Source organism: Lepidochelys olivacea (genome assembly GCF_965140295.1).
Source record: "Lepidochelys olivacea isolate rLepOli2 genome assembly, chromosome: 7".
Lineage (NCBI taxonomy): Eukaryota > Metazoa > Chordata > Testudines > Cheloniidae > Lepidochelys > Lepidochelys olivacea.
In genome coordinates this window covers 53428508-53483115 of record NC_140417.1, presented here as the reverse complement: position 1 = coordinate 53483115, position 54608 = coordinate 53428508, and the positions used below count along the sequence as shown (strand labels likewise).

The window sequence follows — 54608 nt, the reverse complement described above, 5'->3', positions numbered from 1 at the left end:
ACCATGCCACTCAGAGCAGGAGGACTGGCAGCCATGCCACCACACTGCCCAGCAGGAGCTCGCAGCCCCACCACCACAGCAAGCTGAGGCTGCCAGGGTGGGGAAGAGAGAGCAGGGAAGGGGCTGGGGACTAGCCTCCCTGGCCAGGAGCTCAAGGGCCGGGCAGGACGATCTCGCCGGTCAGATGTGGCCCACAGGCCATAGTTTGCCCACCTCTACCACAGGGACTCTATAGAACTTTGCGTGCTCCTATGTGCTCTATAACTGATCTCAGGAGAGGAAACTTTTTTTAAAAAGACAGTATTACCACATATTGAGGAAGATGACACACCTATGGATACAAAGTCACTCTTATCAGTGGAATGGAACTTTATTTAGAAACAATAATCCTCACAATACAATGGAGTTGTGTTTGTTATATAAATGGCTAACCTAGGACAGCAGCTCATGAGCACTAAAGAGTAGCCATCAATTAATTCCATTTTCAATAATAAAACTGGCTCACACCCAGTTTTGATTCAATATCTGAACCACAGTGAAAGGTTTTTTTGGGGCAGAGGTGGGAATCAAGAGGGATATGGGGGAATACTGAATCATTTAGGCAATTACATTAATGTCCAACTAAATTCAGTAGCAGAACAGATTGTAGGAAGAGTAGCTCTGCTGTATCTTCAGGCTCTCAAGTGACAGAAGGCAGGGAGTCCATCATAAGCTCAGAAGTTTTTCATTGAGAGCAATCTGCGACTGAGTGAGATTTGCCAAGTAGGTCACCATCAGCAGGTCCTGAGAAAGAGAAATGGACAGCAATTAGACTGATTCAGAGAATCAAAGAGATGCGAATGTGTGTCATTAAAGCAATTTACAAACAGTGCAGTTGCCAATCACCATTCTTCAGAGTGACACTGATGGCTCCACAACTTAGTTTCCACTTCATTCACCAGTTTGGAATACCTTGCATTCATATAATACTCGGAACTTTCAGTGCTTTTTATCTATAGTCCTCAGAGCATTGCAAGCATTATCCCCATTTCACAGATGGAGAAGAGAAGGCATATAGTGGTTAAGTGACTTCGACAAAGTCACACAAGTTATTGAGAATCAGGAATATAAATCCATATATCCTGATTCCCAATCCAAGTCAGAAGTAGAAACTTTCATCTTTAGAAATCCCAAACCACTTTACACAGGAGTGATTCTCTTTATCCAGCAATGAATTGAAGCAGTTGTTCAAACAGCACACACCACCACTACACTAGGACATGAGGACAGGAAGTGAATGCTCCACTCAATCAAAACTGCAGGGAGAAATGAAGGGAGACCATGTAGTTACCAGTATTTGATTTTAGCTAGAACACGGGGGTCGACAACCCTATCCTTAGGGAAAGTGATATGGGCCTTTGTTGGTATGGCACATTCAGCAGCCCAAGGCAATGCTTGGGGGATACTGGGTCAAAACCAACTCTGAGGAAATGCTCCTACTGAATCAACACCACCCCTTCTGCAGTAACTAGCTGATCCCTGGATGTCTCCCATCCAACTACTGAACTAGCCTGATCCTGCTTATAAAACTTGCCACTTTTACACAGGGTCTCAAAGTGCCTTACAAACATTACACTTAAGAGTTGTTCTAATTTATAGCTGGGCAAACTGAGGAATAGAAATTGTGATTCTCTCCACTTATCACAGGAAGATGAGCTGGGAACAGAAGTGGGCTCAGTCCCATGCTCTAAGCAACGGATACACTCGGCTTAGCTTGTTAGAGCTGCTGGGCTCACAGCATGAAGTGGTACTGATGCAGGTTTGTCATGGGCAACATACACATCACAGAAATAGCTCCTTAAAAAATGTGAAGCCTAAAGTTACCAGACAAAAATATTAGGTGCATCACCTTTTATTCCAGTTGCCAGTTATCTTTCAAGTCCAGATTGCAGTAAGATCTGGCTATTTACACAGTTGTCCTAAAAGTTTCATGTCTCAAGACAATCTCAGCACTTTCAGGTTATGCACACAATTCCTAGCAAGTGTAAGAAGGAATCCTTTGCCTTTAATTACTGAAAAGGCTGCCTTGAGACGTTCCCTCATCTCTCCCAGATAGCTTTGCCCGCCTATTTCCAATTTTTGGTTACTAGTTAAAAACAGTTTCTCTAGTCACCAGCCTGGTTTTGCCTATTTTGGCCCACTCTCTTTACGAGGCTCATTCCCTCAGCCTAACCTGACAAGTTACTAAGAATCCTTGTTCACATCAGATACTCAACCATTAAGAATGTGACGGTTGCAGACTGGGAAAGGACCACATTTCCCACAATGTGGATAGAAATGCCATTCTCTCTAGAGGGCTAGAAATTCCATGCTTGAATAATAAAGAGTACAGTAGCAGGAATATATTACCAACCACCTGAGCAGAAAGGTGTAGGTGACTGAAATGCTCAGGGAGATTAGAGACACTATGAAGATAGAAATAATGGGGGATTTCAACTCTCCCCACATTGACTGCATATGTCATCTCAGGATGGGATGTAAAGATAAATTTCTAGACACCATTAGTGATTGCTTCTTGGAGAAGCTAGTCCTGGAACCCACAAGGGGAGAGGCAATTCTTGATTTAGTCCTAAGTGGAGAACAGGGTCTGGTCCAGGAGTTGAACACAAATGAACCTTTCAGCAATAGCAACCATAATGCAATTAAATTTAACATCCCTGTAGGGGGAAAAAAATTCCAAAGAAACCCACTGTGGTAGCATTTAACTTCAAAAAGAGGAACTAAACAAAAATGATAAAGCTAGTTAAACCGAAATCTAAAGGAACAGTCACAAGACTGAAATGCCTGCAAGTTGCATAGAAACTATTTAAGAATATAACTAGATGTTCAAACTAAATGTATACCCCAAATAAACACAGTAAGAGGACCAAAAAATGCCACAATGGCTTAACAAGAGAGCAAAAGAGGCTGTTAGAGACCAAAAGACATCCTTTAAAAATGAAAGTCAGATATTACTGAGGAAAATAGGAAGGGGGCATAAACTCTGGCAAGGGTAAAAGGATAATATGGCAGACCAAAAAAGAATTTGAAAAGCAACTAGCGAAAGAAACAGAAAAAAAGAATTGCAAGTACATCAGAAATAGGAAGCCTGGCAAACAATCAGTGGGGCTACTGGACAATTGAGGAGCTAAAGGATCAAGGGTATGTGAGGGAGATTCCCGCACGAGCCATTCTTTTTAGGGAACAAATCTGATGAACTGTCCCAGATGGATGTGTCAAAGGTGGTTTTGGAACAAAGTAATACATTAAACAGTGATATGTCACCAGGACCAGATGGCATTCACCCAAGAATTCTGAAGGAACTCAAATAGGATATTGGAGAATTACTAACTGTGGTATGTAACCTATTGCTTCAATCAGCCTCTGTACCAGATGAGTGGAGGACAACTAATGTAACACTGATTTTTAGAAAAGGCTCCATAGGGGATCCTGACAGTTACAGGCCGGTAAGCCTAACTTTAATACCAGGCAAATTGGTTGAAAATTATAGTAAAGAACAGAATTATGAGAGAGACACCACCACAATATGTTGGGGAAAAGAGTCGACACTGCTTTTGTAAAGGGAAACCATGCCTCACCAATTTATTAGAATTCATTGAGGGTGTCAACAAAATGCTGACATAGGTGATCCAGTTGATATAGTGTACTTGTACTGTCAGAAAGCCTTTGCCACAGTTCCTCACCAAAGGCTGTTAAGTAAGGAATTATGGGATACGAGATAGTTCTCTCGGATCAGTAACTCATTAAAAGACAAAACAAAGTGTAGGAATAAATAGTCAGTTTTCACAATGAAAATAGGTGACTAACTGAATGTTCTGTACTGAGACAAGTGCTATTCAATGTATTCGTAAGTGTTCTGGAAAAGGGGCTAAACAGTGAGGTGGCAAACTTTGCTAACAATACAAAATGACTCAAGATAGTTAAGTCCAAAGCTGATTGTAAAGAGTTACAAAGAGATCTCAAAAAACTGGGTGACTGGGCAACAAAATGGCAGATGAAATTCAATGTTGATAAGTGCAAAGTAATGCACATTAGAAAACATAATCCAACTGTACATACACAATGATGGGGGTCTAAATTAGCTGTTATCACTCAAGAAAGATCTTGGAGTCGTCATGGGTAGTTCTCTGAAAACATCCACTCAATGTGCAGCGGCAGTCAAAAAAGCTAACAATGTTAGGAATCATTAGGAAAAGGAGAAATAATGAGACAGAAAATATTTTAACACTACTATATAAATCTATGGTATGCCCATACCTTTGAATACTGCATGCAGTTCAGGCCACCCCATCTCAAAAAAGATACATTAGAACTGGACAATGTACAGAGAAGGGTAACAAAAATGATTGGGGTATGGAACAGCTTCCATATGAGGAAAGATTAAAAGAGATCACTAAGGGGGCGGGAGGGGGGAAGAGGGAGATCTGATACAGGGCTATAAAATTGTGACTGGTATGGAGAAAGTGAACAAGCAAGTGTTATTTACCCCTTCACACAACACAAGAACAATGAAAATTAATAAGTAGCAGATTTAAAAACAAACATAAGGAAGTACTTCACACAATGCAGTCAGCCGGCCTGTGGAACTCATTGCCAGATGTTGTGAAGGCCAAAAGTTATTACCGTGTTCAAAAAAGGATAAGCTATGCTCAAGGAGGATAGGTCCATCAACGGCTATTGGCCAAGATGGCCAGCGATATGCAACCCCATGCTCTGAGTGTCCCTAAACATCCAACTGCCAAAAGCTGGGACTGGACTACAGAGGATGGATGATTCAATAACTGCCTTTTTCTGTTCATTCCCTCTGAACCTCAGACAGTGGCAGGTACCAGATGACTGGATACCAGGCTAGATGGACCATTGGTCTGACCCAGTATGGCTATTCTCATTCTTATGAAGAGAGTGGGTAGAAAGGGTGGGGTTTTGTTTTGGTCATTGACATATCATGCCTAGAAGATAATTTTCAGGACTGTGTTGCAACCTGGTCTCCATTTTACACCTATGGACAATGTCGTGAATGCAAGGCGGGGTGGGGGAAATCATTACTCTCTTTGGGAAACCACTTATGCTAAGGTTTCTGTACAGAACTATTACTTACATGATCCTATGAACAGTGACTCGGTTCCTTATGAAGTTCAAGATTGGGTAACATTACAACACTTTTCAGGCACCTTCTCTTTTCTGGATTTCCTTTTCATTTCTATATAGTTCTATCATTTGTAGTGTGTTAACTGAATGTTAAGGTTTAAGATTAAAACTAGAAAATTTTGAGGGAGTCAACAAGCATGTGGACAAGGGGGATCCAGTGGATATAGTGTACTTCAATTTTCAGAATGCCTTTGACAAAGTCTCTCACCAAAGGCTCTTAAACTAAGCTGTCATGGGATAAGAGGGAAGATTCTCTCATAGATTGGAAACTGATTAAAAGATAGGAAACAAAGGGTAGGAATAAATTATCAGTTTTCAGAATGGAGAGAGGTAAATAGTGGGGTCCCCCAAGGGTCTCAGCTACGACCAGTTCTATTCAACATATTCATAAATGGTATCGAAAAAGAGGAAAACAGTGAGGTGGCAAAATTTGCAGATGATACAAAATTACTCAAGATAGTTAAGTCCCAAGACTGTGAAGAGCTACAAAAGGATCTCACAAAACTAGGTGACTGGGCAACAAAATGGCAGATTAAATTCAATGTTGATAAATGCAAAGTAATGCACACTGGAAAACAATCCCAACTATGCATATAAAATGATGGGGTCTAAATTAGCTGTAACCACTCAAAGATTTTGGAGTTATTGTGGATAGTTCTCTGAAAACGTCCACTCAATGTGCAATGGCAGTCACAAAAGTACACAGAATGTTAGGAATCATTAAGAAAGGGATAGATAACAAGACAGAATATATAATAAATCACCTCTATATAAATCCATGATACGCCCACATCTTGAATACTGTGTGCAGGTCTGGTTGCCCCATCCCAAAAAAAATTTATTGGAATTGGAAAAGGTTCAGAAAAGGGCAACAAAAATTATTAGGGTTATGGAACGGCTGCCATATGAGGAGAGATTAATAAAACGGGGACTTTTCATCTTGGAAAAGAGACAACAAAGCGGGATATGATAGAGATCTATAAAATCATGACTGGTGTGAAGAAAGTAAATAAGGAAGTGTTATTTACTCCTTCTCATAACACAAGAACTAGGGGTCATCAAATGAAATAAGAAGGTTTAAAACAAACAAAAGGAAGGATTTTTTCCACACAACGCACAGTCAACCTGTGGAACTCCTTGCCAGAGGATGTTGTGAAGGCCAAGACTATAACAGGGCTCAAAAAAGAAAAAAAGTTCATGGAGGATAGGTCCACCAATGGCTTTAGCCAGGATGGGCAGGGATGTCCCTAGCCTCTGTTTGCCAGAAGCTGGGAATGGGTGAGAGGGGATGGATCACTTGATGATTACCTGTTCTGTTCATTCCCTCTGGGGTACCTGGCATTGGCCACTGTTGGAGGACAGGATACTGGGCTAGATGGACTTTTGGTCTGACCCAGTACGACTGTTCTTATGAAAGCTTGGTTAATGCTTCCTACTGTTATTCAGCTTTTGGGGGGTACTGGCAGATCTGAATAGCTCCCTTCATACTTTTTTTTTTTTTTATTTCAGTAACATTTGTTAATTGTGAAGCCAGGCTGATAGATGGGAAAAAAGGGCAGACACCTCTCTTGTCTTCCACAACCCAGAAACAGGTAAGGAATAGATTTGCTGCGGATCCCCAGTGGATCCCAGATAGATTCCTCATGAAGAACACCCAGAAGAACTGAGTAACAGGACTCACGTTGATATTGCTGTTCAGCATTGTCTCAAAGTCCTCCGGTGAAATCTTTGGCACCTGGTTAATAAGATCCATCAGGAAGCGCCCAACAGTGTTGTCAGCAGCCACTTTACCTGACTAACCATAAAAATAAAGACATTTTACAATGAGCAAGATACAACAAATTTACTGCACAGAACAGGAAGAGCTGACACAAATGCAGGGAAAGCCCTCACCCTCTCCTGTATGAGCTGAAATAGATTCAGATTCTTTGTGATCATCTGGTCTGATCTCTTGTGTAACACAGGCCATAGAACTTCCCCCAAATAATTCCTAGAGTAGATCTTTTATACAAACATCCAAACTTGATTTAAAAATTGTCAGTGATGAAGAATCCATTATGACCCTTGGTAAACTGTTCCAGTGGTTGCTCACTGTTAAAATGTATGCCTTATTTCTGGTCTGAATTTATCTAGCTTCAACTTCCAGCTGTTGGATTGTGTTACAACTTTCTCAGCTAAGGCCCATTATTAAATGTTTGTTCTAATATAGGTATTTATAGATTAATCAAATCATCTCTTAGACTGAAGCAGCTCAATATATTTAGCCTAACAAAGGGAAGGTTATCACTACAGGGCATGTTTTCTAATCCTTTAATCATTCTCTGGGCTCTTCTCTAAAGATTCCCCAATTTATCAACATCCTTCTTGAATTGTAGGCACCAGAACTAGACATAATATTCCAACAGCCATCGCATCAGTGCCAAATACAGAGGTAAAATAACTGTCTACTCCTACTCAAGATTCACATTTATGCATCCCAGAATCATATTAGCTCTTTTGGCCACAGGATCGCACAGACATTAGCCTTACCAGCACATCCTCTGCATACTGCAGCACTGTGCTCAGGGTATCCTGGATCCGGGCTGACGCTGCCCCCACCTGCTGCAAGTCACTGGACAAGCCAATCACTCGACTGGGACTCAAACAGGTTTTCATGATGAGATCAACTGCGAGAAGAGAGATGCTGAGAAAACTGGCTGTCACAAGGTCAGCTTCAACCACCAACCACTCCCCAGAGATTTTTAGGATGACATCTGCTGCAGCAAAACAGGAAATGCTTTTCCAGTGCTGCCTTCACTACCAATGTAATGCTGGCATTTCTACAGGGTATATAGTGCTCCTGCACCACTGTGCAAAGCAGATTTTTGCAGAAATTAGTGCTTTGTGTAGAATTTCCTTCCCCCCCCCACAGAGATGGACTGCAGTGCTGCTGGCTGCCACTAGTGGCTGCTGGACATGGCAGAGCCCAGCTCGCACATAGAAGATACTGCCAGGGGAATGGGGAGAGAACTACAGGGATCCAGGCAACTGCAGCTCCCAGCATGCTCTGACGAAAGGTGGCTGCAGTGCACAGGAAACTCCACACAAACCTGGCACTGAGCATCAAGCTCTTTCCCTGGGCTCTGACGGGTAGGTGTCTGGGCTGGGGGGGGGCCACAGCCACAGGAGATTCAGATGTATTGGCTTGTGTGGGGCACATGGCTGGGTTCTGGGAGGTAAAGGCTGCAGGTGTCCATCCCCCAACTGGGCTGTGGGGAGGAGGGGGCAGGGAAACAGGAACTGGATTGTCTTTTTTTTTTTTTTTAAACTCTCTACCACCACATAGGGAATTTGTCTGTATTCTCAGACATACTTGCTGACAGGTATTTTTAAATAAATCACCAAAATAATTAAAACTGGCGTGATTACGTAATGTTTTTTGACAAATAAAAGCTGCAGAATTTTAAAATATTGTGTGCAGAATTTTGTTTTGGCACAGAATTCCCCCAGTAGTAATATATTAGCTACATGGGGGAGCAACGGAGGACACAGGCACACGTTCCATTGATCTTAATGGAGAATGCAGGTGCTCAGAACATCTAAGAATTAGAGCACTTTAATGCCTAAACATGAAACTGTAGGCACCCAAGCTTGAAAGTTTTGGCCTCCATCTTGAGAAGCATCAGATTAGTATTTGGTCTGAAAAAGAATGAGGGATTCCAGCCATTTCGCTCAGCCTTCTTTCCCCAGGTCTAAGCAATGACAATGCTGCCTGCCTGGCACCTAGTACAGTTACAACTTATACACTCCAAGAAGTCCCAAAGACATCTTCAACTTGTCCCTGACGCATTTTCACATCCAGTAATCAGAAATTTGTAAGTTAGCCTCATGATATATACAGTCTCACTTTAGTAGGGGGAGTTTAAGGGATGCTAATAATTTGAAATAGAGTTCTTAAGAGTTAATAGCAACCCCCCTTTTTAATGGTTTTACAATCACGTTTTCTGGTTCTGTATGTTTCTCTCTCCCAAGTTGCTGGGAGACACTCTCAAATTGGAAACTGATTACATCAGTGGTCCCCAAACTTTTTATGTTGCACACCCCCTTACCTCTGTCCATGCCCCCGTTCCCCCATCGCTGGGCTGCGGTGACACAGCCAGGGCTGGCAGCCAGGGTTCCAGGGGTGGCAACGGAGCTGGGTGGCGCTCCATCCCCACCCACCATGGGAGCTGGCTTGGTCCCCAGCCAGGCCCCCACAAACGTTCCTCTGCACCCCACAGTTTGCAGACCTCTGGACTACACAGAGTGCTGTCAAATAGATGAAATAGTTCTCCAAACTCTGATATACAATCTCAGGAGTTCCCTGTTGTCTCATGTCAATTCTGATTAAAAAAAATCAGATGAAACATGCCAAGTACTAGGCATGTGTGTTATCAAAGTTGACGGCCTTCTGAAAGAAAAGGCCACTACTGACCCGAGGACGAGCGCTCCCAATGTCTTTAAGGTTAGGAACAGACACCTTTTCCCTTTGTCTCTCCAGTTTTATCTATAATCTCTTTGCTTCTTTCCACTGGTTTTGTGGCCTGACTTGGTTGTTTCTCTTCTCCACCAGATTCCACTTTCTAATCCAGTCACAATCCTCCATTTTACCCCACAGCTCATTGCTCTGCATTCACTTCACAACTCCTACATCTGTTCCACTCTGCCCCAAAATGCTGGGCCACTTCGACTTTCACCAATGCCCAGCACCCTGTCTGATAGCACCATTTCATCAGCACTGAACAGCAACAAGAAATCCCCTAATATGGGGGGCAGGGAAACAAAGAAGAAGATGAGGCATTGAGCACTAAGGCAATGACTTCTGTAAGCAGCACTCAGGTACACAAGCTAGGGATGCAGATCCCTGTGATCCCCAGACACAAATCAAGCACCCAAATAATCTGGGTAGAACCAACAAGAACAACAAGCCAGCTTACCTCCTATCCGCTCAGTGTCATAGTAAACATACTTCACTGTCAGAGGTGTGAACATCACCCCCATGGTCTTACCAGGGACCCCCATCGGAGCACTAGAAAAGACAAGATTTACATAACATAGCATAAGTAATGGCCTACACGGATGTGTCAACAACAAGTAATACCTAACCTATTTCACTTCCCTCTTTGACAGGGTTACTGGTCTACTGGATTAGGGAGCAGCAGTAGACATGATGTGACATTCCCACAATGAATAGAGGGAAATGTGGTCTAGATGAAATGACCATCAAATGGGTACACAACTGGTTGAAAAACCATATTCAAACGAGTAATTATCAACGATTCACTGTCAAACTGGAAGTGCATGTCTAGCGGGGTTCTGCAGGGGTCAGTCCTGGCCTAGTACTACATAATATTTTCATTCCTGACTTGGATAACGAATTGGAGAATTTATGTATAAAATTTGCAAATGACATCAAACCAGGAGGGACTACAAAAACTTTGGAAGACCAAATTAGAATTCAAGAGGATCTTGATCAACTGGACCATAATGAAAATCAATTAAGACAAGTGCAAAGTACTTCACTTAGGAAGGAAAGATCAAAAGCACAAATACAAAATGGGAAACAACTGGCTAGACTGTACTGCAGAAAAGGATAGTGAAGCATAAACTGAGTATGAGCCACCTATGTGATACAGTTGTGAAAAAGGCTAATATTCTGGGGTGTATTAACAGGAGTGTCTTATGCAAGACATGGCAGATAACTGTTCTGCCATACCCTGCCTCAGTAGGAGTACTGCAGCCAGTTTTGGGTTCCACACTTTAAGATATGGATAAACTGGAAAGTCCAGAGAAGAGCAACTAAAAATGATCAAAGGTTTAGAAATCTTGACCTATGAGGAAAGTTTAAAAAACTGGGCATGATTAGTCCTGAGAAAAGACAACTGGGGGGGATGGGGGAGGAGAAGAACCTGATAAGTCTTCAGATACATTAAAGGCTGTGATCATTCTCCATGTCCATTGAAGGTAGGACAAGTAGTAATGCGCTTAATCTGCAGCAAGGGAGAGTTAGATTAGAGATTAGGAAAACATTTCTAAGTATTGGGATAGTTAAGTATTGGAATAGTCTTCCAAGGGAGGCTGTGGAATCCTCATAATTGGATGATCTAGGTCAAGGATTCTTAAACTTCATTGCACCATGACCCCCTTCTGACAACAAAAAACCCCCACGACCCTAGGAAGGGGGACTGAAGCCTGAGCCCCGCTGCCCTGACTGGGGGATGGGCAAAGTACAAGTCCCACCATCCCAGGCTCAGGTGGGGGGTGGGAGAGAAAGAGCCTAAAAGCCCAAGGGCTTCAGCCCTTGGCGGGGGCCTATAACCTGAGCCCTGCCATCCAGGGCTGAAGTCTTTGGGCTTTGGCCCTGGCAGCATGTGGTGACTCGGGCTTCAGCTTCAGCCCCAGGTGTCCGGGCTTGGGCAAGTCTGACCAAGTCTAAACACCAGCTCTGGCGACCCCATTAAAATGGGGTCGCAACCCACTTTGGGGTCCTGACTCACAGTTTGAGAACCACAGATCTAGGTATATGTGGTCCTGCCTCAGCACAAGGGGATGGACTAGAGGACATTTCTCTACTCTGCATACAAACCTATTCAAAGAAAGAAAAGGAGTACTTATGGCACTATTTGAGCATAAGCTTTCGTGAGTTACAACTCACTTTATTGGATGCATGCAGTGGAAAATACAGTGGGGAGATTTTATATACACAGAGAACATGAAACAATGGGTGTTTCCATACACACTGTAATGAGAGTGATGGTAACACCCATTGTTTCATGTTCTCTGTGTATATAAAATCTCCGCACTGTATTTTCCACTGCATGCATCCGATGAAGTGAGCTGTAGCTCACGAAAGCTTATGCTCAAATAAATTTGTTAGCCTCTAAGGTGCCACAGTACTCCTTTTCTTTTTGCAGATACAGACTAACACGGCTGCTATTCTGAAACCTATTCAAAGGAGGAGACAGTAACCCTTTATCTGGTTTGCCTCCCCTACACTGAAGCAGAAGAGACTGAGCAGGTTACTCATTCTCACCAAGAACCGCATTCATACTTGTGGGGAGCTGTAATAGTTGTTACACAGTTGTTGGTCCAGAGGAATTCTAGAGATTCCCAGGGGTTCTTTGTCGCTAAAAACTTAGAATCATAGAATATCAGGGTTGGAAGGGACCTCAGGAGGTCATCTAGTCCAACCCCCTGCTCAAAGCAGGACCAATCCCCAATTAAATCATCCCAGCCAGGGCTTTGTCAAGCCTGACCTTAAAAACTTCTAAGGAAGGAGATTCTACCACCTCCCTAGGTAATGCATTCCAGTGTTTCACCAGCCTCCTAGTGAAAAAGTTTTTCCTAATATCCAACCTAAACCTTCCCCACTGCAACTTGAGACCATTACTCCTTGTCCTGTCCTCTTCTACCACTGAGAATAGTCTAGAACTGTCCTCTCTGGAATCACCTCTCAGGTAGTTGAAAGCAGCTATCAAATCCCCCCTCATTCTTCTCTTCTGCAGACTAAACAATCCCAGTCCCCTCAGCCTCTCCTCATATGTCATGTGTTCCAGACCCCTAATCATTTTTGTTGCCCTTCGCTGGACTCTCTCCAATTTATCCACATCCTTCTTGTAGTGTGGGGCCCAAAACTGGACACAGTACTCCAGATGAGGCCTCACCAATGCCGAATAGAGGGGGACGATCACGTCCCTCGATCTGCTCGCTATGCCCCTACTTATACATCCCAAAATGCCATTGGCCTTCTTGGCAACAAGGGCACACTGCTGACTCATATCCAGCTTCTCGTCCACTGTCACCCCTAGGTCCTTTTCCGCAGAACTGCTGCCTAGCCATTCGGTCCCTAGTCTGTAGCGGTGCATTGGGTTCTTCCGTCCTAAGTGCAGGAACCTGCACTTATCCTTATTGAACCTCATCAGATTTCTTTTGGCCCAATCCTCTAATTTGCCTAGGTCCCTTATTATACTTGTCCCCCTAGTTTATATATATAGTTTTCAATGGGGAAAGTCAAGCATTCAGTTAATCAAAAGGAAATTACAGAAGTGACATTCATACTAACCATTCATCTGTGGAGGTCAAGCCATTCTCAAAACTTTATTAAGTCTCAACACCCCTGTTAAGTGTGGCAAGTACTAATACAATTGTATAGACGGGAAAACAGAATCTCAGAGATTAAGTCACTTGAGCACAGCACCACCATCAAAGACTCAGCTGGGAATAGAATCAAGAGACCTGGTTCACAGCCTCTGTTCTAGCCAGGAGACAAGATTGCCCTAATTAGGACAATCAATTAAATCCCTCCCTACCCTATTGTGTCCCTTTTTGATAAGCCCACTGGCGATCCCCTTTCCAAAGTGTGATCTATCTCCCCAAAATACCTGATATAGGCTTTAATGCTCATGCGCCCATTCTGGAGACTGGTGTCCACAGTGAGGTGGATTGGATTGTGTGCTTCCCGACTATAATACTCATGGATCAGGACAGAGTGCTCTGTAATGTCATGGCCCGTAGCATACCTTAGAAAACACAACATAAGAACATGAGACCTGGGCATCCAACACTTCATATTTCAGACATACTGGGATATTTGCCATTAAGCAATGATGTGCACACAACTCTGCTCTGAACACATGATCAATTTGTAGCAGGATGTGAAGGAAAAAAGTTTGAGTACCATCTGCTCAGGACATCACTGCACTTTGCAAATCAGACACATGATTTTTGATGCACTTATTAGGCTTTGAATTGCTCTCTGATTAAAAGTAATTCAAAGCACATTATAGGAAAATAAGCTCTTAGGTAAAGAGCTACAACCCAATTCCTCCATGAACTGACCATCAGAGTTAAAAATACAGGACTATATTAATCCAGCTGCTTTAACTGTCCTGCAGTTAATATCTTCGAAACATAATTAACTTAAATTCATTACAGCTCAGACCTCACTGAAGTATATAAACTGTTGGCCTCCACAACAACCTTCTGAAGAGAAAGAGGAGTCAGGGTTTGCATTTATTTCTTCAGGAATAAAACAAAGCTGGTTCACAGAACCTCAAGAGACTTAATGAGGTTCTCCACACTCCACCCCAAGAGGTCTATGAAGTGCAATTCCCTACATCACTTCACCTGATTTTCCAACAATCTCTTGGGAGAAGACTACAGTATCAGAAAATATTGCCCCACTACATACACTTTATTCCCTTCCCATGATACCTAGTCTCACGTTAAAAAATATATCCCATTTCTTGAGATTTATATTCTATATCCCCAGCTGTTATTTCAGCAAACTATGCTGCTTATTCAAAATCTATAATGCAGTGTACAATATTTCAAGGTGCATAATGGGGCCACATAACTGCTAAGCACAGGTCACATGTTTGCAGTGGAGAAGATGACTTACCACCCCAAAATGATTTCACTAGGGGAAACCTTCTTGTGCAGCTCATACATATTCTTAGCAAATTCCATATCAACAGCCACCTGAAAACCACAACAAAGCAGCATGAGGCAATCAACTGCAGGAGTGCTTAAAATTTAAATTCTAGCAGCAGGCAGTGAAATGGAAGGTTCTTGTGGTCAATTAGAATTCAGAGAAGAACTTTCCCTTAGTAGTTACCAGCCCACTGCAAGCAGAACTAGCACTTCATTGCCCTCCATACACTAGGACAACATGGTAGGATTTCACCAAAAGACCCTGCCAACATACATCACGTGTAGACTCTTCTAATCACACCTCACTCAAAGGGTAGTGAATTCTAGAGCCACATGTGCTAACAGAGACTCAGACAGATCCAGGACTTCCGGAATACCAAAGGCAAAAGGTGAAACATGCAGGAAAGGAGTACAAACATTAGCATGATGAGACTGTTCTCACTCCTACAGCGATCCTGATAGCCAAGTGAGCTAGCCCACTAATACTCAGCATCTTCCATCTGAGTACTTCAGAGTGCGTCACTGTCATGCCATTTAGTCTCCCAACTCTCCTCTGTGCTAGGATGGACACACTCAGGGAGCAGAGGCCATCACCCACCTCATCTTCGGACTCGTTGTGTGGGACCGAGAAGCAATTGGTGACTTCCACTGAGAGCTTGTCCACAGTGCCTGCAGAGCAGAGAGAGAGAGACTGAGAGGAGGTGCTGGGCGGGCTCAAGCACCCCAGGCTCTTCCCTGAGACGCCACACAGCTGTGAAGCTCAGGCTCCCCTTACAGCGAGGGCCAAGGTGGAACCCAGGCGAGGGAAGGGGCCTGGACCAGCCAGGGGCAGCCTGGTCCAGGCTCCGCTAGCCTCGGGGGAACGGAGGCGGGGAGAGAGAGCCGGGCCCTGCTCACCACGGGGGCTCTTACCCAGCAGGGTCCCAATGACCCGGGCCGCGCCCTCGTTCCGCCGCTCGAAGCTGTCCACGATGGAGGCCAGGATGACCGGGTGCAGCCGGACCACGCGGCCGCCGGGGAAGGGGCCAGGCAGCGCTGCCGGGCCTGCTGGACCCGGGGCTGCTGTAGTGGGAGGCACAGGCGGCGCTGCGCCTCCCGCTGGGGTGGCCGCAACTGGCGGTGCGGCTGCTGGGCTTGGGGCTGCCGGGACGGGAGCAGGGGACGGGGACGGGGATGGGGACGGGACCTGAGCTACCGCCGCCATTTTGCAAAGAAAGGAGCGAGACTACCCACGCCAGCAATAATAGGCTGAACCAGGCAGCTGTTACAAATCCTGCCTTCTCATTGGATGGAAGATGAGTACAGCCCGCCTCCTTCGCCTATTAACCAACCGGGAGAGCGCAGGGGAAGACCGAGCTCGCGGAGTGGGTGAGAACGAAAGTAGGTCACTTCATCATTGGCTGATATTGACCATTGTTCCCGCCCCCTGAGTGTCCACAAGCTTTCCCATTGGCTAGAGGTGACCCACCCATTCAGCATCCAGAAGCTCCTCTATTGGCTTGGCGATGGCTATACCTGATGCTGGCCTGGGAGGGCATAGGGCCTTTCCAGTGGGGAGGGGGGAGCCTCTGGAGGCAGCCTCCCTTGGTGACCCCACCCCATTGCTGTCACTGGCATGGTACAGTGATCACACAATGACAGGTTTCAGAGTAACAGCCGTGTTAGTCTGTATTCGCAAAAAGAAAAGGAGTACTTGTGGCACCTTAGAGACTAACCAATTTATTTGAGCATAAGCTTTCCTGAGCTACAGCTCACTTCATCGGATGCATACCGTGGAAACTGCAGCAGACTTTATATACACACAGAGAATATGAAACAATACCTCCTCCCACCCCACTGTCCTGCTGGTAATAGCTTATCTAAAGTGATCATCAGGTTGGGCCATTTCCAGCACAAATCCAGGTTTTCTCACCCTCCACCGCCCCACACAAATTCACTCTTCTGCTGGTGATAGCCCATCCAAAGTGACAACTCTTTACACAATGTGCATGATAATCAAGTTGGGCCATTTCCTGCACAAATCCAGGTTCTCTCACCCCCTCACCCCCCTCCCAAAAACCACACACACAAACTCACTATCCTGCTGGTAATAGCTCATCCAAAGTGACCATTCTCCCTACAATGTGCATGATAATTAAGGTGGGCCATTTCCAGCACAAATCCAGGTTTTCTCACATCCCCCCCACCCCCATACACACACAAACTCACTCTCCTGCTGGTAATAGCTCATCCAAACTGACCACTCTCCAAGTTTAAATCCAAGTTAAACCAGAACATCGGGGAGGGGGGGTTAGGAAAAAACAAGAGGAAATAGGCTACCTTGCATAATGACTTAGCCACTCCCAGTCTCTATTTAAGCCTAAATTAATAGTATCCAATTTGCAAATGAATTCCAATTCAGCAGTTTCTCGCTGGAGTCTGGATTTGAAGTTTTTTTGTTTTAAGATAGCGACCTTCATGTCTGTGATTGCGTGACCAGAGAGATTGAAGTGTTCTCCGACTGGTTTATGAATGTTATAATTCTTGACATCTGATTTGTGTCCATTTATTCTTTTATGTAGAGACTGTCCAGTTTGACAAATGTACATGGCAGAGGGGCATTGCTGGCACATGATGGCATATATCACATTGGTGGATGTGCAGGTGAACGAGCCTCTGATAGTGTATTTAAACTTGGAGAGTTGTCAGTTTGGATGAGCTATTACCAGCAGGAGAGTGAGTTTGTGTGTGTATGGGGGTGGGGGGGATGTGAGAAAACCTGGATTTGTGCTGGAAATGGCCCACCTTAATTATCATGCACATTGTAGGGAGAATGGTCACTTTGGATGAGCTATTACCAGCAGGATAGTGAGTTTGTGTGTGTGGTTTTTGGGAGGGGGGTGAGGGGGTGAGAGAACCTGGATTTGTGCAGGAAATGGCCCAACTTGATTATCATGCACATTGTGTAAAGAGTTGTCACTTTGGATGGGCTATCACCAGCAGGAGAGTGAATTTGTGTGGGGGGGTGGAGGGTGAGAAAACCTGGATTTGTGCTGGAAATGGCCCAACCTGATGATCACTTTAGATAAGCTATTACCAGCAGGACAGTGGGGTGGGAGGAGGTATTGTTTCATATTCTCTGTGTATATATAAAGTCTGCTGCAGTTTCCACGGTATGCATCCGATGAAGTGAGCTGTAGCTCACGAAAGCTCATGCTCAGATAAATTGGTTAATCTCTAAGGTGCCACAAGTACTCCTTTTCTTTTTGATCACACAATGTGTTCAAATGGGGTCATGACCATGGTAACAAGTGCCTGACCGTCTTCTTGACTGAATCTCCCCTATGAGGGGGGGATGGCTGTCTGGCTGTCCTCCCCATGTCGCCATCCTGCAGCCAAGGGCAGAGAGAAGGAGGCACAGACCTTCAACAGTTGCTCATGTCAATGGACATTTGGAGGCTAAAGGCCTGGGAGGAGTGGGGCCTAGGTGACTTGCCCCAGCTCATCTGCAGTGTGTTGTGGAGCAGGAAATTGGACCCGGGTCACTCTGTATCCCAGGCTCGTGCCCCAGCTATTAGACATCTCTTCCTTGCTGGCTGGCCAGATGGAAATACAGAACAGCTAATGATCAGTGTTGTGCCACGAGGCCTTCTAGTATCATCACTTTCAGTTCTTGCTTTTCCTTCTCTGGATTTGGCAGTGAAGCCATTCACCTTTCTAGCCCTGTTTCGCTTGATTTTTCTTTATAATCCCCTTTCATGATCGAGTCATTACTGCCTATGTCATGCAAATTTGAGTTCTGTAATGATGGGGTATCTTCCCAATTTGCAGAGTGATCCTCTCCCCCTGCTTGTTACTGGGAGCAGTGTCTCTAGTTGCCCCGTGGCCTATGGTAAAAATGTACTCCTCTATTGCAAGTGAAATAAATATTACATTTTTTTATTTATCCTTTCTGGGAGTAATTTTTATCTGGTTAGTTGTATGGGACTATGTCTGACAGTGTTATTCCATTATTAGAACATTAACTGATTGTTGCCATTTGTGGCCTGAATGCTTAGCAAATATTTGGGGCCTTACAGGTGGTTCCCATGAGGGGGAGAAATTGATGAAAGAGTCAGATATTTCTTTGATGCAATCCTGTTTCACTGCAGAGAATGTACACAAAGTCCTTTTTCCCTAAACCACAGAGATAGTTTCCTTGCTCACAGTTTCAAGTCTGCCTTCCCAGCATGCCCTCTTCCCAGAAAGGTTTCTCTTGGCTCTCTATCAGGGCTATGCTTGTGCTGTCACACACAAAATCAAAGCAATCGCTAGCCCCTGTGTTTGTCCCCAGAGAAACCCCCTGGCCTGCATGGCCCAATTTCTGCCCAGACCTTGTATGTGGTCTAGTCCTTGGATGGTGGCTTCCAAAGTTACAGTTATCACTAAAGAATGGGCCATTTAATTGTTCCTTCATTTAGCCCCAATGGAAGGTGGCTAACATGTCCATCAGCTTCAATTAAGTTTGTAATTGCCCCTGGGAGCCACTCACCATCTAGTATAACATGCCCATTGACTCACCCCAATGTTAAAAAGAATTCAAGCACTTTCCTGCTTTTGCATCACATTAAATGGCTTTCTTTAATTACCAGAGTAATATAGCATTAACACTCCCCATGGGGAAGCAGAGGTAATGCTGCAGTGAAAATCCAGATGTTGTCTAAAAAGTTAATTCCATGCCAATTTGATAACAAAATGTATCTTCCCTAAAGTTAGAGTAGTGATGAGTTTCATCACCAGGTGCTCAAAAAACAAAAAGCACACAGGAGTCACTATGTAGAAATATATAAACCCAAGCTAAAATGAAAAGGAGGACTTGTGGCACCTTAGAGACTAACAAATTTATTTGAGCATAAGCTTTCGTGAGCTACAGCTCACTTCATCGGATGCACGAAAGCTTATGCTCAAATAAATTGGTTAGTCTCTAAGGTACCACAAGTACTCCTTTTCTTTTTGCGAATACAGACTAAGACGGCTGCTACTCTGAAAGCTAAAATGAGTGACTTCAGAGATGAACTTTTAGTGAGGAAAACAAAGAAACATCCATATGCTATCACACATTTTCACAGAGAGAACAGGCTGAGTTTTCCATTCTCAGAAACGTTTGAAGTGGGGAAAGGATGGGGGAAAACAGAACAGATTTTGAAAATTAAAAAAAAACAGAAAGAAAAACAAGGTAGTAATTAGCTTCCAGCTCACTAAGTGTTGTGGTACAGCTACCCTTACTTCTGTGCTGCTGCTTGTGTTGGTGCTGCCTTCAGAGCTGAGCAGCTGGAAAGTGGCGGCTGCTGGCCAGGAGCCCAGCTCTGAAGGCAGAGCTGCCACCACCAGCAGCACAGAAGTAAGGATTGCATGGCATGGTATTACCAACCTTACTTCTGTGCTGCTGCCAGCAGAGCTGGGCCCTCAATTAGCAACCGCCACTGTTTGGCCGCCCAGCTCTGCAGGTAGCAGCGCAGAAGTAAGAGTGGCATGGTGTGGTATCGCCACCCTTACTTCTGCACTGCTGCTGGTGGGGCACTGCCTTCAGAGCTGGGTGCCCAGCCAACAGCTGCTGCTCTCTGGCTACTCAGCTCTGAAGGCAGCACAGAAGTAAGGGTGGCAATACCATGAGCTCCCTAAAATAAACTTATGACCCCCCTGCAACTCCTTTTGGGTCAGGACCCCCAATTTGAGAAACTCTGGTCTCCCCTGTGAAATCTGTTTAGGGTAAAACCACACAAAAGATCATATTTCAGAGTGGGAGACCAGATTTCACAGTCTGTGACGTGTTTTTCATGGCCATGAATTTGTTAGCACCCTAATCATTGCCATCAAGTGTGGCATATCCTACAGGGGCATTTGTGGTAGAAGAATAATCAAATAGGTGAGAGGTGTTTGCAACCTGGCTCACCCTACTAACTCTTCAGGCTGAAGAAACAAGAGAGATATAGGGTCAGAAAATAATAAAATAAGATTCAACTTGGAAAAATGCAAGCATCTGGGGGGACGTAATCTGAATCAATTATATTCAGCACAAGGGAGAAAAGTGGGAAGTTTGAAAGAGACTTAATGTAAGGGGACTGTTGCTCCCTTACTAACATTCAGTGAGGGTGTTTTGGGGTTGGCTAGCTCCCAGTACTAAAAGGGGAAGGGTCTATGGGAAACCAGGACCCTGAAACTGATAGTCCCCAGGAACAATGGGAAGAGGCCAGTGCTCCAGGTCAGCCTGAATGACAGGGCGAGCAGGCTAATAAGGGAGTCAGGAGGCCAGGGAGGTCCTGTGCTCTGTGTGAGCTGGATTTGCCTGGGTCAGACAGAGTGCGGCTGAGCTAAGGAGAGAGCAGGGGCCCAAGCTAAGCTGGGGAGCAGAGCTGTGCCAGATCCAGAGGGACCAGAAAAGCAGCCCAGAGAGAGCAGACCCTGTCCTGGGAGCAGAGCTGCAGCCCCAAAGCCAGAGGCACAGCCCAGAGACAGCAGACTTGCCCTGGGAGGAGAGCTGCAGCAACCAGAGCCAGAGGGGCCAGAAAAGCAACCCATGAAGCAGGTCCATGCTGGGAGCAGAGTCACAGAAGCAGCTTGCAGAGCGCACCTGTCCTGGGAGCAGAGCTGCAGCAACCAGAGCCAGAGGGGCCAAAGAAGCAGCCCAGGGAGCTGGAGGCAGAGCAGCAGCAGCAGTGCTGAGTGGTGGAGCTGGGGCTGGAGCAGTCCAGAGCTGGGTACGGTGAACAGCTAAGGAGACCGAGGGGGACCCTGGGCAGCAGGCCCAGCACAGGAAGACGCCTCAGCCAAGAGGCTCCGCAAGCCAGGCTTGGATCATAACCCCGACAGGGCAGGGGCGACACTGGGAAGAAGGGTCTTACCACTTAGAGCCTGAGAGTGTGTGGCCACCACCAGAGCACGTGTCCAACCCACAGCATCCCTGCAGCAAAGCCAGGGCCTGAGAAAAAGGCCTGGGACTTACAAGGAACAGACTGTGAACTGCCCGGACATTCCAGAGACACTGTTTGTGATGTTCCCTACCACAGGGCTGGGTGATGTGTTTCCTTTAACCTTTCCCATGTAACCCTTCTGCCAATCAGAGTTAGCAGCAACAAGGGCCGGGTTCAATATCTAGGGGATCCATTCCAATAACACAATGCAAACTGGCTCGAGCCCCCACCCAGTGACCTGGGACAAATATATACCACCCCCGCTGGGCGCCTCCAAGACGCAATACTTCTCCTCTCGCAAGCACATAGTCTGAGTGTAGCAAAAAGCCTTTTAATAACAGAGAGAAACAATGTGGCATTATGTTGGGGAAACACCACCAACAGGATTCATAACACAACCCATGAGCAAAAAACCCACCCCAAGCAAATTGGAGCATGCCCTTTCCCTTTGGGTTTTGAGTCCAGCAACCCCAAATCAACCAAAGTCCCAAAAGTCTCTGTCCCCGGTCAGGGCAGCCCCAGAGTTTGAAAGTTTATCTGCAGAGCTTTACCTCCCAACCTGGGTGGAGATGGGGGTGGGGGGTAAGAGGCACCTTACATGATCTGAAGCTGACTGCCCCACAGCTCCATAGGCCTTCACTCTGCTCCGCCAGCTGCCCCACGAACTCCTTTGCTCAGCTCCGCTCTGCAGCCCACAAGCAGCTCCCCCCATCCCATGAACTGCTCCGTGTCCCACCAGCAGCTCCCGCCGTCCTATGAACTGCTCCACCAGCCTGTCCACAAGGCGCTCCAGCCGGCCAGCAAACTGCTCCACAATATATCTTCAGGCTCCCCCACTACTTAACACAATGCTCAGTGATTTCAGCTCTTAGTCAGTTCAGCTCTTTGGTGAATTCAGCTTGTGGTAGGGGAGCCTCAGTGCTGGTGCTCTATTAGCCCAAAGCAAGCACAGCAGCCTGTAACTAGACTTCTAATGAAATCAAAATTAGCTCTGATATTCCACAGTGGAGAGAGGAGGAAGTGCAATTTAGCATGTAAGGCCCTCACCAAGAGGCCCATACCACCAAGTATTAATACTTACCCCTAGCCTCTCTCAAGTCACAGAGTTTTGGAACCCTTGCCTAGCGAGTGCTACTTAGTTGATGATGAGTCCCTCCATCATAACAAAAGGCCAAGTACAGTTCCAAGCACAGTTCCCATAATCAGGGTAATAACAATTTATTCTTCCTGCACCAATAACAGAGACACTGGGGATCCCACAGCAGCCAAAGTGACCATTTGGGCAGCTATGGCCTCATTCTAGGCGGGGTGGGTGTGCCTATGCAAATGAGATCAGCCCCTGAAGTTCTTTTCCACAACTTGCCACACCTCACCACCAGATGTCAGGGTGGAGCTCATCCTGACTCTGCTTACACCCATATTTCCTTATTCTTTTTAAAATTAATTGTTGATTAAATAACTTGCAATTGCTTTAACTTGTATGTAATGGTCAGTGGGTCAGAGAAGTGCCCAGTGCAGAGAGAGTACCCCGGAGTGGGGACACCCTAGTTCCTGTCCTAGGTGACTACAGCAGGGTTGGGGGTTGAGCCTGGGCCCAGCCTTGTTGTGGTTATGAGGACAGTGCTAGACAGGAGAGTGGAAGGGGAGTCCTCAAGGGCAGGGAGGCCACAGGGTAAAGGAAATGGGAGCGAGGACTCAGATCCTTTCAGTAGCCCACTTCACCGGGGTAGTGCAGAAGCCAGGAAAGTTCCCCACAATAGCGGGACTATTCCCCCGCTTACATTAAGATTGAAGCAACCTTCAAGAATGGAAAAGAAAGCTTCAGCTTTAGAACTGGAAGAGTGGAAGTGGTGTCCTATCAGGGATAACTGCTTGAGCCTCAGGAATCATAGAATATCAGGGTTGGAAGGGACCTCAGGAGGTCATCTAGTCCAACCCCCTGCTCAAAGCGGACCAATCCCCAATTTTTGCCCTAGATCCCTAAATAGCCCCCTCAAGGATTGAACTCACAACCCTGGATTTAGCAGGCCAATGCTGAAAGCACTGAGCTATCCCTCCCCCCAGATTGCCCCAGATTGCCAGAAGCTTCAGATGTTAGAATATTTTGGTAAGGCATCAAGTTTTAGTGCTCTGAGTATTTTTTGATAGATGAAGGGGAAGAGTTAGTTAGTATTTTGACTTTGGTGATAAAGCTCATTAAACAATTTAAATAGTCTCCGTGAGACAGGGTGCACTTGCCCTGTACTGGACAGCAAGGGATTAACCCTATACTCTGGACAGAGGAAGCCTTGGCCCTGCTGGGCTTGAGCACCAGTATAAAAGGGAGTAACCCAGTTCAGTCAGAATGGGTTACTGAGAAGAGAATGCATGTTGCAGGCTCCCACCTGGGAGCTGCTGGAGCCCTAGACTGTGGCAGCCTGGTTACATACCTGGCTACCCGAAAACATCCAGGAGGCATTGGAACTGTTGGGAGCTCCGGAGACCCAGGAGACTTGTGGACCATGCCACTTGAAGACAGGGTAGAAAGTAGCCCAGGGGAGTTATCCATTGATCCAGTTGTAGGAACAGGAATTAAGTCAGCATGTTTTGGTTGGATCCCTGCGACTCAGTGGAGAGTACACTTACCCAGAGCAGGGCCCTGGGATAGGACCTGGTGGAGTAGGAGGGCCTGGGTTCCCCTACCCTAGCCACCTCCTGCCCCACCCCGGGGGTGACCCCTCCCCTGCAGCCCTGTGAAGCAGGGCAGCCATATTGACTCACCCATGGGGCTATAATGCCCTCCCCCGCCCCAAAGGTGGGCTAGAGTGTACTTGTCCCAGGATACTCTGTGATGAAGTGGGGATTTTCCCTTATGTTGTATGTGAGTTTTACTGTTTTGCATGAATGCTGCATGTGCTTCAGTTTCCCTGTGTGCTGCACCAATACCTTGGTGGTAGCAACAGGGGTGTGTGACTTTGGGTGAGACTCTCTGGGGCAGGTGATGCTGCTTCAGCTGCCTGCACGTATGTTATGGCCAGTGCCCTTCATAACTTGAGACCCAGGAGGGGGATGCAACCAGGTGACTCTTTGCCCAGAAAGCGAGACCAAGATAAGGGGGAGGAGCAACAGGGATGTCTGAGGTCAGATTTCTGGAAGCTGGCAATCTGCTTGGGGGCACTGGAAGAGTGGGAGTTCAGGGCGTCTGGCTCAGGACTCCCCAAGAGGGACTTGACTGAGAGTCACTGATTTCTGTGCTAACAAGTTCTGTTTTACTCTGCATAATGACAGGTTTCAGAGTAGCAGCCGTGTTAGTCTGTATTCGCAAAAAGAAAAGGAGTACTTGTGGCACCTTACAAACTAACAAATTTATTTGAGCATAAGCTTTCGTGAGCTACATCCGATGAAGTGAGCTGTAGCTCACGAACGCTTATGCTTAAATAAATTTGTTAGTCTCTAAGGTGCCACAAGTACTCCTTTTCTTTTTGTTCTACTCTGTGTTCCTGTTACCTTCTGTTTTACTGGCTCTCTGAGAGTCACTGCGGAGTTGGGGTGCAGGGCCCTTTGGCTTCCCCAGGAGCCCTGCCTGGGCGGACTAGCTGCAGGAAGCACATAGTGAGGAAGGGGATGCTGAATTCTCCAAGGTCAAACCCAGGAAGGTCGAAGCTGTGTAGGCTTCTTGCCCTGGTGATAGTATGCTCAGAGAGAAGAGGCATGCTCCCCCAGAGTCCTGACTGGCTTCATATGGAGTAGTTCCAGAGCATCGCCTGGTGACTCGATGACAACTGGTGATGTCAGTGGTGGGGTAAACTGCACCCTGTGGACAGACCATCCTGCAATAAGTGACTGGGGAGCAGTAAAACAAAGGGGGATTATTGAGAGACAGGCATGCTGAAGGCTCAGAGAGGTGCAGTTCCAGGAGGTGGAGGAGCCTACGGCTGAACCCTGAGAGAAAGTGGACCTCTGAGAAGGGCTGTTGCACTGAAGGGGTGCCTCCCAAGGACCATGGGGAGCTGAGAGAGCACAGGCCTGTGAGTCCATGACCACTTGAGAACAGTGAAGAGATGGCCTATAACCTTCTCCTTAAGAAGGACATTGTAGAGTTTTGCAGAGTGAGATGGCTGTGCATTGGAAAGCTTACCAAGGCACGTCTGATTGCTCAGTTGGAAGAGGGTGATCACTCTAAGGAGCCAGTTCCTGACCCAGCTGGGGCCGTGAGAGAGGCTGGGAGCCCCTGGAGTCCCTGAGACCCCTGTCCCCGACCGGCAGGGGGTCTTCACTGGGTTCCCCGTCAGTGGATCTGAGATGGATGCAATTGGAGCTGAGATTGAAGGAGTCAGAGGACCATGAGAGACAGGGAAGGCATGAAGCAGAACAGCAGGAGAGACCACGGCAGCATGAACACGCAATGGCTGAGCTGAGAGGCAGAAGGACCCATCCAGGGGTGAATGGGGATGGACCCCTGGGGTGCCAGTTCCTCAGGGAACCTCGACACTAAATTGCTGCCCCAGGTTAAAGAGGGGGGAGATATAGATGCCTGTCTTGTGGCCTTTGGGAAGTCTGGCAGTTGGAACCAGGAGGACCCTGCAGAAGGCTCTGGTGTCTAGCCCCTTTCATGGGTCCAAAGGCCATAGAGCTGTTTAGCCAGATGGGTGGGGTGGCAAACTGGCTCTCACTCCTGACCCCAGCATGTCTGTGTGTACTCTCCTGGGCTCAGGCCCTTCAGGCCCCCAGGGGGAGCGGAAGGTGGTGGTCAGTGGGGCAATGTTCCTGGGGTGGTGAGATCCTGGGACAGAGAGAACTGTTGTCAGGCCCCCGGTGGTGCTGCCTCACCAGATGCTGAGGGGCTGTGTGACCTAGGTGAAGGTCCCAGGGATGAAGCCACTCGCCCTGCCTATGGGTCAGATCCCTGTGCAGACACAGGAGAGGTCATGCTGGCTGGTAGTTGGGGTTCTCCAAGATATCAGCTGTGACCTCCTGTTGGGAAATGACTGTGTTTCTTTGGGACGGGATCCAGGCCCTGCTGCTGTAATGGCCGAGGATTTGAATCCAGGGAATCAATCAGCCAAGACTGAAAATGCAAATGGCCTGGCTCGCAGGGATGAGGAGTTCCTAAGCTCAGGTGCCCTGCCTGTCTGTAACCAGACCGCGGGAGCTGAGTGGGACAGAGAGATACTCCCCTGCACACAGGAGAGGTGGCTTACGCTGGCTATGATGCTGTGAGCAAAGCAGTGGGCTTGCTGCCTGCCCTCAGTGGGACAGCAGGGGCAAAGCTGACCCCAGTTGAATGAGGGGGACCACAACTGAGTGTGGGGGACCACAGCCAGGGTGGTAAAGCTGCCAACCAGGGCTGCCTTATCCAGAGTGCAAAAGGCCTGGGACAAGGGTAAAGCAGCCTTGAGATTCCTGCCTGTCATAGAGAAGCCTTTTCAGAAGGTGGCCACGGGCATAGTGGGGCCCTTCAGCAAGGTTACCTATGCATGGGAAAAATACATTCTGGTGGGGGTAGATTTTGGTACCCATTACCCAGAGGCAGTGGCTCTGTCCTCTTTTGAGGCAGACACTGTGGTAGATGTGCTACTGACCGTTTTCAGCAGAGTGGGGTTCCCCAAGGAGGTCCTTACAGTCCAGGGGTCCAACTTTGTCAGCCCTGCTCCAGTGCTTGTGGGAGAAGTGTGGGGGTCTGCACACCTGGGCCTTGGCGTATCACCCTCAGTTAAACAGGCTGGTAGAGAGATTTAATGAGATCATGAAGATGATGCCTAAAGCCAGAGCGGGCCAAGGTGGAGGCAATCAGAGATTGGCCTGCACCCCAGACTAAGAAATAGGCCCAGGCCTTTATTGAGCTGGTGGGGCACTACCAGAGGCCTGTGTCCCACTTTAGCTCTGTGTCAGCTCTCATCACAGAGTTAGGCAAGAAGGGTAAGTCAGACAAGCTGGTCTGGACCGGGCAGTACCAAAGGGCTCTCTGCATGCTGAAGAAGGATCTGGTTAAGGGCCCAGTGCTAGGAAACCCAGACTTTGACAAGCCCTTTATGGTGTTCACCGATGCCTCAGACACAGGGCTGGGCACAGTGCCAATGCACACTGATGCGAAGGGGGAGGAAAAACCCCATAATGTACCTGAGCAGGAAGCTGCTGCCCCAGGAGCAGAGCTATATGGCCATAGAGAAGAAATGCCTGGTCCTGGGGTGGACTCTTATAAGGCTGAAGTCGGATCTACTTGGGTGCCACTTCACTGTGTACACAGACCAGTCACCCAGCCATAGCCAGTGCCAAAGGGGCCAATGCTCAGCTCTGAGGTGAAGTCTGGCTCTCCAGGATTATCACATGAAGGTGGCCCATGTTAAGGGGAGTGCAATGTTATAGCTGATGCTCTGTCCTGGAGAATGGGCCCTGAACTTCCCCAGGCCACTGACTAAAGTGACCCCGCTCAGTTTGGCCTCAAAGAGGGGAGAGATGTGACAACAAGGGAAAATCCCCACTTCATGTTGTATGTGAGTCTTACGGTTTTGAATGAATACTGTGTGCTTCAGTTTCCCTGTGTGCTGCACCAAATACCTAGGTGGTGGGAATAGGGGTGTGTGACTTTGGCTGAGACCCTCTGGGGTAGGTGAGGTTGCTCCTGCATGTATGCTATGGACAGTGCCCTTTGTAACCTGAGACCAGGAGGAGGCTACAACCAGGTGACGACCAGGTGACTCTGCCCGGGAAGTGAGACAATGACAAGGGTGGGGGAGCAATGGGGGTGTCTGAGGTCGGGTCACTGGAAGCTGGCAGTCTGCTTGGGGGGACTGGAAGAGGGGGAGTTCAGGGTGTTTGGCCCAGGACTTGACTGAGAGTCACTGATTTCTGTTTCAGAGTGGTAGCTGTGTTAGTCTGTATCAGCAAAAACAACAAGGAGTCCTTGTGGCACCTTAGAGACGAACAAATTTATTTGGGCATAAGCTTTCATGGGCTAGAACCCACTTCATTAGATGCATGGAGTGGAAAATACAGTAACAGGTATAAATACACAGCACGTGAAAAGATGGGAGTTGCCTTACTGAGTGGGAGGTCACTCTAACGAGACAATTCAATTTAACAGTAGGATACCAAGGGAGGAAAAATCACTTTTGTAGAGGTAATGAGTGGCCCATTTCAAACAGTTGACAAGAAGGTGTGAGTAACAGTAGGGGGAAATTAGGTTTTGTAGTGACCCAACCACTCCCAGTCTTTATTCAGGCCTAATTTGATGGTGTCCAGTTTGCAAATTAATTCCAGTTCTGCAGTTTCACATTGGAGTCTGTTTTTGAAGTTTTTGTTGAAGAATTGCCACTTTTAGGTCTGTTGTTGAGTGACCAAGGAGACTGAAGTGTTCTCCTACTGCTTTTTGAATGTTAATTCCTGATGTCAGATTTGTGTCCATTTATTCTTTTGCGTAGAGACTGTTTGGTTTGGCTAATGTACATGGCAGAGGGGCATTGCTGGCACATGATGGCATATATTACATTGGTAGATGTGCAGGTGAATGAGCCCCTGATGTTGTGGCTGATGTGGTTAGGTCCTTTGATGATGTCCCTTGAATAAATATGTGGACACAGTTGGCACTGGGGTTTGTTGCAGCGTTTGGTTCCCGGGTTGGTGTTTTTGTTGTGTGATGTGTAGTTGCTGGTGAGTATTTGCTTCAGGTTGGGGGGCTGTCTGTGAGGACTGGCCTGTCTCCCAAGGTCTGTGAGAGTGAGGGATCGTCCTTCAGGATAGGTTGTAGATCCTTGATGATGCGCTGGAGAGGTTTTAGTTGGGGGCTGTAGGTGATGGCTAGCGGCGTTCTGTTACTTTCTTTGTTGGGCCTGTCTTGTAGTAGGTGACTTCTGGGTACCCTTCTGGCTCTGCCAATCTGTTTCTTCACTTCCCCAGGTGGGTATTGTAGTTTTAAGAATGTTTGATAGAGATCCTGTAGGTGTTTGTCTCTGTCTGAGGGGTTGGAGCAAATGCGGTTGTATCTTAGAGATTGGCTGTAGACAATGGATCATGTGATGTGAGCTGGATGAAAGCTGGAGGCATGTAGGTAACTATAGCAGTCAATAGGTTTCCAGTATAGGGTGGTGGTTATGTGACCATCTCTTATTCTCACTGTAGTGTCTAGGAAGTGGACCTCTTGTGTGGACTGGTCCAGGCTGAGGTTGATGATGGGGTGGAAATTGTTGAAAACCTGGTGGAATTCCTCAAGGGCCTCCTTCCCATGGGTCCAGATGATGTTATCAATGTAGTGCAAGTATAGTAGGAATGTTAAGGGACGAGAGCTGAAGAAGCGTCTTTCTAAGTCAGCCATAGAAATGTTGGCATACTGTGGAGCCATGCAGGTACCCATAGCAGTCCCACTGACTTGAAGGTATAAATTGTCCCCAAATCTGAAATAGTTGTGGGTGAGGACAAAGTTCAGCCACCAGGTTTGCCGTGATAGTATCGGGGATGCTATTTCTGATGGCTTGTAGTCCATCTTTGTGCGGAATGTTGGTGTACAGGGCTTCTACATCTGTAGTGGCCAGGATGGTGTTTTCTGGAAGATCACCAAAGGATTGTAGTTTCCTCAGGAGGTCAGTGGTGTCTCAAAAATAGCTGGGAGTGCTGGTAGCGTAGGGCCTGAGGAGAGAGTATACATAGCCAGATAATCCTGCTGTCAGGGTGCCAATGCCTGAGATGATGGGGCGTCCAGGATCCCAGGTTTATGGATTTTGGGTAGCAGATAGAATACCCCTGGTCAGGGCTTTAGGGGTGTGTCAGTGTAGATTAGTTCCTGTCCTCCTTCAGGGAGTTTCTTGAACAGATGGTGTAGTTTCTTTTGGTAATCCTCAGTGGGGTCAGAGGGTAATGGTCTGTACAATGTGGTGTCAGAGAGTTGTCTAGCAGCCTCTCGTTCATATTCCGACTTATTCATGATGACTACAGCACCTCTGTGCTAACAAGTTCTGTTCTATGCTGTGTTCCTGTCACCTAATAAACCTTCTGTTTTGCTGGCTGAGTCACACCAGACTGCAGAGGTGGGGTACAGGGCCCTTTGGCTTCCCCAGGAGCCCCACCTGGGTGGACTCGCTGTGGGAAGCTCACGGTGAGGAAGGGGATGCTGAATGCTCAGAGGTGAGACCCAGGAAGGTCGAAGCTGTGTAAGCTTCTTTCCCTGGTGCCAGTATGCTCAGAGAGAGGAGGCATGCTCCCCTAGAGTCCAGATTGGCTTCATATGCAGTAGATCCAGGGCATTTCCTGGTGACTCTGTGACATACTCCACCTCCAGATACAGGACTTTTTAAAGTAATTTGCAATGCCCAAAACTTCCAGTAAATTGACTTATTTCTCTGGCACTATTATTGCTATATTTACATCTCCTTTTGACCAGAAAAGTGTAATGCAGGTTGTATGGGAGAAAGAAGCATCTTTTTTTAATAAGATTTTTTTTTTTTACATTTCCAGGTGTTTCAAGAGCCTCGCAAGTAAAGCCCAAAGGTATGTCTACACTATGAAATTAGGTCAAATTTATAGAAGTCAATTTTTAGGAAGTGATTTTTATACAGTCGATTGTGTGTATCCCCACTAAGCACATTAAGCTGGTAGAGTGCATCCACAGTACCATGGCTAGCCTCGACTTTTGGAGCATTGCACTGTAGGTAGCTATCCCACAGTCTCTGCTGCCCATTGGAATTCTGGGTTGAGCTCCCAATGCCTGATGGGGCAAAAACATTGTCGCGGGTGGCTTTGGGTACATGTCATCAGTCGCCCCTCCCTCCATGAAAGCAATGGCAGACAATTGTTTCGCGCCTTTTTTCCGTGCGGGCGCCATTCTACTTTCAGCAGACAGTGCAGTAGGGCTGCAAACCGTCATCATTGAGTGCTGTGAATCCACCTCGCAGGTCCTCTATATGACCGTCTTCATCCACTGCTTCCGCTGTCACTCTACTCTCCTGGTGGTCTTGCAGGTCCTCTATATGACCGTCGTAATCTGCCGCTTCTGCTGCAACTCTGCTCGGCTGCTCTTGTCTCGTCATACCACGGCAAGCATGCAGCCAGCTCAGCTATTGTGTCCTGGCAGCAGACGGTGCAGTAGGTTTGCAAAACTGGTCATCCAACCACTGCTTCCCCTGCAACTCTGCTCTCCTGCAGACGCCATACCACGGCAAGCATGGAGCCCGCTCAGATCACCTCAGCAGTTATGAGCATTGTAAACACCTCGTGCATTATCATGCAGTATATGCAGAACCAGAACCTGCAAAAGCAGGCGAGGAGGCAACGGCAGCGCGGTGACGAGAATGATGAGGACATGGACACAGACTGCTCTCAAAGCACGAGCCCTGGCAATTTGGCCATCCTGGTGGCAATGGGGCAGGCTCATGCCATGGAACACCAATTCTGGGCCCAGGAAACAAGTACAGACTGGTGGGACCGCATAGCGTTGCAGGTCTGGGATGATTCCCAGTGGCTGCAAAACTTTCACATGTGTAAGGGCACTTTCATGGAACTTTGTGATTTGCTTTTCCCTGCTCTGAAGTACAAGAATACCAAGATGAGAGCACAGTTCACAAGCGAGTGGCAATAGCCCTCTGGAAGCTTGCAGTGCCAGACAGCTACCGGTCAGTCGGGAATCAATTTGGAGTGGGCAAATCTACTGTGGGGGCTGCTGTGATCCAAGTAGCCAACGCAATCACTGAGCTGCTGCTATCAAGGGTAGTGACTCTGGCAAATGTGCAGGTTATAGTGGATGGTTTTGCTGCAATGGGATTCCCTAACTGTGGTGGGGCGATAGATGGAACGCACATCCCTATCTTTGGACTGGAGCACCAAGGCAGCCAATACATAAACCGAAAGGGGTACTTTTCAATGGTGCTGCAAGCACTGGTGGATCACAAGGGACATTTCACCAACATCAACATGGGATGGCTGGGAAAGGTGCATGAGGCTCGCATCCTCAGGAACTCTGGTCTGTATGAACGGCTGCAGCAAGGGACTTACTTTCCAGACCAGAAAATAACCCTTGGGGATGTTGAAATGCATATAGTTATCCCTGGGGACCCAGCCTACCCTTTAATGCCATGGCTCATGAAGCCATACAGAGGCACCCTGGACAGTAGTCAGGAGCTGTTCAACTATAGGCTGACCAAGTGCAGAATGGTAGTAGAATGTGCATTTGGACATTTAAAAGCGCGCTAGCGCAGTTTACTGACTCATTTAGACCTCAGCAAAACCAATATTCCCATTGTTATTACTACTTGCTGTGTGCTCCACAGTATGTATGAGAGTAAGAGGGAGACATTTATGGCGGGGTGGGAAGTTGACGCAAATCTCCTGGCTGCTGATTATGTGCAGCCAGACACCAGGGCGATTAGAAGAGCACAGCAGGGTGCACTGCGCATCAGAGAAGCTTTGAAAACCAGTTTCGTGGCTGACCAGGCTACGGTGTGACAGTTCTGTTTTGTTTCTCCTTGATGAAAACCTACCCCCTTTGGTTCACTCTACTTCCCTGTAAGCCAAACACCCTGCCCTTCCCCCCACTTCAGTCACCGCTTGCAGAGGCAATAAAGTCATTGTTGTTTCAAATTCATGCATTCTTTATTAATTCATCACACAAATAGGGGGATAACTGTCAAGGTATCCCGGGAGGAGTGGGGGAGGAGGGAAGCACCGGGTGGGGTGGTGGAGGGAAGGACAAGGCCACACTACACTTCAAAACTTTTTGAATGCCAGCCTTCTGATGCTTGGGCAGTCCTGTGGGGTGGAGTGGTTGGGTGCCCGGAGGGCCCCTCTTCTCCCCCCCCCAACGTTCTTGTGCGTCTGGGTGAGGAGGCTATGAAACTTGGGGAGGAGGGCGGTTGATTACACAGGGGCTGCAGTGGCGGTCTGTGCCTTTCCTGCAGCTCAACCATACGCATATCAGTTGGATCCTCCAGTAGCCTCAGCATTGCATCTTGCTTCCTTTCATCACGTTGCTGCCACCTCTCCTGTTGCTCCAGCCATCTATCCTCTCATGTGTCCCTCCTGTCCTTGTGTTCATTTTGTGCTTTCCTGGACTCTGACATTGTCTGCCTCCACACATTCTGCTGGGCTCTTTCAGTGCAGGAGGACTGCATGAGCTCAGAGAACATTTCATTGTGAGTGCGTTTTTTGTCACCGTCTTATCTGCGCTAGCCTATGGGATGGAGTTGCTAGTGGCAGCGTTGAAACATTTGCAGCTGTGGGAGGAAAAAAGGGAGAGTAAAATTGAAAAAGACACATTGGTCATTTAAAAGGAGGGGCTGATTTCGGGTTAACGTGCAGTACAAACCCAACTAACCCCCCCTCCAATTCTCTGGGATGATCGCTTCACCCCTCCCCCCATCGTGTGGCTAACAGCGGGGATGATTTCTTTTCAGCCACTGGCAAACAGCCCAGCAGGAACAGCCACCTCTGAATGTCCCCTTAATAAAATTCCCCTATTTCAGCCAGGTGACCATGAATGATATCACTCTCCTGAGGATAACCGAGAGAGATAAAGAACAGATGTTGCATGAATGTCAGCAAACACCAGGACCACACGCTGCCATGCTTCCTTATACAATGATTCCCGAGTACGTGCTACTGGCCTGGCGTGGTAAAGTGTCCTATTATGGAGGACGCAATAAGGCTGCCCTTCCCCAGAAACCTTTTGCAAAGGCTTTGGGAGTACCTCCAGGAGAGCTTCATGGAGATGTCCCTGGAGGATTTCTACTCCATCCCCAGACACATTAACAGACTTTTCCAGTAGCTGTACTGGCCGCAAATGCATCCCAAGTCTTCAAGGCAAATTAATCATTAAACACCCTTGCTTTTAAACCGTGTATTATATTTACAAAGGTACACTCACCAGAGGTGCCTTCTCCACCTTCAAGGTCCTGGAGCCTGGGTTGGGAGGGTATTGGCTCCAGGGTGATAAACAGTTCCTGGCTGTCAGGGAGAATGTTTTCTCTGCTTGCCTGGTGTGTTCTATCTTCAACCTCCCCCTCCTCATCATCTTCCTCATCCCCAAAATTCTCATCCCTGTTAAGTGAGACTCCCTTGCAGGAGTCCACATACAGGTGTGGGGTAGTTGTAGGGGCACCCCCTAGAATTGCATGCAGCTTATCATAGAAGCGCCATGTCTGGGGCTCTGACCCTGAGTGGCTGTTTGCCTCTCTGGTTTTTTGGTAGGCTTGCCTGAGCTCCTTAAGTTTCACGTGGCACTGCTGTGGGTCCCTGTTATAGCCTCTGTCCTTCATGCCCTTGGAGATTTTTTTTTTCAAATATTTTGGCATTTAGTCTTTTCGAACTGAGTTCTGATAGCATGGATTCATCTCCCCATTCAGCGATCAGATCCAGTACCTCCCATTCGGTCCATGCTGGAGCTCTTTTGCGATTCTGGGACTCCATCATGGTCACTTCTGCTGATGAGATCTGCACGGTCACCTCTGCTGATCAGCTTGCCACGGTGGCCAAACGAGAAATGAAATTCAAAAGTTTGTGGGTCTTTTCCTGTCTACGTGGCCAGTGCATCCAAGCTGAGAGTGCTGTCCAGAGTGGTCACAATGGAGCACTCTGGGATAGCTCCCAGAGGCCTATACCATCGAATTGCATCCACACTACCCCAAATTCGACCCGGCGATCTTGATTTCAGCGCTAATCCCCCTCATCAGGGAGGAGTACAGAAATCGATTTTAAAAGCCCATTAAGTCGACAAAAATGGCTTCATTGTGTGGATGAGTGCAGGGTTAAATTGATATAATGCTACTAAATTCAACCTAAACTCGTAGTGTAGACCAGGGCTAAGAAATTGCCCTTTCTTGCTCAGGGCTGAATTTATAGCTTTTAGTTTTTCAGCTTCAGCCCTCTTCCAAGAAAGTCAGTCTTTCTGTAAAGAAGAGAAACACACATAATATTAAAATGGAGGAAAAGATTTTTAAGTCTCTTGAAAAATCAAGTGAATTCTTGGGGTAATTTGAAAAAAATAGGTTTTTATCTTCTGATGTAAGATCTTTAAGAGTTTTGTTTGTAGCTTAACTTGTTTATTCTTAGTAATGTAAGTGCCTATAATAATGTTATGATCTTAATGAGCTACTTAAAATATGTCTATTTACAGTGGGAGTTTCCATAGTGATCAGCACTGGCCCACCATTGTGGTCCCATGCAAGTCAACGATCAAACTTCTGAACTGGCATAATGCTGAGCACAGCACTGTGTGTCACAGATACAACTTTCCAACATGAGTCCAAGGCAAGGTGTTGGAACAGAAAAGTCCTTCCAGGTCTAGAAAATATTGACACATTATAGTGTCACAGATGTGGTCACAAGGTACCCATCAACACTTCTCATACAATGTGCTCTGGCAAAAGGATTTTCTGTCCAGAATGGCTAATTGTATAACATTACAAGGGTGGACAGGTTTCTTATAATTCATTGCTCACTGTTGGGAGGATTTATCCTCGAAATGACTCCTCAAAATGTAAGAGCCTTTAGCAATGTCACCTCTGCCTATGGAATTGTTCCATATGTAACATTTTGTATTATTTTATCTATTTAATTAGACATTGTTTATACTGCACTGATTGCCTCAGATATCTTGTTTTTAAACATGTTTTTCATGCTCTAATCCATTCTTGCCTTCATTATGGCCTGGTCTACACTGGGGGGGATCGATCTAAGATACGCAACTTCAGCTACGAGAATAGCATAACTGAAGTTGACGTATCTTAGATCAACTTAGAATCATTTACTTTACGTCCTCGTGGCACGGGATCGACAGCTGCCACTCCCCCGTTGACTCCGCTTCCACCTCTCATCCTGGTGGAGTTCTGGAGTTGACGGCAGAGCGATCGGGGATCGATTTATCGTGTCTACACTAGTCGCGATAAATTGATCTCCGATAGATGGATCACTACCCGCCAATTCGGCGGGTAGTGTAGACGTGGCCCTAGATGGACCATTATCATGGATTATATTCTTGAATAATCCATTTTTTAAAAGTATTTGACTCCTAAACTGAACTAGGCAAAGTTGGTTAAATGAGAGAGACTAAAAAGCAGATGCAATATCCACCAAGAGATCCCTTTAATAAAAGCAAAGAAGATGCAACTGAACTAGCTATAGCATAGGAAAAAATATTTCAAAGGAGAAAAGTAGTTTTCCACTCTCAATTTCTTCCTTGACATTAGCGACGAGCCTAAAGCCAACCCAGGGTATGACCTCCCTCCAGCTTTGGATCTGGGCCCAGATCCGAAAAACTTACAGGGTCTGATCATCATGAGAAGTAAAGTTTGTGATAGTTCACACCTGGATCTGAAGTTCACACTGCAGGCTCATCTTAGTTAAAATGTTTGAAACCCTTTTTCCTGTTCTAAGCCAACCTCCCTTTATTCTCCCCCCAACCAACTCCAACAACAAGCAATAAAGTCCCTTTCAGGCCATTAAATTAGTCAGAATTCTGTGATGACTCATTGTAAATTCTTCACACATGCCTTGATAAATCCCCAAAGGAAAAAGAATGAAAAGTCGTACAGTGCACCAGTTACACTGTGATCTTAAGTGGCAGGGCATCAATTATATTTACAACAATATATAGCTTGTGCTATCTATCCAAATAACAATATTCAATTACTGACCTTATTGCCAAATGACTGAATTTACTATGTGGTTGCAGTAGGACAATACCTTGCAGAATGACTTGAAATAAACAGCACTGCCTCGTATCACTTTTTATTCTTTGTGATTTATGTGTGTTTTTTAAAGAATACCTTAATTTTTTTAAGGAATGTAGAAGAAACAGTTAAATTACATAGGCACAGTAGAACACATACAAATGGCACCATATATCTTGGTCAATTTTTTTCCACCTTGGATACGGATCTCCATGGCTTTCTCAAGTGGTTCACCATTTAACTGTACAATGTCTCTCTACACCTTTTTCATTTGATACACTCCACAGATAGTTTAACAATTCAGCAGCCAAGGTTTAAAACAAGAGAGGCAGGTGGTAAACAGACTCTTGAATAAAAGATTCAGTACAAAAGGAAAAAGCCACCAATCAACCAGTCTAAAAATATAAGCCCAAAGCAATCTCTCCCTGCCCCCAAAGAGAATGCTTCACAAGCATAACGTGTTCTTGCTCCGTGGCCATGCTCATCTCCTGTGTATTGTTCCAACTGAAGTATAGATGCTGCTGAAGCAAGCATAAGATTGTGTTTTGTTGAGGCAGTGTCGACTAGTGCTTAGAACAGTTGAGAAAAATTCTGCCTTTTGAGAGGCAGAATTGTCTAGTGCAGTGGTTTTCAACTTTTTGTTTGTGGACCTTTTTGGAAATTTTGAATGGAGGTGCAGACCTCTTTGGAAATCCATTGTCAGTATATACAATTGAATTCTGTTCAGTAAGTTTTCAATCCAGGTCTTTTGTGGACCCCTTAGACATAGTCCGGGGACACATAGGTTGAGAACTGCTGGTCTGGGGATAGGGCAATGTCCTAGTAGAGATGATGAAAAGAACTACAAAAGAATTATTCTTACTCTTGGAGTAGGGAACAAGCACTTCTAACACAGCCTGTAAATGAGTGTTCATGTGAGGAATACTGAATAAATCACACTGTGTGAAATATGAAGAGATATTTGAACTGTATTTGGGGACCTCTATCTAATCTGTCTCAGCATTTATACCACAGGGGTTTCTGAGTCCCTGTCTGGTATATGTCTTCCACTCGACAATATAGATCAATTCCCTTCATCCTACCAAATATGTTGGAGTCATAAAAATGATTAACACTTGAAAATATAAATGGCACATTTAATTAATGCTAAATTACAGGAGAAGTATTGTAGATGTGATTCGCTTATAGCGTCTGCATTAAAAGCCTAATGAGTTCATAGAGGTTAATGTGTTATAACAAATCCCCAGAGAACGATTAATATTGATTGATCTGCAAGTTTTTACTGAAAAAGTCACAAAGGGAGACAACTAAGCCTCATAGGAAAGCTTGGACCGGAGAGTGGAACAGCTATCTGTTCTGCCCACTTTTGCCTTATTCACTTAGAAAATGCTTTTCGAAGTAGAAACGCTGCCATTTTGCAACCTGTGACAGGACAGAAAAACACTACTTCCATGGAATTTGTAAGTAGGAAAAAGCCCTTGCAGCTATTTTCCCCCACATCCCTGGCTCACAAGAGCAGGGGGCCGGGGGAAAAGAAAAATGTTGCCACAATGTCATAGAACTCAAAACCCAGTGTATAGCACCAAGAAATAAAGACAGGGGGTTTACTTGGCCATAACATACAGAAGAGGGGGGCTTTATTCCAGTTTCCTCCCCTGCTGTAGAAGGGGTTTAAAGTTTATGTAGACCCTATTTCTCCGCTTGCCTTGCTCCAAGTTAGCACTGTGACCACGTCTGCACTGGGGACTGTGTTTCATAGCATGCTTTATTGGGATGGTTCTTAGTAGGGTTGCCAGGCATCCGGTTTTCCACCGGAACACCCACTCGAAAAGGGACCCTGGCGGGTCCGGTTAGCACTGTTGACCGGGCCACTAAAAGTCCTGTCAGCGGTGCAGTGGGGCTAAGACAGGCTCCCTGCCTGCCCTGGCTCCGCACGGATCCTGGAAGCAGCTGGCATGTCCGGCTCCTAGGCATAGGGGTGGTCACGGGGGCTCTGCACATTGCCTCTGCCCTGAGCACCGGCTCCACAGCTCCCATTGGCCAGTAGCTGTGGGGGCGATGCCAGGGGGTGTGCACAGCCCCCTGGCCCCTCTGCCTAGGAGCCCAATATGCTGGCTGCTCCCGGGAGCCACCTGAGGTAAGCACTGCCCAGCCAAACCCCGCACCCCAAATCCTGTCCTGCACCCCAACCTCCTGCCCCAGCTCCTGAGCCCCCTCCTGCACCCAAACTCCCTTCTGGAGCCTGCACCCCTCACGCACCCCAACCCTCTGCCCCTGCCCGGAGCCCCTTCCAGTACCCCAAATTCCTCATCCCCATCCCAGAGCCCGCCCCCCGAGCCAGAGCCCTCACCCCCTCTCACACCGCAACCCCCTGGTGAAAGTGAGTGAGGGTGGGGGAGAGCAAGTGACGGATGGAGGGGAGATGGAGTGAGCTGGGGCTGGGCCTTGGAGAAGGGGCGAGGCAAGGGTGTTCGGGTTTGGTATGATCAGAAAGTTGGCAACCCAAGTTCTGAGAGAGTAGCTGTCTGGAACCACCAGAGCCAGCTTGAGGCCTTGTTACTGAGAGGAATGGAGAGTTTCAGCCCATGCTGTCTAGGCAACACAGCTCTCAGGTCCTAAAGGTAGGATCAGCTGCATGGGCTTCTTTATAAATCACAGTTTGCTTCTCCAAAGACCATTTCTTCCTCCTTAGTGACCCTCTCCTGTGGTCCTTCTGGTATTTTGAGGAGCAAACCTGGAATGAGGCAGTTGTGACCCAGGAAATTTCACCCACTACACCCCATTGTAGGGCCTTGTTAATGCTATCCATTTAATCATGTTAGGGGATCAGGCAACAACATGAGTGGCCTGAGTATACCATAACAGGGCTCTGGTATTTGACTGCATTATAGTTCTGTGACACTGCACCCCATATTTTTCATAGTGATATTATTATGATATGATTATAACATAATTATGATGTATTTTATTCAAGATAAGTCACGTGAGGTGTCAGAAAATTACGTTTTGCTGAATATGATTATCCTATTTGTATGCATGTGTCACTTTTGTATCTGAAGTTATGAATATTGACTAAGGATCTGTATTTCAAATGGCCTTACTCTGGAAAACACCCACAGCCAGCCTTTCAGGTACAACAATGAAAAAGCCAGACAGTGCCGGTGGCCCATCAACAAAGACAATGGACTGTTGAATAGCTTAATCTTCCTGTGGGCATTTTGGCCAGCCTGTAAGCAACGGCTGCTATCACACTGCAAAGGCATGTGACCAGGCCACATGATTCTAGACTCCATCTTGGTATGTCAGTATTTTTCCACAAACTAGTCTGGGAACCAAGTTTTGAAACACAGGGTTCCCACTGTATGCTAAAGCTATATAAGGCAGGGAGTGACATCATCGGGGGTTCTTCACTCCCCACACAAGAAGCCTCCTGGAAACAGTTGAGGAACAAAGACTGAACTGGGGGAAGTGCTGGTCCCAGGCTAAAGGGATTTCTAGCCTGTGCATGAAAGGGATTCCAAGCTTTAAAGCAAGTGCAGCTTGCCCCTTAAGAATCTGCAGCCTGTTTGTATCATTTCTTAGAATCTGCTAATTCATATCCAATCTATCTAGTATATTAAGCTTAGTTTGCAGTTTTTGTTTATTTGCTAAGTGATCTGCTTTGATCTGTTTGCTATCCCTAATAATAACTTAAAATCTATCTTTTGTAGTTAATAAACTTGTTTTTGTTTTAATCTAAACCAGAGTGCTTTGACTGGAGTGCTTGGGGAAAATCTTGGCTTGGTTGCCACAAGTGTACATTGTTCTCTTCACATTGAGGGAGTGGGGGACTGGGTATTAAACCCATATACTGACCAGATTTGACCAAGGCAGGACGGTGCTGCTCTGGGGTCCTAGTACGGGAAGTTGGTGGTTAGACAGCCTGCATGTAACTGCCTCTGAGTGCATAGCTGTGTGAATGCTGGTGAAAGTGCAGGGTGGAAGGCTTTGAAGCTTGTCACAGCAGTACAGTGAGAGGGAGCCCAGGCTGGTGGGTCAGTGGTACTTCAGTTCCAGGTAGCACCCTGTGGGGAACCTGTCACAAGTCCCATTCCAAATTCCTGTTTTAATTAGATCGTCATAATGTTCTGAAAGTTTCACCTTGGGGATGAAACTTTACAGGCAGGAGCTCTGGAAGTTGGTGATTTTTTGGGGGGTGGGGAAAGGGTATTTTTTAACACAAACAATTCAGGTGTCTGAGTAATAGCAGAGTGGAAAACAATATGCACATTCCCAGTGTGAAAAAATGGCAACCTTTCTCCAAAGAGCTCTACCCCCAAAATTGCCAAGGATCAAGAGTTTAGCTACATCAAGGAAATAGCTGTCACTGAGTAGAAGTGCCTTCGAGTGTTCCAGTGAAACTCATTTCAACTGCACTGAGTTATGAGTGTTAAAAAAAAATTCAAACATAGGCCCAGACTCGGAACAGCACTTAAGCATGTACTTAAGCTCCCTTCCTGAATTGGGATGATTTTCTGAATCTATGCCATGATGGGCAGGCATAGTAAATTTTGCATGTCTTCTCATTTATCTCATAAAGCCTGCAGCATGCATGCATAGCTCGGTTAGCAGTACAATAAATCCCACAGTAATCTTCTAATACTCTGATCTGGTCGGGATCCCACTTAAAGGGGCAGGGCTTCCTCTTGTTGCATCATTGTACAACCCACATGCACGCTATCTACCACCTTAGGTTAGTAGATTGCAGCCAGAGCTTAAAGCTAGGCAGTTTTCAGCTCTAGGTGTATTTCTTCCACTAGCTGCTGTTCATATCACTGCGGATGATACAAACCTACTCAAGATAGTTAAGTCCCAGGCAGACTGCGAAGAGTTACAAAAGGATCTCACAAAACTGGGTGACTGGGCAACAAAATGGCAGATGAAATTCAATGTTGATAAATGCGAAGTAATGCACACTGGAAAACATAATCCCAACTATACATATAAAATGATGGGGCCTAAATTAGCTGTTACTAGTCACAATGACACCAAGGAAGATCTTGGCGTCATTGTGGATAGTTCTCTGAAAACATCCACTCAATGTGCAGCAGCAGTCAAAAAAGCAAACAGAATGTTGGGAATCATTAGGAAAGGGATAGATAATAAGACAGAAAATATCATATTGCCTCTATATAAATCCATGTTATGCCCACATTTGGAATACTGCATGCAGATGTGGTTGCCCTATCTCTAAAAGATATAGTGGAATTGGAAAAGGTTTTAAAAAGGGCAACAAAAATTATTAGAGATCTGGAACAGCTTCCATATGAGGAGAGATTAATAAGCCTGGGACTTTTCAGCTTGGAAAAGAGATGACTAAGGGGGATATGATTGAGGTCTATAAAATCATGACTGGTGTGGAGAAAGTAAATAAGGAAGTGCTATTTACTCCTGGGGTGAAAGTAACTTAAAGGACTTACCAGTACGCCGGAGTCCTGAGCGGGAGGCCTCAACCGGAAGGGGCAGGGCCTCAACCAGAAGAGGCGGGGCCTTTAAATCCCCAGGCCCTTTAAATCGAGATTTAAAGGGGTCGGGACTCTGCTCCGGTAGTGGCAGACAGGAGCCCCAGGCTGCTGCCACCACTATCCCGGGACTCTGGCAGCGGGGCTCAGGCAGGGATTTAAAGGGCCCACAGCTCCGGTTGCTGCCGGGAGCCCCAGGCCCTTTAACTCGCTGGCCTGGGGATGCCGGTACAGTCAGCAGTGTACCGGTTCTTGCCAGTACGCCATACTGGACCATACCAGCTTACTTTCACCTCTGTTTACTCCTTCTCATAACACAAGAATTGAATTTCTTCCTATTTACTTCAGATCATTTCTCCAGTTTGCCCAGATCATTTTGAATTTTAATCCTTTCCTCCAAAGCACTTGCAACCCCTCCCAGCTTGGTATCGTCTGCAAACTTTATAAGTGTACTCTCTATACCATTATCTAAATTGTTGACGAAGATATATTGAACAGAACCAGACACAGAACGGATGCCTGTGGCACTCCACTTGTTATACCCTTCCAGCGTGACTATGAACCACTGATAACTGCTCTCTGGGAATGGTTTTCCAACCAGTTTTGCACCCACTTTATAGTAGCTCCATCTAGGTTGCATTTCCCTGGTTTGTTTATGAGAAGGTCATGCAAGACAGTATCAAAAGCTTTACTAAGTCAAGATACACTATGTCTATCATCTATCGCTTCCCTGCTATCCACAAAGCTTGTCATCCTGTCAAAGAAAGCTATCAGGTTGGTTTGACATGATTTGTTCTTGACAAATCCATGCTGACAGTTACTTATCACCTTGTTATCTTCTAGATGTTTGCAAATTGATTGCTTAATTATTTGCTCCATTATCTTTTGGGGTACAGAAGTTAAGCTGATTGGTCTGTAATTCCCCAGGTTGTCCTTATTTCCCTTTTCATAGATTGGCACTATATTTGCCCTTTTCCAGGTCATCTGGAGTTTCTCCCATCTTCCATGACTTTTCAAAGATATTCACTAATGGCTCAGATATCTCCTCAGTCAGCTCCTTGAGTATTCTAGAATGCATTTCATCAGGCCCTAGTGACTTGAAGACATCTAATTTGTCTAAGTAATTTTTAACTTGTTCTTTTCCTATTTGATCCTACCTCATTTTCACTGATATTCACTATGTTAGATGTCTAATCACCACCAACCCACTTGGTGAAAACCTAAACAAAGAAGTCATTAAGCACCTCTGAAATTTCCACATTTTCTGTTATTATTTCCCCGCCCCCATTGAGTAACGGGCCTATCCTGTCCTTAGTTTTCCTCTTGCTTCTAATGCAGTTGTAGAATGTTTTCTTGTTACCCTTTGTCTCTAACTAGTTTGATCACATTTTGTGCCTTGGCCTTTCTAATTTTGTCCCTACATACTTCTGTTATTTGTTTATATTCAGCCTTTGTAATTTGACCTAGTTTCCATGCACCTGTCCTGACCATCCCACACTGATGTCGGTAAAACAGCCCCTGTGATCCACTAGTGCTTGCAACACCATAGAGAAGTATCCCTTTCAGTTTATGCACTCTTTGGCAAGGTGGTCTGGTGGGAGGATAGGGATATGCATTCTGTCTATAGCCCCACTGCAGTTAGGGAACCCCATCGTGGCAAAACCATCCTTTATGTCCTGCACGTTGCCCAGAGTCACTACCCTTCTTAGCAGGTGTGTTGATTGCCCAGTAAACTTGGATCACAACAGATCCCATGGTAGAATTACCCACTCCAAATTGATTCCCCACTGACTGGTAGCAGTTCGGCGTTACAAGCTTCCACAGAGCTATCGCCACTCACTTCTCCACTGTCAGAGCAGCTCTCATTTTGGTATTGTTGCGCTTCAGGGATGGGGAAAGATCTTCACACAGTTCCTGGAAAGTGGCCTTACACATTCAAAAGTTCTGCAACCACTGCTAGTCATTCCATAGCTACATAATGATGCTGTCCCACCAGTCAGTGCTTGTTTCCCGGGCCCAGAAGCAGTGCTCAACCATGTCAAGGTGATGCGTGACTGTTGCCAGGAACTGCAAATTGCTCCACTGTATGGCTTCCAGCAGGGCTGCTTGCTTGGCATCACATTGTTCTGTGCAGCGGCTCCTGTATCGGCTCTGTAAATACTGCAGGATAAGGCTTGAGGTGTTTGTAATGCTCACAACAGTGTACAGCTGAGCAGGGTCCATGCTATGGAATCTGTGCAGGTAACCCAGGCTTGTGAAAAAGACTTGGTTTGTTTGCTGTTGATTTCAGGGAGTGAGGGAGGTAAGTGCATGATGGGAGGCTAATGCCATGTTCCCATAACCATCCACGCCAATGTTTTTGTCTCATAAGGCATTGCAAGCCCAACCCAACGTTCCACTCGGCTCCATGCACTGTGGGATAGCTACCCACACTGCGGCGCTCTGCGTGTCAATGCAAGCCCTGCTAGTGAGGATGCACTCCGCCGGCACAATGAGCATAGTGTGGACATGCAAAATTGACTTGCTTAAATTGAAAGCTTGAAGTCACTTACATAAAGTCAACTTAACATTGTAGTGTAGACATGGCCTCAGGCAGCTAGCTCAAGCTGCTTTATGTCCTGCTGCAGCTCCACTGCTATTCTAATGTGTTAGCTCAAGCAGAGTTAGCATGGGTATGTTTACATCTCCCCACTGCAGGTTAGATTTACCTTGTGTTAACATTATCAGGTGGATTATTCCAGTCTGAAGTAAGAGTATTTAAAACCAAGGAGAGAAGAATAAAAGAAAGAAGGGAGGTATAGAAAACAAATAGTATATCTAGGGAGAGAGGAAATACAGGTGCCCCTTGGTAAGTGAAAATTATGGGCTAAGATATGAGATTTTGTGGAAGCTCCCAGGAGAACAATCGTTCATGGTGTTTTCTGAGCTGCAAATCTTCTCCATGATGAATGGTGAGGATGTTTCCTGCTTCCCTTCACTTACAGATGGCCTGGTTCTGTAACCATTTCTCACAATGTTGGCAGTCCCATTTGAACTTAATGGGGCTACTTGTTTGAGTGCTCAAGGTGAGTAAAGATTGCAGAAAGGTGGAGTGAAAATGCAGGTGTCCTGTAGTTGTATCGAGGGAGGCATCAATAGGATAGACAACAAGTAGTATGGGAGACATGTTGTCCTAATGCTAGCCCAGTGGTTGCACCTGTGGTTGCAGAATCATGCCCCACAGGGAGTGTCTTGGTGTATCCAGTGGCACTGAAGGGGTTTTTAAAAGGGGGTAATTGCTGCTCAGGTTTTCTAAAATATATTAGGATGGGCTGTCATCCGCTCAATAGGCAGTAGGGAACTGTGACCCAGACCCTCAAAGGCCATCCCATTGACTCCCATTGAGATTGGTGGGAGCTAGGCACTTAAATATCTTTGTGACAGATTTGACACTCAATTCTTGATTAAGAAAGTCTCCACAAGATGGCAGTGTGTATATACATGCACTCATGAGAATATTACATAATATCAGGCAGAGTTCATGGTCTACAGCCCACTTTTTCCATGGTCCTAAATCACATGAGTTACATGCATAATTGGATTTACTGATTACTGCTGTGAGATGCAATTTTATTTTCCTCTGGTATTAAAACAATTAGTTTGCAACAAATGTGAACTTCATCCTGTATTATCTATTAATGCTAATTAATTAGTAATTTAACAACTACCTTCTCTGAAACAAGAGATGTGGGTAGGAGGCACATGCACAATACTGAGGTTACCTTGATTCTTATTGTTTGTGTTGCCATAGCACCTAGGAGCCCTAGCTAGGGAGAAGGACCCCATTGCACTAGGCACTATGCAGATGCCTGCTGGCTCATAAAATTAGGACAGCTAGGATATTGTTGCATTCTCTTTGTGATCTCACTTAAGGCTGGATCCTAGGAGGCACAGAGTAACCCCAACTCCTGCTGAAGTCAATGGGAGTTATGGACACTTTGCACCTTGCAGCATCAGACCCTTCAGCTCTTTTGGGGCATTCCCATGACTTCAGTTGTTTGACTGTGATCTCTTTACCCACCCAACTCAAATAACATTCACTGAGTGAGTCAGGTGTCAGGTGAGGTATGGGTCATTGTCAGTACTCATGGGCACAATAAAGTTGGAGGGTATTTTGCATTATCACCTGCCCCAGGTGCTGCTTTCCATGAAGGAAATCATGGGCTCTGCCCTGCAAAGTAGTAAATATTCTGGCCCCAGTCCACCCTTTGACTTCTTGGGACTACTCATGTTTTTAAAGTTAAGTGTGTACTTCTGTGATTTGCTGGGTGAGGGCCAGAGTGCTTGGCACCTTCCAGGATCATATCCTAAGTCACCCTCAGGACACTCTTCTTGTCTGCACCACCCAGTAGGTAGTGGAAGAAACTTGGATTTGATTCCTGGGTTCTCTGCCCCCGCCAGCACTGGACAGAAGTACTGTCATTTCTGTGCCTTCAACGTCAGTAAGGAATCTTTGGCAGACAACCTTTAACACAGTGTCCATTTGTTTGGTTGCTTGCTGCTACTGTGTTGGATTTACACGGGTTGTAACATAGTAGCAGCATGTACTTGAAAATGAAGGCATACAAATAGAATGAAGAATGTCCCCATTGCAGATTGTTATGAAAGTCCTATATGCAGCTCAGTAGCCAGATTTCAAATATTACTGACTTTTATCTCTTAAAACTGCTAATGTATCAACTCTCTATCTGTGAGAAATGAGTCCCTCACCAGCTCTTATAAATTAGTTCCAGGCCAGGCTGAAATTTTGCCTGTAGTGTGGGTAAGCGTGACCTTTTCTTAGGTGAAAAATCTAGTTTGTGAAAAGCATTGACTTGATCCACATTTGGGCCCAAGTAAAAATGCACCTGACAACAGAACTCCAATTCAAATGTTCATCTGGCTGCTTAAACTGTGTGAACTAACACAAGCAGCTAGTTTTGCATTTCTACTTTGAGGTGGCTTGATTTTAAAATTTGGTTTCATTTGATGACAAACTGCACTTTCATGGAAATCAGAGGACATTTCCCCCCTTTTTGTGGGACTGGAAAATAACTTGACTTTTTCCAGCAGATTCACAGGTGGTGTGAATATCCCCTCACTGCTCTAGTCTCTTTGGCTCTAGTGTGAAATAAGGTCAGTTGCTAGGTAGGGGGGAAAGGATGGCATTGTAATCAGGAAGGAGAGTTGGGAAAGAAAAGCAGGAAGTATATCCTAGTGCAGAGGTTTTCAGATTTGTTCCAAGACCTTGCATACAACTGAGGTCAAACTAATGAGCCTGAAGTTTCCCAGATCACTTCTTTCTTTCTTAAAAATAGGAACTATGTTAGCAATTCTCCAGTCATAGTGTATGACTCCCAAATTTACAGATTCATTAAAAATCCTTGCTATTGCGCTTGCAAGTTCATGTGCCAGTTCCTTTAACATTCTTGGATAGAGATCATCCAGCGCACCGCCCCTCCCCAGTTTGGTCCCATTAAGATGTTGAACTTGACTTCTATCTTGGATGTGGTAACTTCAACTTCCATATATTTTTCCCATTAGCCTCTCTGCCACTACCCCTAAGCTCCTCATTACCCTTATTAAAAACTGAGGCAAAGTATTAATTTAGGTATTGAGCCATGCCTTGATTACATTTAATCTCCACCCCATCTTCAGTGCTTAATGGTCCCACTTTGTTCTTTTTTATATGATGTAAGAACCTTTTACTATTGGTTTTAATTTCCTTTGCAAAGTGCAACTCTGCTTGGCTTTTGGCAATGCTCATTTTCCCCCTACACTTGTGACCTCCATGAAGTAGCTTTCCTTGCTGATCCATCCCTTCCACTCCTTGTAGGTTTTCTGCTTTCTCTTAATGACCTCTTTGAGATGCTTGTTCATCCTTTGGTTTGCCATTCTAACTTTCTGCACAGAGGCATAACACAAAGCTGCCTGATTTGTAATAGGGATGGGTGAACCAGTTCAGATAAAGAACTGATCCCAACCTCTGCCCAAAACTCAAATAAAACCCTAAGCCCTCTGGAGTTCTGTACAGCTCCATTGACTTTGAAAGAGTTATTTTTCACTTTCACACATGCTGCATTCCTGGTTCTGGCTGTGCAGGGACATGGAAGTGCCCAAAACACAATGAAATAGGCTGTTCTGGTGATATTTCCAGCCCAATTTTGTAGACTCAAAGTCCCAATGACTTCAGTGAGGTTAAATGTGCTCTCACTTTGCCTGATTTGGCCCAAGAGGCTCCAATATTTCAAGAACTTTTAAATCTTATGATCCTTTGCACTGAGTCTCCAAAGCATTTGAGGTTCACCCCTTATGCATCTGGAAAAGATTACTCTGCTTCACTCCCTGCAACAGAATGAATCTCTAGAGCTGGACTGACCTTTGCTGTAGTCCTGTCCCAAATCCCATCCAGCTCACTTTATCCGTGACCACTCCACCAGCCTCTGGCCTTACTCCACTGGCTGTTGGTTAGTGTACAGAGGAGATATTATGATATTACAGAGGATGTTAGGATATTATATATTACATCGTGATTTATATATTCATGCAATATGTATAGGTTATTGAGGCCTGATAGGAATGATGCGTGCTTGACATGAATGGTGCATTGCAAGTTAGCAACTGAAGCAAGGACTTAAGGTCAAGGACTATTAGACCTCTTTGTGCAAAAACAATCTGATGTTCTGAAAAAAATGCAGAAAACCATCAAAAAAGAAAATAACACCTGATATAAAATTGTATAAAAATTGGAGGAAATGGCATGCCTTGGATCATGGTGTCCTGCCCATGATTGTCTCTTTGGAATTGTGTGGGTAGAAGGCCGAGTAAACAAAGTAAAAAAACTGATGATGCTACGGAATGGACTATAAATGGATGCCTATAATTTCTGCAAATCGGAGTCGTTTATTGATCCAGAGTCCCGTGTGGATATAGAAGTGTTTTTTGCCTGCTCCCTGCATCTTATAATCTTATCCTGATGGAAGAAACCTCGACTGGCCATCAGGACCATTCTGACCTTTGGACTCTGGTATAGTGTGTTTGAGGTGTGAATGTGGAGTGAGTAAGGTTTGTTTTGTAATCAATAAAGAGCATTTAAAGTATTATATACCAACACTGTGTCCAGTATCTGCTTGCTCCCCATCCTGTAGGGAGACCTCTATTGCGGCTCTAACATGTCTCCTGTTACTCCAGCAACCCAGTACCTGTTTCTCTGGAAGATAAGAACTCTCTCTCAGAGCCTTCTGTTATCTTACCAGAAATATTTCCTCCTTTCCAAACTGGAGTAAACTGTCCTATCTGTAAATGAATGCAAGTATCTTCTATTCCAAAATATCCCTCTGTATATCTGACTTAGGGATTTCTAAAGTGCCCATCACCACAATATCTAATTTATATTAGTGGTGGTGATACAACAGTTAGTATTGTAAGCCCTGTGCAGAACCACTCCCATTCAGCAAGTGTGGAACGCCTTCCATATAACACCAGGTTTTGTTGAGCAGTAGCAGACTCTACCTCAGAAGGAAATTGTTTTGACTTCTTAGCAAGAGCTCTCCTATTGCCTCTAAAGGGAATGAATGTGTAGGCTCCATGACCTTTAATGGTGATATCCTGTCCTCAGTTCTCCAGGGCCTGGCCTGGTTAGCTTTACAAAGTAGACAAGTTCCTAACTATGTCACCCTGAGCATTCCCAGGTGATGCAATGCGTGACATAAGTGGGAATTCTGCTGCACTTGATCTTGCAAAGGGCAGATGGTTTGCTACAAAAGCTAGGGGATTAAGTTCTTAGTCAGGCAAAACTTCCACTGACTTTAATGGAAATGTTCGCTGAGTGAGAGCTGAGCAAGAACATCAGCTTTTGGCTGTGTTTTTCGGGGGAGGGACATGCATCTCTGGTGCACCCATTCCTATAAATGCTGTCATTTAGATTTGCTGTGGTTAGAACTCTGTACTGATGTAAAACACACAAAAATGAAAGGTCTGTTTCCCTGAAATACCTGGCACAAGTTCCTTGACTTTTTCTATGATTTTTGTTATTAAAACATAATTAAACTTATCTCTGTAACTTGCCAGTCCAGGTTTTTCCTTCTCTTACCCGTAAAACTACTGGTCTCGTGTGCATCTCTTCTCCAAAACCTGGTCTCAATGGCCTCTCCTCCTATACTCTCATACCCAGTGATATCTAAAGCAAACATTAATGCACATCTCCTGGCACCCCTTCTATACAATTGTAAATGATATTTTATGTACCGTCTCCTGAGTTTTGCTCTTCTTCTCACAGTCCATAAGTAACTGTATTTTTTCTTTCCTGTCTCTGACTGCCCCCATTCTTTCTCCATTCTCCTTCCTCTCTCCCTCCCTCATTTTCTCCATTTCTCTTCCACCCTTCCCTATGCACTGCCATATTCTCCCCTTTGATTCTCCTATATCACTTCACCACCAGAAGAGGTGATAGTTGCAGTTTGCAAGGGTTCACATAAGGTTTTCTTCCAAGTATGCTTCATGGGGAGGGGAGTGAAGAAGGTTTCTCTCCTTAAGTAAGGGAGCACACAGCTCTTCCTCCACTGCTAAAAGAAAGGAAGAGTCTCGCTATCTTTGCAATAAAGACCATTTTGGGTGTTATGCCAAGATACTGATCTCTATATTCAGACAAGTCAAGTGACATGAGCCAGGGTTATAAAAGGTGACATCTGTGTCTCATGAATGGAGTCAGTAACCACTGATCCTTCTATTACTACCTTCCGCTCCCTCCTCCCACCTGAGAATCAAATCTAAAGAAAACATATCACCCCAAACCAGCCCCACAAGCTAATACAGCCACCTAATCAGAGACACAAATAGCCACTAAATGTGACAGAAACTGATGAGCTTTGCATATCTTTGCTCTGTACCAAATCTTTCCTGCAGCTTGCACAGTCTGGCATTGCACCTCACCAAATCCTCCATGAAATTCCACTCTATTGTCAGCTTTTGCCTCCCAGACTTCCTTCGCACCAGAGATCCTCCTGATTCTTCTCTCTTTTAAGAAAAACAAAAAACTCACTGGATAAAGCTACTGGCCAATCCGTTCCTACCAGGGACTGGATGCATCTTCAGAAGTTTGCAGACGTCTTCTAAGAGAAAATAAGGAACAAGCTATTTACTCTCTTTGTTGATGTTATAACTTGAGGCGTAGATTGCTCTGGCTATAGTTATAAACAAACAAATGGCTGCACAATATTCCATAGGTACATTGCTAGATTGCTAAAAACAAGGCCCTGTATGGTGAAGTGTTGAGCATCTTTAACTCCCCTTGAATACTCATTTCTCAGCAAGATCAGGCCCTTAATTTTCAGAGCATCTCTAATATTTTGCCTTACATCTGGAAAATTCTAGCTCCAAAATTACTTTCTGCCTGCGTAAATATCTCCTTCAGATTCAGTTTGATACAGTAATCTTATATTCTTGTCCCTTATATTTTTGCTGGGGGCAGAGTTGGCTGCATTTCAGTGGTGTGTGCTCTGTGTGTTTAGTTAATAAAGAGCTTTAGGATCTTGTGGGATGGAAGAAATGTTGCTGTAGAAATGTAATACAATGAAGGGTACAGTCTAACTGCCAACAGCTGAGTGTAAAAGCTGCAAAGGGAAGTACAGGCAGGGAATGAAACAAATGAACACAGTCAGTGGAGAGCATGACAGGGAGGGTAATGTATTGACAGAAGATGAACTACTGATGCATGTGATTGGCCCTTTGCCTTGATCTTCACCAAGAAGGAAAGGCGAGAGACTCTTAAAGGAACACATACAGCTAAATTTTCTAAGGAGCTTTGTGATGGGGGTCTGTAAACCCCCAGACAGGTTAATCTTTGTTAGCAGGGCCTGAACCCAGCTAGGCCACTTGGTTAGCTCACTAACCTGAGCTGTTAGGTATGAGTGGTGATCAAACACAGCTGGGGAGGAAGGAGCCCTAGAGCTCTTGGGTTAAAGGCTGAGAGATGCCTAAGCCATGAGAAAACACACTGAAATAAGAGTAAGAAAGAACTTTTCTGAGCTCTAGTAAGACACCCTGAAGGAGGATGTGGACCTGGAAAAGAAGCCTAGCAAGATAAGGTGTCAGGGAAGGCTGCTACAGGCAGGACAGGGTAATGGCTGCAGAGAATGATGATTCTTGCTGTAGTGGGCCCCAAATGGTTCAATACAGAGCTGAGATTGAGGAATTGCCAAGATGGAAGGAGACAGGGAGTACTCACCGAGGTGAACTCAGGACAGAATTTGGTAAAGTGTTGGGAGTTAAGTGGAACTAGAATCATAGGGTTAGAAGGGACCTCAAGGGTCATCTAGTTTAACTCCCTGCCAAGATGTCTTAACCATCCATGACAAATGGCTATCCAACCTCCTTTGGAAAATCTTCAGTGAAAGAGCTTCCCCAACCTCTGTAGGCAGCCTGTTCAATTGTCCTACTGTTCTTACAGTTAGGAAGTTTTTCCTGAGATTTAATCTAAATCTGCTAGGTTGTAGTTTGAACCCATTGCCTCTTGTCCTGCCCTCTGTGGCAAAAGAGAACAACTTTTCTCCACTTTTTTAATGACAGCCTGGATTAGAAGTACTTGAGTTGAGATTTCTTTGAGTGGTCTTCACTGAAGAATATGGGGGAGAGCCTGGGAGTCTTAGTAAACCCCAGGAAGAGGGGGTGAAGAGACTGAACATTAGATGTTGTCTGATGTGGACTTGGGACTGTAACTGGCTTTAATGGCCCCCTCTTGGAAGTCTCAGCTGAGGCCAATGACTCAATGGGCCATGGAGATTGAACTATCCTATGACCTCCATCAGAATGATCCCTTCAGAACAGGATTGAGACACTGGCAGGAGAAACAGCAGAGAAAAACGATGACCCAACTGTTAAGGTGCTAGCCTGGGACTCAGTTCTGGATTCAATTCCCTGCTCCTCCACCAGCTTCCTCTGTAACCTTGGGCAAGTCACTCAGGCCCAGATCCTCAAAGGTTATTTTAGGTACCTAAATCTCATTGATTTCAATGGAAATTAGGAGTCTCAATACCTTTTTGAAGATCTGGTTCTTAATCTGTGCCTCTATTTCCCCATCTATAACATCAGGGGTGTCATAATGTGGCTCTACTTCACTGTGGTATTGTGAGGATAAATGCAGTAATGACTGTGAGGTGCTCAGATACTACAGTGAATTTTGGGGAGGAGAGAGCTATATAAGTACCTTAGCTTCAGAGAGTGGAGGAAGCTTGCATTGCTTGCCCCTCTGTGTTCAATACCTGTTCTGTAGAGAGATTGGCAATGCTGTCTATCTAGCACCTTTAAGCCGTGCTAAACTCACTTCTTTTAAAAGAGAACCTCATAGGTCTTTAAGGTGGTGCCTGCTATAACTTGGTTTGAAACTAATGAGCATAACTCCATAGCACTTCTCAAGCAAATCAGCTTTAAAGAAAGCCAGGAACAAAATCAATTGAAAACACATTTAGATCTAAGCTTCCTGACCTGTTTTCTTTCTTTTTATCAGTGTTGGAAGTCTTTCCAGTGGTCTGGCCTTTGTATGCTTCATGGCTTATTCATATAAACACAGTTTCTGGGAGGCCCAAAAGTGTGTTAGAGTTTATTCATCAATTCCCTTTTCCAAGTAACCCAAAGTTACCCAAGGATTGTTTTTAAATACAGAAGACAAGTTAAGTGAATAACACCCATTTGGCAGTGATACTTGCCTTGTGAATCTAGAGGAAAGCTGCAAGAAACTTCCTTTGCAAACTCAGAACTTGAATCATGATTACTTCAAGGTTCAGGAAGGTGCCTGAGTCTGGAGGCAGGTTTCAGGGCAGCCAGCGTTAGTTTATTTCCAGTAGCCCCAATTCAGCAGCAGTGAAGGCTCAAAAACCAAGAGACATAACAAGAACCAT

General features: G+C 45.7%; 1 protein-coding gene across 1 annotated transcript; it reads right to left on the bottom strand.

Annotated features, from left to right (window-relative positions):
- Positions 1-351: 351 nt before the first annotated feature.
- On the bottom strand, positions 352-15871 carry EIF3F (eukaryotic translation initiation factor 3 subunit F). The gene is made up of 8 exons (XM_084635208.1): positions 15550-15871; positions 15236-15306; positions 14606-14685; positions 13587-13724; positions 10143-10234; positions 7717-7853; positions 6869-6982; positions 352-783 (listed from the first exon to the last, which is right to left on the bottom strand). The coding sequence occupies exons 1-8, from the start codon at positions 15839-15841 to the stop codon at positions 706-708; spliced, it is 1002 nt and encodes a 333-aa protein (XP_084491334.1). The 5' UTR covers positions 15842-15871; the 3' UTR covers positions 352-705.
- Positions 15872-54608: the final 38737 nt, after the last annotated feature.

Coding starts and splice junctions, on each gene's coding strand:
- EIF3F (XM_084635208.1), bottom strand. CDS start 15,841: ATGGCGGCGGTAGCTCAGGTCCCGTCCCCATCCCCGTCCCCGTCCCCT. Junction 13,725..14,605: donor AGTGAAATCATTTTGGGGTG/GTAAGTCATCTT, acceptor GTGTTTTCTAAG/GTATGCTACGGGCCATGACA. Junction 10,235..13,586: donor AGCATTAAAGCCTATATCAG/GTATTTTGGGGA, acceptor TGTCTTTTCTAG/TGCTCCGATGGGGGTCCCTG.